Below are 63,118 nucleotides of genomic sequence, written 5' to 3' on the forward strand. Positions count from 1 at the left end.
CTGTCCTGGTTCATCCCAAACAGCTCAGTAACACAGGACGCTGTGCTCTATGGGCTGTTCCCCGGGACACTCACTGAGACAGATATCACCTGCAGCTGGAAGACCATCAACTTGGTGAAGGAGGTCGTTTGGTCTGCCCGAAACATGCTGGTCTTTCAGCTGAAGGAGCTGTCCACGGCCGAGTGTTTACTGGAACATTCCAAGGTGCAGGGGTACGTGCTACGGGCCACACTGAGGCGAGGTGCGACCTACGCAAAGGCTCTATGGGGAAAGGCCACCCCACCTTGTGTTGTACACCGTGAGTCATAAGAAATACGGTGTTTGAATTGTAATAATGAGGTCGCTTTGTGTACAATCTGTTTTGGTTTGAATTGTACTGGTTTTGAATTGTGATATTTACACTGAGCTGTGTGCGCCCTTAAATTCTATGAAATAAAGTATACTTTGAAATTTTAAAAAACTGACTGACATTGCTGGAGTGGCCTGGGTGAAAAGGAGACCAGACTCTAGGGTCTTCATGTCAGCAATAAAAACAAATTGATTAGCTGGAAAGACCATTCTCTTCCTCTATGAACGACATACTCCAGCACTTTGGAAAGATTTCCTCAGAGACCAAGTCATTCCCCAAATTTCCAGAAATGTTTTCTTGGAAGAAAAGATTATAAAATAAACCATTTTTTTTCCTTTTGTGGGTGGGGAACTGGATTGTACGATGGGTTAGCATGTTGCCTTATCACCTTTGCAATCTGGGTTCAAATCCAAACCACGGTGTCGTTGTTTTCTGCCAATTGTACAACTTCCAAGGGTAATTAATTTTCTCAGTCCAATTCCTGGTGAACACAAATCAACAGCATAAACTGGTCATAATTTAGCACCAAAGTGACAATCGCACTGAGATAGGATGTAGGATGGCCACTGTAGGAATGGAAATGTCAAACTGGTGGTAGTAGCACCTGTTTGGTGAATAGGGAACATTGTTGGATCAGAATAGAGGGATCTTTATCCTGAATCCAACCTGTCATTTCCTGACCCGGAGCACTTGATGTAGACTGAATGACAAATCAGCAAATTTATTCCATTCCCTGACATGACTGACATTCCTTAGCTGCAAAAGATTCATCTAAAAGGCATGTTTGATTATGAAAAGTGTTCCTTTTATAGGATGTTATCTTCTGAATGGGAAGATCTCAGCTGGGATCAGTTCATGGAGAAACTGGGAACACCATGACTTTGAGCCCATCTTATGCTTCATTGTAACAAGTACAGACTCTCAATAAACATATGAATTATATCCCACTCAATGTACTGACCATAAGTCATTCAATCAGGTCAGCCTCTCATGTTATATACATTATAAGCCACTACTGAATAAGTCAATACTGAATCAACAAATACCAGCGCCAATCACACTCTAAAAGTTCCCATATAGATTCTTGACCCTTCATCTATGTTTCTCAATCTTAAAAAAAACTTCCCATCACTGACCTAAATCTCTTACATTTAATCTTGTACCTCTGTCCCTTTGTTCTAGATCCCCCAACCACTAAAAACAGTCTGCTTCTATTTCCTGTGTTCAAACCCTTCATAATTTTAAACATCTTTATCAAATCACTTCATATTCTCTTCTGTTCTAATGGAAACAACTCCAATTGTTCAAGTCATTCTTCATACTTATAAATCCTCATACCAGGCAACATCCGAGTGAATCTGCACTTTGCCCTCTCTATTACCTCAACATCCTTCCTATAGTGTGAAGTTCCAAACTGCACGCAATACTCCAACTGTGAGCTTACTAAGGTTTTATATAGATTCACCATTACATCCAGACTTTTATATTCTATACCTATTGCCATGAAATCCAATTTTCCATTAGCTGTTTTTATAGCCTTATCCACTTGAGGTGGTGCTTTTAAAGTTTTGTGAAACCTGAATCCCCAAACCCCTCTGCTCTTCCACATTACTCACTTGTCCACCATTCAAATTATGATTATTACTTTTATTATTTGTTTTACCGAAATGTACCACCTCACATTTACTGACAATGAATTCCATCTGCCACTTTCCCAATTCCACCTGCCACTTGCCCAATTCGTTATCTTATCAATATCCCCTTGCACCTTCCTTTGCTCCTGCAAATTATTTACTTTGCCTCCTATTTTAGTATTGTCTACAAATTTGGACATCGCTCTCTCGAGCCCTATATCCAAATCATTGATGTTCACAATGAACAGAAGCCAATTGAACACCACTATCCCTTTCCAATCACTCTGAGAAACTGCCCTTAACTCCTACTCTTTGTTTCAACCCTTTCTAACCAGTTTTAAATCCAGTTTAATGTCTTCCCCCTAATTTCCTATCCCTTAATATTCTTTAATAGTCTCCTGTGTGGTACTTTGTCAAATGCTTTCTGAAAGTCCATATACACCACATCCATCGCATTTCCCCATCCACCTGTCACCTCAAAGAACTCTACCAGGTTTGTCAAGCATAACCAAAAGCAAAATACTGCAGATCCTGGAAATCTGAAATAAAAACAAAAAATGCTGGAGAAGCACAGCAAGAAACGTTGACTCTGTTTCTTTCTCCATAGATGCTGCCTCAATTGCTGAGCTTCTCCAGCATTTTCTGTTGCTATTGTCAAGCATAACCTTCCTTTCTCAAACCTGTATTGGTTGCTTCAGATTATTTTCTCATCACCTAGATGTTGAGCAATTTCAGCTTTAATTCATTGAATCATAGAACGTTATGGCACAGAAGGAGGCCATTCAGCCCATCGTGTCCGTGCTGGCAAAAAACGCTTAATCCCACTTTCCAGCACTTGGTCTGTAGCCCTATAGGTTATGGCACTTCAAGTGCACATCCAAGTACTTTTTAAATGAGTTGAGGGTTTCTACCTCTACCACCCTTTCAGGCAGTGAGTTCCAGACCCTACCACCGTCTGGGTGAAAAAAATTCTCCTCAGATCCCGTCTAATCCTTTGACCAATTACTTTAAATCTATGCCCCCTGGTCACTGACCCCTCTGCTAAGGGAAATAGGTCCTCCCTATCCACTCTATCTAGTCCCATCATAATTTTATATACCTCAATTAAATTTCCCCTCAGCTTCCTTTGTTCCAAAGAGAACAACCCCAGCCTAGGCAATCTTTTCTCATAGCTAAAATTCTCCAGCCCTGGCAACATCCTCGTAAATCTCCTCTGTACCCTCTCTAATGCAATCACATCTTTCCTGTAATGTGGTGACCAGAACTGTATGCAGTACTCAAGCTGTGGCCTAACTAATGTTTTATACAGTTCTAGCATAACCTCCCTGCTCTTATATTCTATGCCTCGGCTAATAAAGGAAAGTATCCCATATGCCTTTTTAACCACCTTAGCTACCTGTCCTGCTGCCTTCAGGGATCTGTGGACATGCACTCCAAGGTCCCTTTGTTCCTCTACACCTCTCAATATCCTCCCATTTATTGTGTACACCCTTGCCTTGTTTGCCCTCCCCAAATACATTACCTCACACTTCTCTGGATTGAATTCCATTTGCCACTTTTCTGCCCACCTGACCAGTCCATTAATATCTTCCTACAGCCTACAGCTTTCCTCCTCAGTATCAACCACACGGCCAATTTTTGTATCATCTGCAAACTTCTTGATCAAGCCCCCCACATTCAAATCCAAATCATTAATACATACCACAAAAAGCAAGGGACCTAATACTGAGCCTTGTGGGACCCCACTGGAAACAGCCTTCCAGTCGCAAAAACACCCATTAACCATTACCCTTTGCTTCCTGCCACTATGTCAATTTTGGATCCAACTAGCCACTTTCCCTTGGATACCATGGGCCTTTACTTTTTTGACCAGTCTGCCATATGGGACCTTGTCAAAAGTCTTGCTAAAATCCATGTAGACTACATCAAACGCACTACCCTCATCGACCCTCCTTGTTACATCCTCAAAAAATTCAATCAAGTTAGGCAGACACGACCTTCCCTTTACAAATCTATGCTGACTGTCCTTGATTAACCCGTGCCTTTCTAAATGATGATTTATGCTGTCCCTCAGAATCGATTCCAATAATTTGCCCACCATCGAGGTTAGACTGACTGGCCTATAATTACTCAGTCTATCTCTTTCTTCCTTTTTAAACAACGGTACAACATTAGCAGTCCTCCAATCCTCTGGCACCATGCCTGTCGCCGGGGAGGATTGGAAAATGATGGTCAGAGCCTCCGCAATTTCCTCCCTTGCTTCTCTTAACAGCCTGGGATACATTTCATTCAGGCGTGGCGATTTATCTACTTTCAAAGATGCTAATCCCCTTAATATTTCCTCTCACTATGTTTATCCCATCCAATATTTCACACTCCTCCTCCTTAACTACAATCTCTGCATTGTCCCCCTCTTTTATGAAGGCAGGCGCAAAGTATTCATTAAGAATCATACCCACATCTTCCGCCTCTAAACATAGGTTACCTTTTTGGTCTCTAATAGGCCCTACTCTTTCTTTAGTTATCCTCTTGCTCTCTATGTATTTATAAAACATTTTTGGGTTTTCCTTAATTTTACTTGCCAGTATTTTTTCATGCCCTCTTTTTGCTTTCCTAATTTCCTTTTTAATTTCACCACTGAACTTTCTATACTCCTCTAGGCTTTCTGCAGTATTGCGCTCTTGGTTTCTGACATAAGCTTCCTTTTTTTGCCTTATCTTACCCGGTATGCTCCTTGTCATCCAGGGGCTCAAGATTTGGCAGATTTTGGCAAAGATTCCAAATGTTTTGCTATCACAGATGTTAAACTAACTGGCTTGTAATTAACCAGGTTCACTCTGTCTCCCAAAGAGTTCTTCCAAACCATCTGAAGGAGAATGTTTGGAAGTCAGGAGCCTTGGAAGTTAGTGGGGTGGGGGAGGGGGGATTAGGGGTAGGGGAGAGAAAGAGACAAATGGGAGAAAATAACGATCCTGAAAAAATAAATTCTGCGCAAACCTGTAGCATGCTGAGGATGCAACAAATGAGGTTTCATGAAGAGTTGAGCTGTAGAATCAATAAAAAAAACAATTAAGAGGGAATGTGGAGTTTTCGAGCCCACATCAGCAATACTGTGTCCCACTTTAAAAATACAAATGTGTCAGAACAGGACTACTTTTCTATAATTAGTCTGGAGCCAGAGCCCTTTGGTCTATCAACAGGGACAGTAGCATTGATATTCATTGAATGCATACTGTAAAAGGGAGGAATTATGCCTTCAATAAAAGAACAGTTTCAGTTTGTTTGAACTCCACTAAGTACAGTGACGAGGTCCTGAGTGCGAAGCTTGAGTGTCACATAAGGATGGATGTGTTTCAATAATTCTGAAATTCATCTCAAGATCTGGTTTGTTTTACAGTGTATTTGAGTCTTAGATCCCTGAAGCGTTTCCACAACAACCAGAAATCTCCATCATAGCCAAAGCGAGCATTGGATTACATGTTTTCAACAATGGCCCTTTGAGTGTAGGACAACTGTCTCCAGACATCAATTGTCCACAATCTCCAGAGAGATTTTTCTTTATAATTTTTCACAAAGGTGATTATTAATCTGTTGATTAAGATTCATTCATCTTCATACAAAAGTTCCAAACTTTCTGTTTGAATGGTGTAATGTAATGCTTGTCTCAGGAATAAAGTCAGCTGATTTCTGCTGTACACCACCTTACAAAGGATATACAGGCCTTGGAGGGAGCCTAGCAATGATTCACCAGGGACATGCCAAAGTTAAAGGGATTTAGCTATGATGAGAAACTGGGTAAACTTTGGTTACATTCCCTACTGACGAGGAGGTTATGGGTGATCCAATTGGGGCATTTAAAGTAATGAAGGGAATGAATCTTCCCTCTAGTAGGGGAATCCAGAACAAAGGGACGTAATCTAAAATCAGAACTAAGCCAGTTAAAAAAAGAATCCAGGGAAAAAAAATTCCTTCCTGCAAAGGGTTGTGAGAATGTGGAATGCACTGTGCACAAGGCCATTATCCAGAATCAATGAAGGTGTCCAAAAGGGAGATAGTTACTTATCCTGAAAGTAAGGGTTTTAAAGGAAAATGGGAGGATATGGTAAAAGGCCAAAGAATTGGGTTTAAATGCCTAAAAAGCTGTCGTGACTTGCAAAATGGTGGAGCGGGATCAAAGGTAAATAATCTACTCTTGTTTATATTACACTCACTTTTATAAGTCATAAAATGAAGTTAAAATAATGATACATCACTCCTCTGTATTTATAGATCGAGATCTGAAATGATAACTTATTGATAAAAGCTTACAATAATTAAAGGATATTGATTCAAATATTTTACATCTTTAGCAAACTTGAAGCACTGAAAAGTTCACGTAGATATAATTATTTCACACAGGAGAAACTTGTGCAAACACGGTATATTGCAGATGGAACGTTGTACAGAATGACTCTGATACCATTAGGTGCAACTGTCCTGTTTATACTACAGTCACTGCATCAAAGCTCAGAGGAGGAAGAAAAGCAACATCTCGCTTGTGCATAAGCACTTGATAAAATTTGCTTCATTGCATATACACCATGAGAACACATGTGGCTTCCAGGCAACACAGAGCGTTGTGGAATAGGTATTGCAATGTTGCACTGGAAGTGGGTTAAAATACTGTTAGTCACTTGTAAAATTGATTCGGAGCTCACTGGCCCTGGAGTCTGCATTTATAGAACATTTACATTAGAGACTATAAATCTATTCTGGGATAACCTTGAATAAACGTCTCTGGTGCAAATGGGACTAAAAACACTAAAATCTTTGGCTGGTTAGCACAGGTTGGCCTTGCTACACCTGGAATGCCCTTCTCGTTGTCGCTGGGTAGAAATACTGCTCCCCTGATAAAGATAAAGGAGCGAAATTCAACTTTGGTGAGAGCGCAAAACGTGTGGTAGCGAATCGGATACCTGTTATACACGTTGCCCAAGTTTCTTTTCCATTGACTCAGCGTCCAATTCACTGCTGCTCTTTGTGCTCCTGTCAAAGTTGAATTTCGCCGCCATAGAATGTGGAATGCACTCCCCAGAAGGCTATAGATGTGGAATCAATTGCGGTAAAATGCACCGTGTAGTGTGGTATTGAATCGTACGGGCCAGGAACATTCCAGATCCAATCCCTGGTCTGTGATGAGTTAGTTGGCCTCTGCGCTACAATTGCCCTTAATGTTTTCAAGCCACAATGAGAGAAAATCAAGATTGCAATTCCTGATCATTGTCTAGTGACCCCTGATTCAAAGTATGTGTATATAGACATCAGGTGAAGACAAAATCAGGATTGGCTGTGATGCCAAGGTTGAACAGGTTGTTCACACTCTATTTAGGCTCACACAAAGAATGATTGCTGGAGCAAAATACGAGTGGCCATCTGGCACCTATCTTAATACACCCCTGCATGAGTGCGCACTTACAGGATAGCAAGGGAGAAACTTGGGGAGAGGAAGGGACAAAAAGAAATATTATTCTAGCATTACCTTCATAATTCTGAAATACTGTTGTCCCTCTCCCAATGTACCCACCACTGTCGGACGATACGATCAATACATTTACACAGCACAACGTAAATCAATAACTTTGAGGCACACATCTCTTCATGTCCTACTCTTTGAATGAAAAAAATTCTCCCAATAAAGCTATTTTTCAACAATGTTAATTTATATTCCCAAAGGTGCCTATGCCAACTGCTGAGAGAGGTTCTCCCTGCAGTTGGTGGGCATTAAGCCAACTTTGTTGGTAAATAAGCAGTAACTCCTAGGCTGTTTATAAAGTATCCAGAGAATGAGAGTGGATGGAGACAAAAGAGGTATTGGACTAACACATATGTAATGTTATATACTGTCTAATCTGATATTACTATATCAAATTTATCTACATTCCATGTGGTTAATATTTGTCTACATTAAATATCTTGATATAATCTCCAAGCAACTGATCAGAAACCGAGCACTGGCTATGGTTCCTCCTCCCGAATAGGATTAAAAATTAAGCTCAATGTCCTTTCAGCAGCATTAGGTTTCTTCAATTGATTTTTTAATGAGATTTTTCTCCACTCCCCTCTTCTCTACGAAAGCCACCAAAACCTTGTTGAGGTATGTTTTCACTGTGCCATTCATGGATGTGGGAGACCATAAGACATTGAGGTGACTGATTTGCAGGAGATGTCTGAACTGAACCCAGTTGTGCACAAGTGTCAAGAAATTCTTGTATTATATAAACAGCAGCAGAATTTAGAATAATTGGTTTCATCTTTCATACACTGATGCTTCGTTGCAGAACAGGAACCCTTCCCTATCTCTGTAACCTCCTCCACCCCTACAACCCTCCGAGATCTCTGCACTCCTCCAATTTTGGCCTGTTGCTCATCCCCGATTTCCTTTGCTCCACCAGTGGCAGCAATGCCTTCAGCTGCCTACGCCTTAAGCTCTGGAATTCCCTCCCTACACCTCTCCTCCTCTCTACTTCTCTCTCCTAGGTTTTAAGTCACTCCTTAAAACTTCCCTGTTTGACCAAGCTTTTGGTTACCTGTCCTAATATCTCTTTATATGGTTCGGCGTCAAATTTTGTCTGATGATGCTCATGTGAAGCACGTTGGGACGTTTTACTACGTTAAAGACGCTATATAAATGCAAGTTGTTGTTGTCATACAACACTAGAGGAGAACAGAATATTTCAATCATAGATTGCATCAGCTCTAGAGGTGACGGATAAGAAATGATTTAAACTGGAAATCAGATTCTTGAGAGATCGGTCACTGGCGCTGAAATGTAAAATTATTCGCTCGAATTTGTACACAAGATTAACAATTCTGAGCTTCAGTTCTGCTCCCAGCACAAGTCAGGGTCTTCAGACCAAAGAAGAAGTATTTTGATAATGCAGTCATTTCCTGGCAGAGTATTATTCCAATGACATTACATGACCTTGAGTGACAAGTCCAACCAGTTTTAATTTTTCAGGCTATTGCTCCCAAACCACTGCAACACATGATTATAAACCAAATAAACAACTTGTGACTGGAGCTTTAACCCCAGTAGAGCAGAGAACCTGTGATGCCACAAACTAAGTAAATCTCATCTTCCAACTTTTAGCCTAAATGCAGAAATGTACAGGTTGGTATTTCCAGTTGAATTCCAGGGAGAATATTCACTGAGTAAATAAAATTTTGATTTAGGCAGGCTGTTTACTTAATGGAGAGCGCTACTGTTTCATTTTATTGTAACACTGCGGATATTCTTTCTTTCAGTCCCATGAGCTTACGGTACACACAGAAACAGGGAGCGTAACAACAGTTACTTGGGTATAGTTTTAATCCCAGCAGTCTGTACCATAAAAATAAAACATTTTAGTTCCTTAGGAGCACACAGTACACCAGAGGCACTGCACAGGGATAAGCTGCAACTGCCTGCAGGCCACAGTTCAAACCCCGAGCTTCTCAGGAGTTACTGAATATAAATGCAAAAAAGAAAAAAATCAGTTCTTATTGCCTTAAATTTCAAATAGAATTTCTTCAATTAATAGGACTGAATTTAGTTAATACTGCTTTAAGCAGTACTTCCCCTGAAGGCGCTGACTCATTGTGGAGTACGATTCCTTGGACACCAATGAAGCACTGAGGGTAGCAAGGGCACAAAATGTACTCTGGGTGGGGGACTTCAATGTCCATCACCAAGAGTGGCTCGGTAGCACCACTACTGACCGAGCTGGCCGAGTCCTGAAGGACATAGCTGCTAGACTGGGCCTGCGGCAGGTGGTGAGCGAACCAACACGAGGGAAAAACTTACTTGACCTCGTCCTCACCAATCTACCTGTCGCAAATGCATCTGTCCATGACAGTATTGGTAGGAGTGACCACCGCACAGTCCTCGTGGAGATGAAGTCCTGTCTTTGCATTGAGGACACCATCCAACGTGTTGTGTGGAACTACCACCGTGCTAAATGGGATAGATTCAGAACAGATCTAGCAGCTCAAAACTGGGCATCCATGAGGCGCTGTGGGCCATCAGCAGCAGCAGAATTGTATTCCACCACAATCTGTAACCTCATGGCCCGGCATACTCCTCACTCTACCATTACCAACAAGCCAGGGGATCAACCCTGGTTCAATGAGGAGTGTAGAAGAGCATGCCAGGAGCAGCACCAGGCGTACCTAAAAATGAGGTGCCAACCTGGTGAAGCTACAACTCAGGACTACATGCATGCTAAACTGCGGAAGCAACATGCTATAGACAGAGCTAAGCGATTCCACAACCAACGGATCAGATCAAAGCTCTGCAGTCCTGCCACACCAGTCGTGAATGGTGGTGGACAATTAAACAACTAACGGGAGGAGGAGGCTCTGCAAACATCCCCATCCTCAATGATGGCGGAGTCCAGCACGTGAGTGCAAAAGACAAGGCTGAAGCGTTTGCAACCATCTTCAGCCAGAAGTGCCGAGTGGATGATCCATCTCGGCCTCCTCCCGATAACCCCACCATCACAGAAGCCAGTCTTCAGCCAATTCGATTCACTCCATGTGATATCAAGAAACGGCTGAGTGCACTGGATACAGCAAAGGCTATGGGCCCCGACAACATCCCAGCTGTAGTGCTGAAGACTTGTGCTCCAGAACTAGCTGCGCCTCTAGCCAAGCTGTTCCAGTGCAGCTACAACACTGGCATCTACCCGACAATGTGGAAAATTGCCCAGGTATGTCCTGTCCACAAAAAGCAGGACAAATCCAATCCGGCCAATTACCGCCCCATCAGTCTACTCTCAATCATCAGCAAAGTGATGGAAGGTGTCATCGACAATGCCATCAAGTGGCATTTACTCACCAATAACCTGCTCACCGATGCTCAGTTTGGGTTCCGCCAGGACCACTCGGCTCCAGACCTCATTACAGCGTTGGTCCAAACATGGACAAAAGAGCTGAATTCCAGAGGTGAGGTGAGAGTGACTGCCCTTGACATCAAGGCAGCATTTGACCGAGTGTGGCACCAAGGAGCCCTAGTAAAATTGAAGTCAATGGGAATCAGGGGGAAAACTCTCCAGTGGCTGGAGTCACACCTAGCACAAAGGAAGATGGTAGTGGTTGTTGGAGGCCAATCATCTCAGCCCCAGGACATTGCTGCAGGAGTTCCTCAGGGCAGTGTCCTAGGCCCAACCATCTTCAGCTGCTTCATTAATGACCTTCCCTCCATCATAAGGTCAGAAATGGGGATGTTCGCTGATGACTGCACAGTGTTCAGTTCCATTCGCAACCCCTCAAATAATGAAGCAGTCCGAGCCCGCATGCAGCAAGACCTGGACAACATCCAGGCTTGGGCACATAAGTGGCAAGTAACATTCGCGCCAGATAAGTGCCAGGCAATGACCATCTCCAATAAGAGAGAGTCTAACCACCTCCCCCTGACATTCAACGGCATTACCATCACCGAATCCCCCACCATCAACATCCTGGGGGTCACCATTGACCAGAAACTTAACTGGACCAGCCATATAAATACTGTGGCTACAAGAACAGGCCAGAGGCTGGGTATTCTGTGGCGAGTGACTCACCTCCTGACTCCCCAAAGCCTTTCCACCATCTACAAGGCACAAGTCAGGAGTGTGATGGAATACTCTCCACTTGCTTGGATGAGTGCAGCTCCAACAACACTCAAGAAGCTCGACACCATCCAAGATAAAGCAGCCCGCTTGATTGGCACCCCATCCACCACCCTAAACATTCACTCCCTTCACCACCGGCGCACTGTGGCTGCAGTGTGTACCATCCACAGGATGCACTGCAGCAACTCGCCAAGGCTTCTTCGACAGCACCTCCCAAACCCGCGACCTCTACCACCTAGAAGGACAAGAGCAGCAGGCACATGGGAACAACACCACCTGCACGTTCCCCTCCAAGTCACACACCATCCCGACTTGGAAATATATCGCCGTTCCTTCATTGTTGCTGGGTCAAAATCCTGGAACTCCCTTCCTAACAGCACTGTGGGAGAACAGTCACCACACGGACTGCAGCGGTTCAAGAAGGCGGCTCACCACCACCTTCTCGAGGGCAATTAGGGATGGGCAATAAATGCTGGCCTCGCCAGCGACGCCCACATCCTGTGAACGAATTAAAAAAAAGCACCTTCAGTGGACATTGGACGAAGACAGAATCGGGCATGGTCTCCCATAGTTGAATAGCTTCTTGACTCTCGCATCCAGGCTTACATCTGAAGAATGGTGACTTGGATGAGATACTCGAAGGGTGCCAGGACCGATGGCAGAAAATGAGAAGAGGGTCAACCCCGACCAAAAATGGGAGTAATTTCAAGAATTTGAATAAATTAAAAAGACGGAAGAGACACATGCTGCCAAGAGTACAAAAATTAACATAATTAAAATATAAAATACTGGCCACAGGGAAAGTTATTCCCTCTACAGGTCCAGATAGTGGTACTACAATAACAACTTGCATTTATGTAGCACCATTAATGTAGCAAAATGCCCCAAGGCACTTTACAAGAGTGTTATCAAACAAAATTTGACACTGAGCCACATAAGAAGATATTAGGACAGGTGACCAAAAGCTTGGTCAAAAAGGTAGGTTTTAAGGAGCGTCTTAAAGGAGGAGAGAGAGGTAGAGGGGCTATAAAGGAGTAGTGCGACAGGTAAATTACTGATTAAATCACTAAAGAGAAATGAAGCTAATGCCAAAACTGACCATATTTTTTTTATTATTTGTTTATAGGGTGTGGGTGTCGCTGGCAAGGCCAGCATTTATTGCCCATCCCTAATTGCCTTGAACCGCTGCAGTCCGTGTGGTGAAGGTTCTCCCACAGTGCTGTTAGTTAGGGAGTTCCAAGGATTTTGACCCAGCGACGAGGAAGGAATGGCGATATATTTCCAAGTTGAGATGGTGTGCGACTTGGAGGGGAACGTGCAGGTGGTGTTGTTCCCATGTGCTTGCTGCCCTTGTCCTTCAAGGGGGTAGAGGTCACGGGTTTGGGAGGTGCTGTCGAAGAAGCCTTGGCAAGTTGCTGCAGTGCATCCTGTAGATGGTGTACACTGCAGCCACAGTGCGCCGGTGATGAAGGGAGTGAATGTTTAGGGTGCCAATCAAGTGGGCTGCTTTGTCTTGGATGGTGTCAAGTTTCTTGAGTGTTGTTGGGGCTGCACTCATTGCGGCAAGTGGAGAGTACTCCATCACACTCCGGACTTGTGCCTTGTAAATGGTCTTGTAGCCGCAGTATTTATGTACCTGGTCCAGTTAAGTTTCTGGTTGATGGTGGGGGATACGGTGATGGTAATGCCGTTGAATGTCAAGGGGAGGTGGTTAGACTCTCTCTTATTGGATATGGTCATTGCCTGGCACTTGTCTGGCACGAATGTTACTTGCCACTTATCAGCCCAAGCCTGGACGTTGTCCAGGTCTTGCTGCATGCGGGCATGGACTGCTTCATTATCTGAGGGGTTGTGAATGGAACTAAACACTGTGCAATCATCAGCGAATATCCCCATTTCTGACCTTCTGACCTTCTAATCACAGATATTACCACAAAAACAGATTCTACAAAGGTTAATGCTGAATGGAAATCATTCTATTCTGAATGTAAAAAGTAAAGTGTAGCACGTATACACAAAGCAGGCAGGCAGAGCTCCCCGACAGTGCTGGATCTCCTTCGGCTCTCACCTGAACAACTGCCCTGGAAGTGACAATTGGGGAAGAAATCTCTCCAATTGCCAATAAAAATACCTGAGGATAAGTCACCAGGACTCGTGGGATTCCAATTAAGTTATGAGTAGAGAACCATCAGGGAACAAGTCAGTTTGCAACTGAAGTCTTCCAAGATCCAGCTAGCTCCAGTTGGGTTTTAATGGGCCAGAAATTGCTGTAGCAGGGTATCTGCCATTAGTTAAACTTGCCTCTACACCCTTCAGCTCAAACATTTTTTGCTCACAACATTGCTGAAAGTGCGAGCTGATAACGGGGCAGCGAGGGAAACAGGGCATCTGGGGCCTGAGTGAACAGGGCAAGCAACAGGGTATCTCCTGAACCAATGAGATTGAAGAATTGGGAAATAAACAGCAGAGGGACTAAGAAGGAGGGTGAATTAAAGGGGGTGAATTCAGTGTCAAATCAGGTACAGAAAGATAAATAAAGGGAGGGAAAGAAAGATTGGATTAAGAGAAAGAGAAAAAAAAGAGACAGCTAGGAAAGGTAAGAAAAAAGCATTTTTAATTTAAAATTTGACTTTTTTAAAATTCAGAACCTGAAGGAATGAGACTCCACTCTTGTAAAAGTTAATTTTCAGTGCCAGAGGTTGATTGGTAGTAATTAACAATTATCGCATCGTTAAAAGGTACTTGCGCTAATTACTAGCCCTAAATATCTGTGCCGGGTTTAGTTTGTATCTACCGCACAAATACAGCAACTTCATGACATTCAGTGTATGTCAATGGTGAGGCAGACAGCGAAATTTCATGAAGTTAACAGCAGAGCAGCGCAACTCAGACAGTAACTTTTCGATATTCGCATTTAACCGTGCATCTGCTCCTCGCCTGAAGTTGCGATACCATTTACACTTAAATAATGGCGCCATTAGCACCACTGTTACTTTGACAACAAATTCAGGTTCATTGTAACAAGGTTCTCCACTGATATCACCAGGTGAGTCTATCACATAAAGTAAGAGCACATGGATCAATAGATCACATGCCACGGTGATACCCTGAACTGTAGGAGGAAGCACCCCATAAATGTTCTCTGCTGTACATTCCAAAGCTTTGACCTGGGCCACAAATGATCATTTCAGATCCATTCTGGCTCTCCTTTTTGGTGCGGCACATACATAGGCTGTCAGAGCAGCAGAGGATATTGGATGGCATCACAATGTATTTGTTCTTAATAGCTTACCAAATTCTTATTATACCATATGCAAATAATATTCTTAACATCATAATATACAAACTGCATTGTTATTTGTAGCCAGCCCAGAGGTAATGATCCTGGTAACCCGTAACTATTTGATTACTATTCATTGCTCCCAGATTAGAAAATAAACTGAGGTAATCAGAACTGGCACCACTAAATGTAGAATGCACTCGATCAAACTGTGTTAGCCTCCCTTTTAATTGGTTCAGAAAAGGCATGTATATCCAGGCTGAACTCAGTCCATTAGTCTTTTTTACTTGCTCTCTAACTGTAGGCCAGAATAGACCAAATTAAAATGATTGCTCTCCAGAGAAAACTATGTAATGGGTATCCCCAGTGTACAACAGAGACATCTTTCTAGAATCTACTGACAATTATCACACAGTTCACTGGAAATGGAAAGCTTCCATGCTGAAGTCTTTCCTCAGATAGGCAGGCAGTGATTCTAGGGTTGCCGGACCATTTACCCTGTTTTTCCACATCTTATATGGAGGGAAACACAGAATGGTTAGAGATCATAGACACCACTCCCACATACTGGGATGTGGAAGGACAGTTACCTCACAATTATCCCCGGTGACCCTGCTCTTTAAGGATGATTCCTGCCACTCGGAGTCCTGAAAAGTTTTTGTAGGTGTACATGTGGTGAAAGTAGGACTGGCCTCTGCTGTAACACCCTCCGCAGTAGAACAGCCACCAACACTCACCTTCCAGATTCTTACGTGAAAGATGGTCAATTGGCCAAAGTCCTAGAGAGCTGATGACACCAAACGGTCCCCAACATGTGTCAAAGCCTTCAAGAGACAAGGGGAGAAAATTGGAATATCAAACAAAAAAATTTATGAAAAAACAAATCAGGATTTACAAAGTTGGGATGCTGCTGCTGGAAAATAAAAGAGTAAAGATTCCAGTGATAGTTTAGTTTAAGAAGCCTTAGGCCAGAATTAAAGCATACAACTCCTTTAGCTGTTCATCCAAATAGGTCACATTAAAAACTCGCCATTCATTTACTACCAGTCTAGATGCAATGTCATACCTGTTCTCCATATATAATTCTAAAACTGGCTAGTAAACCAGGATTAGTGTCTGTACTAGAGCACACTTTTTATGCATGTGTATAAATGTACAGGAAACAAGGGGGAACAAACTATGATACATTTAAAGCTTTTTTGTCCACATTTAAACATTTTTTCCCCCCACTTTTGAAGCGATCCCAAAGATAAGCTTGACATTCTATGTAGTGGGTGAGATTCAGCTGTCATTTGCTGCAATAAATAAATCTTCAATGCTATTGTTGCAAATGAGACGTGTCAGATAATCATAGGAGTATAATTAGGGACAACAGCTCTGCACCTTCTCCCTCCCCTACTCTGACTGCCTGTAACCTGTGTCGACATCACATGATTGATCGAATGTTTTGTTGGTTGCAGCAAATTTGACATCATAAGGTCTCAAAGAGTAAATACCTTCCAGCTGCCTTTTTTTTTCTTCCTTCGCTAAAAGTAATTTACTACCTTCACAGTGATTAATTTTAGTAGGAAGTATGAGGAGAGGCAATATAAACAAAATGGTACAATTTTAAAGGAGGTGCAGGAACAGAGGGCATACATACACAAGTCTTGGAAGGTGGTAGGACGAGTTGAGAAGGCTGTTAAAAAAAGCATATGGGATCCTTGGCTTTATAAACAGAGGTATAGAGTACAAAAGCAAGGAAGTTATGCTAAACCTTTATAAATCACTGGTTAGGCTCCAGCTGGAGTATTGTGTCTAAATCTGGGCACCACACTTTAGGAAAGATGTCAAGGCCTTAGAAAGGGTGCATAGGAGATTTACTAGAATGGTATCAGGGATGAAAGACTTCAGCTACATGGCGAGACTAGAGAAACTGGGGTCGTTGTCCTTAGCGCAGAGAAGGTTAAGGGGAGATTTGATAGAGGTGTTCAAAATCATGAAGGTTTTGATAGAGTAAATAAGGAGAAGCTAACTGTTTCCATTGGCATATGGGTCGGTAATCAGAGGACATGGATTTAGGATAATTGGCAAAATTACCAGTCGACATGAGAAAAATAATGTTTACGCAGCAACTTCTTATAATCTGGAATACACTGCCTGAAAGGGTGGTGGAAGTAGATACAATAATAACTTTCAAAAGGGATATTTGAAGGGGAAAAAAGATCCAGGGCTATGGAGAAAGGGCAGAGGAGTGGGACTAATAGCTGACACAGGCACGATGGGCCGAATTGCCTCTTTCTGTGCTGTATCATTCTATGATAAACAAAAGCGGAAACATGTACCTTTAAGAATACACATGATAAATGATTTTTTCCAATTCTGCTTTATAACATTCAATGTTCCAAAGTGCCATCTCTATTGTAAGATTACTGTACCTTTGGTTCTGAAGTTTTTCATGTTGCATTTTATTATATGTCCTTTTGGGATATTCGCTAAAGTGTTGAAAATCCCAAAATAAACTAATGCTAATGTGTACTCAGATTAAATATAATTATACCTATAGATTATAATACTTCAGGGCTGGCATTGGTGGCAGAGAGCCAAGTATGTACCACCAAAAAGCTTGAGATCCGAAGATCCCAAAGTATAGCTCTCTGCAGACATTTCATGGCATGTGATTCCTTTACTAATCCAGGGCAGCACCACTTAAATTTAAATCTGGAAGTTAGGGCTCGATAACGTGTTCTGATGAAAGGTCTATTCCCAAAATGTTTCCCTTTTCAGATGCTTACAATCCTGGTGTGTATTTCGAGCATTTCTCTTTTTATTTTATATTGAAATTTACTGCCTACCTCTCGATCATTTCATGCAATCATTCCATTTCAATAAGCTATTATTAAAAAATATGTAAAGTAATAAAATTGCAAACAAAGTGCATCCAATCATTTGACTAACAGGAAATATATATCCTCTAACTGATAATATTTGGCACCAGTACATGTTAAACCTGGACTTACTGCCATTAAGCAGCCATGGCCTGAAGATCAATGAAAAACATGATTACACATGACTGGAATCAAAGCAACCAGCCACATGAGACCTTTATGACATGACTCATGCTTTCATCCTTTTTATGCTACTGGTCTATCACATGGCTTGTTTGAGAAATAAAGCAGAAAACCCACAGGGATATTACCAAATATCTATTTCATAACTAGCAGTATCATTCCACTGAAGTGATGAGGTGTACTAATGGAACTACTTTTATTTTGTTACCATGTATTTAAAAGGCAAGAATGGATTTAAATGTATTGTAAGTGTTTATTTAAATTACAGAAATAGAAGTTAAACTAGGATTAACAGTTCAAATGCACTCCTTTTCTTGTAGAGCTGTACACTAATTTAAGATGTGCGATTAATCGTTTACAAAACCAAGAGCGTCCTGAAACCATGAGAGCAATGGAGAAAGTGCGAATGTATTAAAGCGTACCACAAAATGATCTGGGGTCTCACAAGCTATTTTATTCATGGGTAAATTGTCTCTATTTTCCCAACCTGATCCCAAATCTCCGTCAGCACCATTCCAAACAACACCAGAAAAGCAGAAATAACTCTCAATTTTCTCACTCTGTTTTTTTATTAAGGCCTTTTGCAATTGCTTTATAGGAACAGGAGTAGGCCATTCAGCCCCTTGAGCCTGTTAGGCCATTCAATTAGATCATGGCTAATCTGTACCTCAACTACATTTACCCGCCTTTCATCCATATCCCTTGATATCCTTACCTAGTAAAAATCTGTCAATTCAGTTTTGAAAATTGCAATTGACACAGCATCCATAGCTTTTGGGGGGGGGGGGGGGGGGGGGGGAAGAGAATTCCAGATTTCTACTACCATTTGTGTGGAAAAGTGCTGCCTGATTTCACTCCTGAATGGCCTAGCTCTCATTTTAAGATTACGCCCCCTTGTTCTGGATTCCCCCACCAGCGGAAAGAGTTTCACTGTACTATCGTATCAAATCCTTTTATCATTTTAAACACCTCAATTAAATCACCCCTTAACCTTCTAAACTCAAGGGAATACAAGCCAAGTTTATGCGACCTGTTCTCATAATTTAACCATTTAAGTCCTGGTATCATGCAGAGATCACTGGTCTTTTCCCTCCCACAGGGGAGTGGGTTTACCCACTGAGTCTTACACAAAGCATTAAATCCTTCATTAGTCCCAGAAGAATATAGAGAGCAGAACAAGGAATACTTGGGAGTCAATAAAGTGGTTTACAATTACACGGACTATACACTGTATGTTATTGTTCTCACTATGAATCACGCTTGAAAAATGCTCTATGTGGAAGCGACACCCACCAACCATGTCTGTCAACTGTATTCAAGGAATTAAACAAAACGCTCATGTATAAATGTTCACTTTAGTGCACAAGTTCAATCAGAGTTCTCAAGGGAGCTGGGGGAGGGGAAAGGACAATGCAATCATTGCTTCCTTAGTAGCACCAGATGTGTCGATGTTTCCAATGTCATTTCTCATGGGAAGTGTTACAGCAGCAGCTGCTTCCACTAGAAAGCACAGCACAGAATTCAGTGGAACAATCACCATGCAGCTGCCTTCTTTCCTTTTTTGGTAGTAAGTATGAAGAGATGTTCTTATATAATTATACAAGCCTCCCAGAGGCAATAACACACATATTCCGCACAAAACTCATGTAATTATTACAGTGCAGTCTCCGGAACCCAATTGATGTACTGCACAGTACTTTTGTCAATGGTGCTTCAATGACATCCTTAACACACTAAGGACAGCTGGAAAAATAAAGCCCAGCATAATAAATCACCCGACACTTGCATTTGACCAGAAAAGTAAAAAGAAATAAAGAGCACTTAAAAAATTAATCTGCTTTGGCAATATGATCAGGTTCTGTGTGCTCACTACAACATCTCTCCCACCACGACCATAACACGATTGATCATGTGATGCAATACTTTCCATGTGGATACTTTAGGGCTCAGAATTGTTGTTAGGTGAACCAGCAAGTGTGTGTGTTGTAGACCAAAGCACATTTAAAAATAGGATGAAACCCGCAATCACGGGCCCCAATAGGAAATACACCGGGTTCAAACGCTAAACACTGCAATTCGTAGAATCACAGCACGGGAGGCCATTCGGCCCATCATGCCTGTGCCGGCTCTTTGAAAGAGCTATCCAGTAAGTCCCAATCCCCTGCTGTTTCCCCATAGCCCTGTAAATTTTTCTTTTCATATATCCAATTCAAGATATAAAAAAACACTTTGCATCTTAAACTGGGTCGTTTTGCTCCTCTGGTACCCCTATGTAACCTTCTAAAATAAGCACTTTTTTAAAAAAAAGATGAAAGTCTGCACCCAAACCATTGACCTTTGCCTGTTAGACACTGACCGACTTGCGGTGTATTTCCTACTTGGCTTTCAGATATCCAGTTTTCTTTTTTATTTGTGCACATCTTTTACCCTGTTATCATGCAAGAGCATTCTACTAGTTCAGCTTAAATTTGATGGTTTAGTTAAAGTAACAGACTTATTGAATAAACTAGCATTAAAGGTTTTTTTTTAAAAAAGGCCCAGAATTTGCTGGAGCAGGGCATCCAAGGAAATTCCCAGCCATGGTAAATTAAATCAAAGTATTATGGGAGTATTTTTGGGATTGAACAAATATGTCCACATTTTGGTGGAAATTGTGGGAGGGAGAATTCTTGATACAAATTCTATCTAAGCTAAGCATTCTACTTAACCATAATTAACATTGGCCAGTTGCTTTTAATTGTTTTGTATTTATTCTTGCTCAAGCAGCCTGTTCTATGTATTCAGCAGAATTCAGTTAGTCTCTCTATACTTTCACTGTAGCTCCCGAAACTTGCTAACTCATGATGCTCTTTATGTATGGCATACTGTTAAATCTATTATATTACCACACCATCCTACATATGGCTTTTTTTCTGCACAGCATGAGAGGAAAGGAAGAGACTGGCTCCCAGATTGGGTTAGGACACGGTTTGGCAACAATGAATGGGGAAAGCACAGCTCAAGATAACAGGGAGAGGCGGTGGGGGGGCAGGGGCAAGGGGAGGACTGGGTAACAGGCCTGAGACAGTTGGCACCGTGGACAATAGCACCACCTGCCAGGAGATGGAGCTGGGAGGACTCGCAGGCATTGTAGGCAGATGTGATGGAAGTAGAGTGGTGGGAAAGTGGTGCAGGAAGTAAATGACAATGACAGGAAGTGCTCACTGAATGAAAAACTAATATGTTACAAATAGAAACAAACATTTAAAACACATCTGAAAACAATGATAAAAAAAAACAATCTGCTTTATTAAATTGTGAAAGGATGTCAGAATTACATAAGTTGGGGAGAGAAGAATCCAATAAAAAACATACAGGACCATACTATTTGTTTTAAACAAAGAATACTGTTTACTATAAATTATATTCTTCTTCAACTAACTTAAGCCTAATCTTAAATGTCTCACGTCCACTAACAAAAGAGACACCCTTGCTTCCATCAAGGGTCTCGATTTCCCTGCTCATAGTTACCTGCCAGGTCGTTACCTGTTATATGTTACCTTTTTTCTCAAAGATATAAAACATTATAATAATCAGTTTTGCAAAACTAACAGAAGTATTTTATCAGATACAAAATGATGCAAATTTGCCAGACATATAGTTTTCTACATGCCCTTTCAGATATAGATGTAGATTTTAGGCAGTACAAGACATGGTCCTTGAATTAGCATGAGAGGGAGAAAGAATCTAAACTAACCAAGTATCTTTATCGAAAAGCTATCTTTGCAGATATGAAACAGAGATCTGGAAGGGGCAACATTTGAGAGATTCAGAGCAGCCCTTGTCGTTTTAAATCTTCATAGGTCTTCTTGTTAACTACATTTCCACTTGAGTCTTCATATTCTTCCTGAAATTTAAGATTACCAGTCACCAGTTAAAACAATGGTTATGGTCTTTCAGAAAGTATACTGTTGCTTATCTGCAAGTTAAACATCACTTATTTAAAGTACAAATGAACGAACAAACTTGCATTTATATAATACTTAAAAGCAACAGAGCATTGATTATCTAGTGTAAGATTTTAAAGAACAAAAGAAAATCAAAATCATTCCACACCCATAATCACACTCACTGTCAGCTTGACTCATTAGGTAGCACTCAAAAGTCATGGGTTCAAGTTCCCGAGCTTGAGCACATAATCAAGGCTGGCACTCCCTCAGTACTGCAATGTTGGAGGATGCGTCTTTTGGATGAGACGTTAAACCTGACCAGGTCAACACAAAAGATCTCATGGCACTATTTGAAGAATAGCAGGAGAAGCTCTCCTGTGGTCCTGACCAACATTTATCCCTCAACCAACATCACTAAAACAGATTAACTGGTCATCCAACTCATTGCTGTTTATAGCTGGGTGCAAAATGGTTGCTGCGATTGACTACAAAACAGCAGTGACTATATTTCAAAAGTACTACCTTGGCTGTATAGCACTTTGGGAACATCGCAAGGACATCAAAGGTGCCATATAAATACAAGTTTTTTTCATTATTTTTACTTCAAATCGTACCATGTTCAAATATAAATTTATGACACGTTCACAAAAAGGATCTGGAGTACTGCACAAAGGTTACTGAAAACTCCACAGTGCTCGATGGGCAACATGCTTGCCCTATTACCTGAAGCTGGCCAATTCCAATTTCCCAAAACCGAAGTAAATTCTTAATGAAACTGGCTACGGGTACGAATACACACAAGGCACAGGTGGTGTATAGAGTTGGAAAAAATAAATGCAGCCTCAAATGAGCACATTTTCCACCATTTTCCCAAGAATGAGTAGGCTGATTTAACAATCAGCTAGCTACTTTTTTGTAAAATTTACAGAACTTTTAGTTACCAGTCTGGACATAAGAATTAGCTGGGGACAACTCAACCACCAAAGAAAAACAAAAGAACGTTAAATCAGTGGATCTGAATAAAACACAATCAACTGGCTCAAAAGCTTAAGATCAGCCCAAGAGCTTAGAATGCCTCAGGCCTGCCAGAAGGCTCCAAGCCACAAATACTGTGTTAAAATAGAAGGATGTGAGAGCTCCACAGTTGGCCATGCCTCTGTAGCAAATGCTACAAACACATATGGCAAACTCAATTCAAAAATAAATTGGTAAACTAAACAAGCACAAAGAGTTACATTTACTGTGGTTGCAGTCACAACAGTACGGTTAGGGTCCAGGTTGGAGGGCTCTACACTTCATTTGGATAAATGGATTTGCACCAGATCAATTCTCAGACTGGTTACTAAGAAATGACAGAGCCAGGAAATTACAATGCTGCCTACATATTCCCAGGCCTGTAACACAATTAGTAAAGTTAGCTGGAACAGGCTGACACTAGTTGCATTGAGAGCAGCTAATCATTAGCAATAAGAAGTCTCTAATCCAAGGCAGGCATTGTAAATGATGCATGATATTGTGACTGTTCTCAATGTTGATGAGGAAGTATGGAGAGGTCTGAAATAGTTACATCACAAAAGTATCTGGTGGTGCAATTAAGAACTAGTTATTATATTTCAGGTGTGTTCTCTCACTGAAGCATAAATATAGCTAAACTGTGCCTGAATCCTTTAGCAGAACATTGCAGCATTGTAACTCAGTTGCCTACACAGGGACCCAATTTAATTAAATAACCAGCTCACATTCCACAGCACTCCCTTCCATTTTGGAGCTGTTTAACTCACCTTTTATCTTTCCACTGACCTTTAGATGCCTGATTGAGATGCCATTTGTACTTTAAAATCTGTTTATTGGATATTAAACTCATTAGCTGCTTCTTTGCGACAGTAGTTAGTAAATCTGTACTACTGCCCTCCATTTATTCTCCCCTGGCCTTTATTTTGGTTAGTGCTATAAAAGTCCCTCCCATGATAATAGTTCTGACCCAAAATGTTAATTTGTCTTTCTTTTTCTGATGCTGACTAACTTCATTATGTATTTCTGGTATTTTCTGTTTTGAGTTCTCTCTGTTGCAGGGCTGTGCAACTCCACACTGGACCATCCCCAACCATTTCTATAGCAGACTAGCAGCAAGTAGAATTCTGCTTCATTCATGGTTCAAGCAGCTCATTTATAGTAATTACCTCTGTGTCTGGCTGCCATCTCTCTGCTGCCTTTGAATGCTTCAATTTCGCCCACACTAATTAGAAAAAGAAAGTTATTAATATTCTTGTCTAAATGTAACTGTAGCACGAATTCTTCCTGCCAGACAAGTCACACAAAATAGAAATTATCTACTGAAGCCATAGCTTGTCCAAATGAAAGCAATTTTTTTTTGCAGTAATAACAATTACATACAGCATAGAAACAGATAACACAGTGGATTCCAATTGCTGTCACGGTAGTCAATTAAAAAATCAATGCTCTTGTTTCTACAGAGAATCTCATATTCCAACCCAAATACAAATACAGGCAGCAAAATCTACAGGGCTTTCCCACTGCTGTTCTTCCAGCTTTGAATGGGCATTATTTGATTCTATATTTTTCTTGATGTGTTTGCTCTTCTCTGTTTACTATGGCACCGACGGTGGCGGACCTGAGTGGCAGCGGGCCCATAAAGAGCGGGAGAAGAGGCCTCAAGACCAGAGGTACCGGCAGAGGGGAGTGGACCGGACCTGATCGGCAGCAGGCCCACAAAGAGCAGGGGAAGAGACTTGAGACCAGAGGTACCGGCGGTGGCGGAGGGGAGTGGACGTGAGCGGCAGCGGGCCCATAAAGAGCGGGAGAAGAGGCCTCGAGACCAGAGGTACCGGCGGCAGCGGGCCCATAAAGAGCGGGAGAAGAGGCCTCGAGACCAGAGGTACCGGCGGCAGCGGGCCCATAAAGAGCGGGAGAAGAGGCCTCGAGACCAGAGGTACCGGCGGCAGCGGGCCCATAAAGAGCGGGAGAAGAGGCCTCGAGACCAGAGGTACCGGCGGCAGCGGGCCCATAAAGAGCGGGAGAAGAGGCCTCGAGACCAGAGGTACCGGCGGCAGCGGGCCCATAAAGAGCGGGAGAAGAGGCCTCGAGACCAGAGGTACCGGCGGCAGCGGGCCCATAAAGAGCGGGAGAAGAGGCCTCGAGACCAGAGGTACCGGCGGCAGCGGGCCCATAAAGAGCGGGAGAAGAGGCCTCGAGACCAGAGGTACCGGCGGCAGCGGGCCCATAAAGAGCGGGAGAAGAGGCCTCGAGACCAGAGGTACCGGCGGCAGCGGGCCCATAAAGAGCGGGAGAAGAGGCCTCGAGACCAGAGGTACCGGCGGCAGCGGGCCCATAAAGAGCGGGAGAAGAGGCCTCGAGACCAGAGGTACCGGCGGCAGCGGGCCCATAAAGAGCGGGAGAAGAGGCCTCGAGACCAGAGGTACCGGCGGCAGCGGGCCCATAAAGAGCGGGAGAAGAGGCCTCGAGACCAGAGGTACCGGCGGCAGCGGGCCCATAAAGAGCGGGAGAAGAGGCCTCGAGACCAGAGGTACCGGCGGCAGCGGGCCCATAAAGAGCGGGAGAAGAGGCCTCGAGACCAGAGGTACCGGCGGCAGCGGGCCCATAAAGAGCGGGAGACCAAGATCGAAAACAACAACAAAAAAAATCCAAGGGGTGATGTCACAGGACAGCAGGTAATTGATTGGTTGCTGAGTATTACCGTTTTCTTCCCCTCTAAACTAGGGCACTGGTTTACACCAAGAGCTGGGAAATTAAATAGCGATCGTTTAATCGGGGTAAGTAAACAGTAAATAAATTAATAATAAGAGTATTGCAAGTCTTTAATTTATTTCTGTCAAGTTGAGTAGTAATCTAATAGAAGCATGGCAGGACACCTCAGACCCATCGAATGGTAAATCTTGTGCCATGTGGGAACTCCAGGACGCTTCCCGTGTCCTGGACATCAGCTGGAGTGACTGCCAGACAGGCAAGGAAGACTAGGCAGGTAGTGCAGGAGACCCCTGAGTGCATCTCACTCTCGAACCATACTGGTGAGGGAGAAGATTCCTCTGGGAAGTGCAGCCAGAGCCAAGTCCACAGCACTATGAGTGGCTCAGCTGTACAGGAGAGGAGGAGAAAGGTCAGGAGAGTAATAATGATAGGGGATTCAATAGTTCGGGGGACAAATAGTTAGGGGAACAGACAGGCGTTTCTGCGGCCGTAGACGTGGTTCCAGGATGGTATGTTGTCTGCCTGGTGCCAGAATCAAGAATGTCACCGAGAGACTGCAGAACATTCTGAAGGGGGAGGGTGAACAGCCAGAGGTCATGGTCCATATCGGTACCAACAACATAGGTAGAAAGAGGGATGAGGTCCTGCAGGAAGATTTTAGAGCGTTAGGAAAAAGATTAATAAGCAGGACCTCAAAAGGTAGTAATCTCCGGATTACTCCCGATGCCACGTGCTAATGAGTATAGAAATGGGAGGATAGACCAGATGAATGTGTGGCTGGAGAGATGGTGCAGGAGGGAGGGCTTTAGATTCCTGGGACATTGGGACCAGTCTTGGGGGAAGTGGGACCTGTACAGGCCGGACTGGTTGCCCCTCAACAGAGCTGGGACCAATGCCCTTGCCGGAAGGTTCGCTAGTGCTGTGGGGGAGGGTTTAATCTAATTTGGCTGGGGAATGGGAACCAGGATGTAGCCCTGGAAAGGAGAAACAAGGTGCACAAAGGATTGGGAGAAACAGATAACACTAGAGTAAGAAATATTACGGTATTAGGTGGGATCAGATTAAGAGAGAATACAAGAAGGTCTAAGATAGGTTTACAGTGCATGCTGCAGGCACAATTAGCTACATAGGAATATGATGTTATAGCGATAACGAAGAACTGGCGCAAAAAAGAGCAGGATTGAGTACTAAATATTCCTGGATACAAGGTGTTCAGGAAAGATAGGGAAAGAAAGAAAGGAGGAGGGGGGGGGGGGTGGTGCCAGTATTTATTAAGGAGAATATTGCAGTGCTAGAGAGGATGTCCTGGAGGGGGTGAAGGACAGAATCTATTTGGTTAGAGTTAAAAAAAACAATAGAGGTGCCATTACACTACTGGGTGTATTCTATAGGCCACCAACTAGTGGGAAGGAGATAGAGGAGCAAATTTGCAGGGAAATTACAGAGAGGTGCAAAAACTATAGAGTAGTGATAACTGGGGACTTCAACTATCCTAATATAGACTGGGATAGTAATAGCGTAAGGGGCAAAGAGGGGGAGGAATTTTTGAAGTGTGTTCAGGAGAACTTTCCTGACCAGTACATTTCCGGCCCAACGAGGAAGGAGGCATTGCTGGATCTGGTTCTCGGGAATGAGGTGGGCCAAGTGGAGCAAGTACCAGTGGAGGAACATTTAGGAAACAACGATCATAGTATCATAAGGCTTAGATTAGCTATGGAAAAGGACAAGGACCACTCTAAAGTAAAAATAGTCAATTGGAGGAGGGCCAATTTCAGTGGGATGAGAACGAATCTGGCCCAGGTAAATTGGAATCAAAAATTGGCAGGTAAAACTGTAATTGAACAATGGACGGCCTTTAAAGAGCAGATGGTTCAGGTACAGTCTAGGTACATTCCCAAGAGGGGGAAAGGTAGGGCAACTAAAGCCAAAGCTCCCTGGATGACGAGAGAGAGAGAGAAAGAGAAAAAGAGAGAGAGAGAGAGAGAGATGAAGCAGAAAAAAGGAGCGAGCGTATGACAGATGTCAGGTTGATAACACAAGTGAGAACCAGGCTGAATATAGAAAGTTCAGAGGAGAAGCGAAAAAGGAAGTAAGAGGGGCAAAGAGAGAGTATGAGAATAGACTGGCAGCTAACATAAAAGGGAATCCAAAAGTCTTCTATAGGCATGTAAACAGTAAATGGGTAGAAGAGGGGCGGGACCGATTAGGGACCAAAAAGGAGATTTACACATGAAGGCAGAGGCCATGGCTGAGGTACTAAATGAGTACTTTGCATCTGTCTATAAGCAAGGAAGAAGATGCTGCCTCAGTCACAGTAAAAGCGGAGGTAGTTAAGATACTGGATGGGCTAAAAAAAATTCTAAAGAGGAGCTACTAGAAAGGCTAGCTGTACTTGAAGTAGATAAGTCACCCGGTCCAGATGCGATGCATCCTAGGTTGCTGAAGGAAGTAAGGGTGGAAATTGCAGAGGTACTGGCCGTAATCATCCAATCATCCTTAGATATGGGGGTGGTGCCAGAGTACTGCAGAATTGCACATGTTACACCCTTGTTCAAAAAAGGGTGTAAGGATAAACCCAGCAACTACAGGCCAGTCAGTTTAACATCAGTAGTGGGGAAACTTTTAGAAACGATAATCCAGGACAAAATGTAGTCACTTGGACAAGTGTGGATTAATTAAGGAAAGCCAGCACAGATGTTAAAGGCAAATCGTGTTTAACTAACTTGATAGAGTTTTTTGATGAGGTAACAGAGAGGGTCGATGAGGGCAATGCGGTTGATGTCTTCCAAAAGGCATTTGATAAAATGCTGCATAATAGGCTTGTCATCAAAGTTGAAGCCCATGGAATAAAAGGGGCAGTGGCACATGGATACAAAATTGGCTAAGTAACAGGAAACAGAGTAGGGGTGAACAGTTGTTTTTCGGACTGGAGGGAGGTATACAGTGGTGTTCCCCAGGGGTCGGTACTAGGACCATTGCTTTCCTTGATACATATTGATGACTTGGACTTGGGTGCACAGGGCACAATTTCAAAATTTACAGATGACACAAAACTTGGAAGGGTAGTGAGGAGGATAGTGATAGACTTCAAAAGGACATAGACAGGCTGGTGGACTGGGCAGACATGTGGCAGAAGAAATTTAACACAGAAAAGTTTGAAGTGATACATTCTGGTAGGAGAAACAAGGAGAGGCAATATAAACTAAAAGGGTACAATTCTAAAAGGAGTTCAGGACCAGAGAGATGTGGGGGTATATATACACAAATTGTTGAAGGTGGCAGGGCAGGTTGAGGAAGCGGTTAAAAAAGCATACGGGATCCTGGGCTTTATAAATAGAGACAGAGTACAAAAGTAAGGAGGTTATGATGAACCTTTATAAAACACTGGATCAGCCACAACTGGAGTATTGTGTCCAGTTCTGGGCACCGCACCTTAGGAAGGATGTGAAGGCCTTAGAGAAGGTGCAGAAGAGATTTACTAGAATGATTCCAGGGATGAGGGACTTTAGTTACGTGGATAGACTGGAGAAGCTGGGGTTGTTCTCCTTAGAGCAGAGAAGGTTGAGAGGAGATTTGCTTGAGGTATTCAAAATCATGAAGGGTCTAGACAGAATGGATATAGAGAAACTGTTTCCATTGGCAGAAGAATCAAGAACCAGAGGACATATTTTTAAGGTGACTGGCGAAAGCACCAAAGGTGACATGAGGTAAACTTTTTTTTCGTTTACACAGCAAGTGGTTATGATCTGGAATGCACTGCCAGAGCGGGTGGTGGAGGCAGATTCAATCGTGGCTTTCAAAATGGAATTGGATAAGTACTTGAAGGGAAAAAATTTGCAGGGCTACGGGGCTGGGGGGGGGGGGGGAAAAAGAGTTGGACTAGCTGGATTGCTCTTGCAGAGTGCCGGCATAGACTTGATGGGCCGAATGGCCTCCTTTCATATTGCAACCATTCTATGATGAAGAGTTAAAAATTAGGAAGCTAGGAGTATGAAGGGAGGCTTGGAATTGTTTTTAACAGTGTAATGGCCTTGTGAAATAAGCCATCAGCCAGGCCAGTGATTTGTAGTTTTCATGGAAAAAATGGATGGAATCATGGAATATAACTTCCAAATCAGTACTGAAAAATTCCAGAATTCTATGTGACAGAAACAGAATTTGGCTTATTCAGTCAGAAAAAAAAGAGGCCCTGGCTACCAGGGCACAATTTCAAAATTATTCAAAGCTATTTAAGTGGACAATGTAAATGTATAGCAATCTAGAGCTGGAATTGGAGCCAGTGTTTTGCCTCTTCGCTTGGGCGACTACTGCCAACTGCAATACCTCAATTGCCAAAATCAGTTATATCAGCAGAGGGTATGGATTGAATCTGGGACCTTCCTGGTTTGAGAAGCTCAGTGCCCACATTATAGAGTGTTGAGCTATCGAGCGAGTGCAAGACCCTAGTGAAATGAATGTTTGAAAAAAAGTGCAGTGAAGAGGAAAGTCTTATGACTGTGCAGCAATATTTCAAAACAGCGTTTACTTCAGTGAGATCCATTCTTCCACATGGACAAATTCCTACTGCAATTCAGTGATTTCTGTGATTTGGGTGCAAATTAGAAAGGGCTATGAACTCTTATCTGACACAATGATAATATGCTTCATGCAAAACAACTTTTAAAAAAATGCACACCAAGTAGAAAAATGAACCATAACAATTGAAATGAACTTTGCTGAAGAGATGAGACTAAATTCTTTGGCAATTTTTGAAAGATATAATTCCCCTGTTGCAAGTCCCTTCACACTCTCAATGATCAATTTTCAGGAGTTTAGGATTTAAGAAAACAAACAGAGAAATAATCCAATACAGATTCACTGCCATTAGATGTCTGTAGCACATTTTTGAAATATTATATTGTTGTGTGTTTTCTAGTAGCAGCAATTTATTGGTTCAGAGACTGCTCATCACATTTTACTTTTTTGGGTAGCTAAAATGTAGAAAATTCAAAATGGTATCTGTGGAAAAACCTTCGAGTTAGTCATTAGTTTAAAAAAATACACAAATATCTACTCAACAATCTGCAATTATAATAAAGGATCAATCGTTCAATTTCTTTTTGAAACTTGATGTATAAATGGAGAGTTTGGAATCTTCTCAAATCAACTTTCCACAGAACAAATGGGTAAATCTATTGTACATCTTTTACATCAAAATATTTTCTGAATAGAATAAGGAGCTCTGCAGCAGAAGCAGATTAAAACATTATGTAGAGATAAAAAGTTAGGTTCTGACGAAAGGTCCCAACATGAAACATTAACCTGTCTTCTCTTTTTACCTGCTGCATATTTTTAAAATAATCCACACCACATACGGCGGGCACGTTCGTGCTAAAGCGATTTGCCCGCTATGTGCGGTGGATGGTAAATCCATAATAGGCTGCAGCAATGAAATAACTCCCGTAATTGTTAACAGAGCAAACAGCTGATTGAAGCTGCTTGAAGACCTGACTTTGCCTGAAATCAACAGAACTTTTAAATCTGTAAGGACTGAACTGCACAAAATAGCTGGCGTACTCAATGCGCTTTAAGTGGCGCCTTTGTAATTGACGCCTTTGGTGATGACAAATGGTTAGCGCCATTCACTCGATATAGGCGGCTGACCGTGTTACGCGTGGACGGTGTAAATGGTGGGGCCTGTATTTAGTGATTGCTGTAGGAAATGCTTCCAGTTAGTAGAGGTTTACTGTGGGACTTCATTCAATTTTGACCTGAGTTTAACAGAAGAGTACTTACGGGATACTGCATCCTCAATTTGGGTGACATTTGCAAAATGTGCTGTGTTAGGGATTCCAAGACACCTCATGCCATGAGCATGACGCCATTCCTAGAAATTATTAAAAAAAAATACATGTACATGAAGTAATTGTGGAAAGCTTAAACAAACCTACAACTCTGTCATTTACTGGGCAGCTGTTCGCTGTGATTTAGTTGCCAATTAGGTTCTACACAAACAGGAGAATTTATTCGATCATTTTACTTTTATCTCCCCAAGTATTTCCTACCTAATCTTGTAGATGCCTTCATTGAACATTTTGAGCTACTAATCACTCTGCAGTTACCAGCCTGCGCTGTTTATATTTGGACAAAGCACAATGGCATCATTCTCCCTGGAACAGAATATCCATTAGAATGCCATGCTCCATTTAAAGACCTAGCTGGGAACTGGAAAAACCCAGGCCCAGCCTTGAGTGACAGGCTCTTCTGGGACTCAAAAGCATGACTTTTAAAAAAATATATTGAACAAAGTAAGCAGCCTCCAACGGAGTGTACATAAAATAGATTGAACCAAAAACAACAAACAACAACAACAACTTGCATTTATATAGCGCCTTTAATGTAATGAAACATCCCAAGGCGCTTCATAGGAGCGTTATCAAATAAAATGACACCGAGCCACATAAGGAAATTAGAACAGGTGAACAAAAGCTTGGTCAAAGAGGTAGGTTTTAAGGAGCGCCTTAAAGGAGAAGAGGGAGGTAGAGAAGCGGAGAGGTTTAGGGAGGAAATTCGAGCTTAGGGCCTAAGCAGAAGGCACAGCTGCCAACAGTTGGAGGAGCACAGAGATCTCGGAGCGTTGTAGGGCTGCAGGAGGTTACAGAAATAGGAAGGGTAAGGCCACAGAGGGATTTGAAAACGAGAATGAGAATTTTAAAATCGAGGCATTCCCACACCAGAAGCCAACATAGGTCAGCAAGCACAGGAGTGACCGTGAACGAGACTTGCTGCGAGTTAGGAGACGGGCAGAATTTTGGATGAGCTCAAGATTATGGACGATGGAAGATGGGAGGCCGGCCAGGAGAACAAATGAATAGTCAAGTCTAGAGGTGACAAAGGCATGGATAAGGATTTCAGCAGCAGATGAGCTGAGGCAGGGGAGAGATGAGAGATGTTACGGAGGTGGAAGCAGGCAGTCTTGGTGATGGGAGTGGATATGTGATCGGAAGCTCATCTCAGGGTCAGATAAGACGCCAAGGTTGAGAATGATCTGGTTGAGCCTCAGACGGTAGCCAGGGAGAAGGATGGAGTTGGTGGTTAGGGAACAGAGTTTGTGGCAGGGACTGAAGACAATGGCTTCGGTCTTCCCAATATCACCATCACAGACATTTCAAACACAGCAGAAAACGTCACTGATTTCAGAATTCAGACTGTGTTAAATTACCCCGAATCATGAGTGGTACGACATGCTTATGATCCTTATGATCTCCATGGCAAGGATTTCCTGATCTCAGCTTTGTCGCTCCATGCAAGTGCAAAGCAGAAACTGGGCACCTTCCCACAGGGAATAAGTATCATCCCAGGACTGCTCTCACCCCATCTTTTCGCAGAAAATGGCAGTGACCAAATTAATTGCCACCTTCACATAAATAATTTACCAATCTCAGTTGTAAGTGCTAAGCCGAAGCCAGTCACTTCCACCAGGGAGCCAGCTTCAGAACACTTGTAGTGAGTCTAGAAGCAAATAACTTTCTCCCTATCCCCTCAGCCCTAAGTGGTACCTAGGTGCAGGGAGACACAATAAGGGAAATAAGGAAAATTGCAATTCAGAAGGAGTGTCATTCTCAGAATAAAAGCATTAAGATCTCAGCTATTCAATTCCCTGCAAGACCATTTAAGGAGCAGCAATCAGAAGCTAGGGCGCTTCCCCAAAAGGCAGGGAGAAGAACTCTACACAGGAGTCACCCAAGTAACTTTCATACATCACCGAGCAGTTAATTATAAGACAGCACTAAATAATTAATCTGACTCACAGCCCCTTGTCCAGGAAATAATGCATGGTAGAACAGAAGGGAATAACCTAACCAGTAGAAAAATCAGAGTCAAAAATATTTTTTTTTAAAAATGAAAACACTAAGTTAAAGTTCTTACAGCGAAATGGCGCTGGAATGCTTTGGGTCCTCTGTAAGTGTAATTTCCACAGATTTCACAGTTGTAGTTGATATTCAAACCGTGCAGCTTGTACAACCAGTATGGAATGGGCTGAAATAGCAAGTGTAGAGTCAAAGAAAATTAAAACTATACTTAAAATATACAAATGCAAAAATAACCCTGAGAATCACAAAGTAATTGACACTGCCATCTACTGTTGATCAGTAGCATTGCTGGTTGCTGAAAACTACAGGAGGGAAATAATTGCTAAAGCATACTGAAATATCACTGCTAAGTATATCATATTGAATATATAAAACCACTTGTAAAGAAAAAAACACAACCGGGACCCAAAAAAAACCCAGAAATATATGTTACGGTGGTTATGGTGCAGTCTCCAGTTGGGCCCAGGCTGGATTAGGGAATTGAGTTAGAATTTAAAAAGGGTATAGGTTGTTAGGGTACTTTAACTAGTTCTTGGTCTCCTATTCAGCACAAAGCAGGTCGAAAGATTTGGAGTTTTTCCAAATAAAGTGCAATTTGCCCTCTAAGAGAGGTTCATGTGTGGCTGAGAGACTAGGCTGGCACCCAGTCAGATATCCTTAGGAGTCCAAAGTTGTAGCATTCAACATACTGAGGAACCCAATACCCAGTTGTTAAGTGTCTCTCAAAAAAGCAACATTAAGGTTTAGATTTTTCCTTTTGATCCATCGGGTGGTGAAGATGATTCACCATGACTCAGGTGTTTACTGCACTGGGAACACACTTAAAAACCTTGGTCTTCTGCATAGAGTTGGAGTGGTACAAGCAGAGCCTCCGTGTACAGCAGCTAAACTCAACATTTTAATTTGATTCTCTGGGAAAGATTGAGTTCTTGGAGTTTTAGGTTCCATCTCTACCAACAGAATTTTCAAGGTGCCAACATGTTGGTATGGATTCATTTTATCCTCGTCATTTGCAATAATGCCCATTAGAGCTATTAAAAAATTATACCTTGATTGACTGTATATAGGGAGAGAGCACAGAAATGGGATTGGAGTAGATCGTTTCAATGAGGCAAGTTACAGCTGACACTGCCACTTTGCCCAAATGGTGGCCTCTTTACTGCAATTTCTGTGATTCTATGAAGTAGTACATCACAGTGGACACTACACAGTACTCCACTTCAAGAGTGGGGAAGAATCATCACGGGTTAGTTATTAGGTCTTATTATGACATTTTAAAAAGATATTTATGGTTCCTCATTTTTATCCTCTGAGACAGTAACTTACTCCCCAATTCCTTGAAGTTATAGTTAACTTTCTGGGATACAGATTTGATTCAGTGCGATTTCTTCTTCAACCTCACAAACGTTAACATGGTTCAATTTTAATCAAAAAAAAAGTGGATGGATAAATACAAACACAGCAACAGGGTACGGGGAACAGTGAGATTTACAGGAATCTCAGCACTTAGAATCAAAACTCAGATCCTACAACATTCTATTAAAGATTATCATTTAATCATAAAGGTTAGAATGACCCAATATGGAAGGCAGGTGAGGTCTTTCACCATTTTATTTAGGCTCACCTTGCCATCCCAGCCCAATGGCAGGTTCTTGGGATTGTAGATGATTTCATTTTCCTCATCTTCACTTTCACTCTCGCTGATGTGCTCCTCATCCTCTTCTTCCCGCTCCTCTCCAGTCCGAGCTTGTTTGCGTTGTACATTTTCTCTGGTGAGCTGCCTCTGTTCCTGCAGGGCAGGAAAAAATATATAATTGAACCCTGAGGGCCACAGATACGTCGCTGCATCAAAATAAACACAAAAACAATTACACTGACTTCTGTGAATGTACAAATTCTACATTAATATTCAGCACTAGATAATTAGAGAAATAATTTTTGCAGCTCACTAAACACTAGAAAATTTGCAGGCTGAGGTTGAATCTTCATGCAACGTTTCTATACAATGAAAAGTAACTCCATGCGATAAGATGTCTTGCAGGGTCACAATCAATTTATCTCCAGTTTATCTCACCATTACCACCACCGCTACAGGAAAGTAACCGTAACTCTCCTCTTACTCAACCCCACCAAAAAAAAAATTAACCCTTTTAGGGTTATAACATTTCAGCGTCAAAATACTGAAGTATCGTTCTGCCAGTCAGGATTTCTCCAATTCTTTCACTTTTACAATCAATGTTCAAAAACAATAAGTGCACTATTTTGATGCAGAATTTTTTTTTATAAACATCATTTTTGCTGTAAGGTTAATGCGATCTGTCATTTTGCACAAAATCTCAAACATCCCTCTGCAGTACATAACAGAAAGGAATCTTATAGGGAATTCTTGGGAACATATCCTCAAGACTGTGTATACATAGGAGATACTGAAGATGGCTGGCAGCCAAGTAATAATATTTTGCTAGCTGTATTGCTGGGACTTGAAAATACTTTTTAAAAAAGTAATTTATAAGTTAAATCACAAAAAGGACTTTCCTGCCCAGGTTGCTCTTGCAACCTAGTGGCCAGTTTCCCTGCAACACTAGCAAAGGCCAAAGAACAAGCCCTGCCATTCTCTCGAATGGAGACAAAGTACAGCTCAGGGAACTCATGAGAGAAAAGGATGAGGAAAAAAACTCAAGAGCGAGTTACTTCACCGAGGGGAAAAAAAAGGACGAAAAATCAAGTCCAAAAATGCAGTGGGTGTTTTTTTTATATGTTCTCCCTTCTCTTTAGATCACAAAGGTCCATGTACGAGTCCCAAAAGAGGAAGCAGAGATTTGACTGTAAGCCATTGGCAACTCTATGGAAACAGGCACTAGGAGATACACAATCGGGTTACGGTGACTTGCCCTCCAATTTTTTTTTCTTAGAGATACACCTTCCCATCACTGAACCTTTCAGCGAGCAGCACAGAAACCAAAAACTCCTTAATGAAGTCACATCCATAATCGTGTGCCTTACCACTCAGACACAGCACACTGTACCCAATAAGCTAACTATTATTGTGGAGTTCAAGTGAGAAATAATCTGCAGCTGATTCTGGAGAATTATCCATCCAGTAAGTTTTATTTATGGAATAAATGTATATTCTGGCCAACACAAACATAATGCTAGAGGAATGTTATACCACAAGAGAAAAGGACCATAACCAAAGTCCCTGTAACACATTCTAACCTGTATTATATACTTGTGGATCTCCCATGGCATTGTTTATAGCAGTAAACAATATGCTGTTTTATAAGGAGTGTTATATCACAATGGATAATAATTCAGTTAAGGTGGAGGGTTCTCCCTTTGAGGCCACAACGTCTAATTGTTAAGTAAATAGAGGTTCAGGTCATTGAGAGTTTAACTGTCATTTGGTCAGGGAATTTTACAAACTGAAATGTGCTTGGCAATTCCAGGCTAAGGTCAGAAGTGCAAGTCAGAAGCAACCCAGCATGGTAAGATTGTTTTGCATCTGTAACAGTGCGTGAAATGCCGTTTCTAATGTTACTAGCAGATCTCCCTCTGGCATTGCTTGTGGTTAAGTCAAATATTACACTGTTACAAGGGTAGGGGAGGGATGTACATCTCTGGTGAAAGAGTTTGGAAAGAAGCTTTCTAAGACCTGTGTCCAGAGACATAGTGAAGTAAGTATTTTTTGATTGGTTCCTGGTAAATAAATGATGTTTCCCTTACCCACTGCTCCTGGATAGTCAGCAATGCTGCATTATTAAAATCTTTCTATAACCACTATTTCTGAATTCTCAGCATAACAAAATAAAGTACAGCTGCTGTAATTATCTCTTGCCTCTTGGTATCTCACTCTTTCTGAGCTAGCCTCTTTTTCTGAAGTGAAAAAAGGACTTTTTCCACAGGGTAGTTTTCTTGTGACCACCCCAAAAAATCTTCTAAAATTCATTTTCCAGCTCATTTTCAAATAATATGGAAAAACAAGGTCAAATTCTGTTAAAGCTAACAAAATACAAGCTTTCACTTTTGCATAGAGAAAAAAATTCTGTGAACAATTGTTTTTGAATTTGCAGTAAAAAATAAAGCACATGCTCTAATCATCCCACTTGTCTGTCTGCGTGTCTTTCTCAAGTAAAAAAATTAAGCACTTGGTAATAACTTTCTTGTGAAATTTTACCTCAACCTTCAAATTCATGTTCTGGTTTGTTTTCAAATCTTTTGGAAAAACAAGATCATAAATCCTAACACAACATAAGGAAAGAAATTCCTAAAGTTGGATTGAGGACAACTTAAAGTTGTATTGAGGACACACCGATATGTGTGCAGATGTACTTTCCCCGGCAGCAACCTGGGAAATGCAGGCCCAGGCAGTGTTGGCAACTCAGTTTAGCTTACACAGTGACCGCTCTGGAAAAAGCATCAATTCCAAGCCCAGTACTTTTGAGTATGGTAGAAGCCTCAGAATAAAAACTTTAATGAGGCTACTCAATGAAAATTTTATAGATAAATTTAATCATATTATTGAGAAGTATCTTTTTTTTTATACGTCTATTGTTACAAAACTTATTTTAAGCCCTAAACATTTGAGTTTGTTCGAAAGAAAAATGAGCAGGTGCCGACAGGTGAAAAAATTTTGATAAGCATTTTGAGTGATTTGTTCAGTTTCTGCCTTATTTTTTTATTGGCAGATGTTGCTCACAGATCATTAAAAATGCAGACTGAGAAGCGTGCAGCCAAGGACAGCAGATTTCTGTAATTTCACCGAATTTGCTGCTTTCCCATGCAACCCCAACTGTGGCAATAGTAAGTTTCTTTCACTGTGATATACAGGATCTGCTTTTCCCATTATGATTATACAAAAGTAAATCTTTTATGCAAGTTAAATCAAAATGATACTCAATTGGTGTGCTACGAGAAAGCCAGTATCCATTCAGACAAAACTTCAGTTTTAAAACAGTGGCCATAGTAAATTTTAAATCCTTCCAATCAGATAGGTCAGACAGACAGACAAGCAACAATCTCAGGAAAACTCACCCCGAGAATTTCTATGTATTCATACACTTGAGCTTCAAGAAAAGCAATTTCTTTGTTGCGTTCTGAATCCCTGCAATTGAGGTGGGGGAAAAAAATTAACTAAATTGAAGGAAGCAGTTCAAAATAAAATACAGGAACATATCATTTCTTGTAAATATTTGACAGCACGCAAGCACATGAACTGATAGCAGAATCTCTGCTCTGGGATAGTTTTCAATTTTACAAAGCATGAATAAATACAACAGTGGAGCAGTGTTTGTCTATTAGATTTCTATTGCAATTCCAATATATGCATATAATATTCCACAGCATGTTACAATTATTTTATTTTTGGTCTCAGTAAGTTGAGAATTGTTAGCTTTAGGGAAAGGAATATTTTTTCCATTTCATGTGTCAAGCACTACAGGTCAGATGTAGTTATGTTCTTTAACTTGGCAACCTCGAGGGTTCTGGTGACACCTCATACCCTGATTTGCAATGTGCTGTCATATTAGGGGGCTTCCTCTTCTGACTAGCAAAACATGCATCTGAATGTTTGTGTCACGACACACAGAATTGGTTCCACCTCATCTCCCAAGTCTCCTGTGTATATTCCAAACTTTCATCTGTTGTTTGAAGCAGCAAATAGGATCAATGGTTCTTTACACATTTACTTGAATTGAGACCCAATGTCCATTCCTGCATGTATGACATTAAATGCGCTAGGAGATAAATATTAAAAAGTTGGTTACAACTTAAAGCCATATTGTCATTCCCCTGATGATTCAATAAGTTTATCCAGTGAGTGATACAGGAAGTTCCCAAGATATGATTCTTGTTCTATGGTGAGGGAACAGTAACGGTGCTACAACTGACTGCAGCACTCCTAAGTTAGAGAGAAGAAATATCAACCAAAGTTCCTGCTCCTAATCATCCCTTTGCATGCACTTTGGGTGATAATAGGATTAAGATTTGGCTGTTCATTAAGGGTATTCATTGAGGCATAATATCCTTAACAAAAATTAGAATAGTTTGTTTTTTGGCATTATAAATGGGAATATCGAGAAATATACTGGTGGCTCTCCCCACTAATTCAACTAATAAAAAGCAGGGAATAACTGAGCCAAACAGTCACGGAGATCCCAGGTCTGTGCAGAATTAGCTAATCTCAAATGATGCTATAACTGGCTGTGACACCACCTGGGTTAGGGAAGGGAAAAATCACTTGGGGCTCCCATTCCTGATTGCTATACAGTGATCCCCGCTGAGAAGGTGCTTGAAGACAGCGTTAGCCTTGGTCAAATAGCCTACCAACACTTGCTGTCTCAGCCCACACACGAAGGATGGTTATATACTGGAGAACACATAGTGGCGATGGTACTCTACCCCAAAACCGTCAGCTGAGGAGGGGGGGAATGAGTGAGAGAAAGATGTACAAGTTTTGTGTGTGGTTTTTTTCAGAATTTTATGATGACAAAAGTTCTGCTGAATAAATAAATGTCTTGAGAGATAATACTTGGTCCATGTGATCTCCTGGACTGGTTTCCATCGCCAGAGGGGGTCGGAGCGGAATTTTCCAGAGTATTTTTTTCCCTTATTGGCACTGGGTTTTTTCGCCTCTCCCAGGAGATTACATGGCTGCGGGGAGTGGGGGGGGAGAATGGGAGGATGTGTTGATGTGTTTATTCACGATGCTCCGGCCAACATGAGTGTGGAGCAGGCTTGATGGACAAGCTGGTCTTTTCCTGCCCATCAATTTCGTAAGTTGGTAATCAATGGAGAAACAATACTGGCAGCATGAGTCTCCTACATAAACTGGATTGTCTGCATGATAGATAACTACACAAATAATGATTTTCATAATCTACTAACTTTTTTGTGCCTTTGGATTTAGATTTTGCAAATAGCGATGGGTCCAGTGACTCCAGAGATTTCCCCTTAGTACTGAATAACCTCTGCGCTCTCTCTTCTAAGGTTCTGAAGGAAAGAAGAAACTATTATTATTGTGCATTGGGTTACTATATTAACGATGCATATTTAAAGCCTTTAAATGGCATTTAAGATCTTCAAGCCAGTAATTCTAGTACATGAATATTACAACCCTACAGACATTGATTATCGGTACAATAAATTATACCATTTGCCATCGCAGGTACAACTTATCATGTGATCCCAACTTCAGTTGTTAGCAATTGAAGTAATTTTGTAGAGTGATTTGTAATTTCAAAAAACTCTTTAGCAATTAAAGAGCAATTTGACAAAATAACTTCAAATTTATATCCCCTTTCATACACCAATCTTAAAATATTTCCTTTTTTAAAATCCAGACAAAGCCTCTCAACTCTAAAATTAAGCTTGGGTTTATTTCTTTTTTTTTGTTAGTGTTTATTCCTGTAAACTGTTGACTCAGATTGAACACTTACCCTCCACATTTCAGACCCAAAGCCATCAGAGCAGATTTCAGTCTGTCCAACCCCAGGGAAGCCAATTCCTGCCGGTTCAAGCATAACCACAGTTAATGAAGAGAGCCTGATGTAATATTTTTAAATTTATGAACGCCCCGAGCAGTCATAACCAAGCAGAGAACTGTCTGGCAGGCACAATCCCAAAGATGACTATCTTAAACCTGTTTTTGCAATCACATCAAAACAAACACTGCCCAATCGTATGCTGAATTAGCCAACCGTAGCGGGAGCACAATTAGCCAGTGCACCAACCTTTTTTAAAAACACACATACCCTGGACTCCTACTCCTGATTGTTATCTAGTCACCTTTGCTGGACATGTTTACATGTGGGCATTGGGTGAGAAGATCAGACTTGGCTAGGAGAAGCCTGTTAATACTCACTGTCTCACCTCATATATGAGAAATGGCCACTTGAACAAGATATTAGAGACCTGCTGATGCCCACCATAAATCTGCATGAACTTTTGCCATCAGGAAAGTAGTAGAAAATGAGAGAAAAAGTTGGACAGCGATACAAAAGAAAGAAATGGAAATGTTCTATTCCCAACTTGGTTTTCTACAAATGACAGGTTCTCCTACTTCTCCCTGCCCCCTCTCTCCATCCAAACACTGCTACTGAACTGTTGCTATCATAATCTGGGTGGAGTATCTTAATCTAAAACCCTTTCTGATTGACATAATGCTGTATGTTAACATTCTCCAGTCAAAAGGCACTTTTACCTTAGTGACCAGGTCCCAGGAGAACAGCACAATTGAAGATATACTATCTTTGTGCACCATCCCCCCCTCCCCACCAATTTACTGCATGATTTGCCACACTTGCTGCAGGCTCATTGGAGGCCATTTCTGTTATTTTGACAACTGTGCACGAGCATCATGATGGACATTGCTATGTCCCAGTATACGGAATGCAGTGATATTTTGCTACCGTTTTGGTAAAGTTTTAATATGTCAACTAAACCAATTAAAATTGGTTACTACACTGTACTTCAGCTAGGACAGTCCTGAAAATTGAAGAGAAGCTGGCCTGTGTTTCTGTATCTTTGCAGGATGCAAACGTGTAGAGGTGCAGAATTGGTTTTGTTTATTTAGTAGGTAAATACAGGAAGTGTTTAGTTTAACAGCAACTCATAAAACCCACAAATAACCAGATAATCTGTTTTAGTGATGTTGTTTGAGGGATAAATGTTAGCCAAGACACTGGGCGAACTCCCCTACTCTTCTTTGAATAGTGCTTTGGGGGCTTTAACATCTACCTGCAAGGGTTCAACATCTCACCCAAAGGCAGCATCTGTGACAGTGAAGGACTACATCAGTACTGCACTGAAGTGTCAGCCCAGATTATATGTTCAAGTCTCTAGAGTGGGGCTTGAACCCCAACCTTTTGACTCAGGGGCAAGAGTGCTAACACTGAACCAAATTGAAAATAGATCTGTAATGAATTTGGGACAAGTGTTGACCATTATATCAAAATGTTCAACATACATCAAACAGCATTCTACATGCTTTGAGCCAGTGCAGTTTCAGGATTTTGCAGCTAGTATCAATATTTAGGGAATAAAGGACTACAAACTGCAACTTTTAAATATATTCCAATGATCAGCTTAAAGGGGAAATTAAAGTCTAGACTGCAGGGAGAGTACCTTTTGTTTAAAGTAGTCCCCTATTTTCTAGAACTATCAATTAGAATTCTTGGCCTATTATTCTTTTCTATAAGAGTATTTTTTGTTCTAAGTACTCCCCCTAGAATTTCCCAAACAATAGCATAATGCTGATTTATCTTTACTCCATACTGACTCAATAGGCCAGAATTTCCTTCTTCTGCCTCACACAGGGCTGTACAGGGCTTTGGTGAGACAACACCTGGAGCATTGTGTAGAGTTTTGGTCTCCTTACCTAAGGAAGGATATACTTGCCTTAAAAGTGGTGCAATAATGATTCACTAGATTGATTTCTGGGACAAGTGGGATGTTCAATAAGGAAAGATAGAGTAAAATGGGCCTATACTCTCTGGAATTTGTAAGGAATCTTACAACACCAGGTTATAGTCCAACAGTTTTATTTGAAAATCACAAGCTTTCGGAGGCTTTCTCCTTCGTCAGGTGACGAAGGAGAAAGCCTCCGAAAGCTTGTGATTTTCAAATAAAACTGTTGGACTATAACCTGGTGTTGTAAGATTCCTTACATTTGTCAACCCCAGTCCATCACCGGCATCTCCACATCGCTGGAATTTAGAAGTATGAGAGGTGATGTCATTGAAACATATAAGATTCTAAGAGTAGATGCCGAGAGGATGTTTCCCCTGGCTGGAGAGTCTAGAACTAGGGGGCAGTCTCAAAATAAGGGGTCGGCCATTTAAGACTGAGATGAGGAGGAATTTCTTCACTCAGAGGGTTGTGAATATTTGGAATTCTCTACCCCAGAGGACTGTGGATGCTCAGTCGTTGAGTATATTCAAGACTGAGATCGATAGATTTTTGGACTCTAGGGGAATCAAGGGATATGGGGATCGGGCGGGAAAGTGGAGTTGAGGGCGAAGATCAGTCATGATCTTATTGAATGGCAGAGCAGGCGCAAGGGGCCTTGTGGCTTACTCCTGCTCCTATTTCTTATGTTCTAACGGAAATTTACACCTGTTTCTACACTGATGTTGCCAAAGGCAATCTATATCAAAATTTCCACAGAATCTCACCAACATACGCCCAAACGTAAAAACGGGCATATGACAAGCGGAAATCAGCATTAACAATTAAGGCCTCAGGAAAGTGCAGAACTTATGCCATCTATATCCTTTAAGTCCCTCTTTATCTTACTAATGTTCTGAAAATTAAAGTTTGAAGCCATCAACCCATCATTCATGCACATTAAACATGGCATGTTAAAGAAAATATAATTTTGGAAGCTTTTCTCTTTTGAATGTAATGCCATAAAAAAGCATTCGAAGATATAGAAAATACGTATAGTTACGCCAAAATTTTCCAAGAAATTCCAGGCCATCGTATTTCGAATAATGGTCACTGTAGCAGCTTAAACTTTAAAACAAACCAGAATTAAAACCACAAGCAATTAAAGGGAGAACCTACTTCCCAGGACGAGAAAGCCGACAGATCTAAGTGAGCCCCTGCGTGAGTCAAGGCACTGCTCGTCTCTTTCTGTAAAGAGAAACTGCAGTTATATTCACTCAGTCAAACTAAATGATATGCATATAAAGATAATCCTAAACCCTATATGCAATATAAATGTATTGTAAGATGACTTAACTCAAATCATTAATTTTGAGTGTTTGCCACAATTAACTGATCCCTTCACTGTATACAAGTTTGATGCAACAGCTCTGGTCAAAGAATTATTTAGATTGCAGAGCAGAAAATGTTTTTATGGGTGTCATGGCCCAGGGCCCAGCTGTGTGAAAATGTTCAAACCGTTTGACATCAAATGTTATAACACCAGGTTTCATGGCACTCAAATCCTTCAGGTCAGTGTGGAATTTTAACAGACCCCTCCTCCCCATTCTAAATCCACCAGTAGGGGGGTGATTTACTTCGCACTTTGGCATGCTATATTTGACGTGGGACTATTTGACGCAACATTGGAGCCGGGATCTTTCACCCTCCCTCTACCAATTTCCAGATGGAACTGGGATAGAAAATGAGACAGGGCCCCCCTCCACTGCGTCACTGTCCATTTTCCTGCTTACTGAATATGGCATGGGCCTACTGAAATGATATTCAAATGTCAGAAATACATCATCCGACATATTTTCCAGCATTTGGTCCATAGCAACACTGGACGCCAGAGACACCTGCTTATCCCTGGTGTCCAGTCTTGTTATCGGCAGAAGGACCATTTAAAGTTTAATCACCCAGTAATCAGTGCAGTAATTGGCTGCATAGGCTTAAGCACTTGTTAACATTTTTTTTTAAACAATCTATGCTTGACATCCTGCTATGAAGGCCCTCCGACAGATGCCAGGGAGCCTGCCATAATTATGTTAATGATTCTGAGGCTAGAAACTTGGCTGAGGTCAGAGGTGCATTTGATGGGTGAAAGTCCCATTACCCCATATCATGCCCCAATTCACCTAAAAAGGATTATCTGGGCCTGCGTGTCTGAACATCCCTTTATCCAGAGAGGCACAAAATTAACACTACTATATTATACAGAATTTAGGGGCAAGAAATGTTTTTTCCTGTACTCCGCCATCTTAGGCATGTATATACTATAAACAACACTGACATTGCAAATGGTGAATAGTAGGAGTTATATTTTTCTACCAGCTTTTGTAGCCACTGTTTAACAACTTATTTAAGATGGCTAATGTACTGCTATAGGTTGGGTTTAACTCGCAAACCCAAAAGATTGGTGTAGATTTGCTTCACAGTGGTCTAGGAATATTTATATCACTTCTATAATTTTGGGTAATAGAAGTGATCCCAAGCCAAGTGAAAATGGCACTGAATACAAAAAGTCCTGAATTATGGTTGCCAAGAAGCCCACAAAATTAGCTTTTTTTTTGTATAGTCATCTGTTACATTTACCCTAACATAATGTTATACTATAATAATTAAAATATTACATACTGGCCAGCCAGGAAATGTGCCATTTTCCCATTTTTTCTCAAAGTCAATTTGTATTTTGCCAAAGAGCTCATTCTGATCCAGTAAAGGCTTCACTCGGTCTGTATAATCCTGGAGGTAATCCAACAACATTTCCAGATACCTAGAGGAATTAAAAATTGACTTCATTGCAATTAAAATGGATTTTATCTTTGTGCTTATGTCCTTTCAAGTACACTAACTATGTTAAATAATGAAGAGGGGAGTGATTTACATTTGACCCAGTTACAACAAAACAAAGCATCCAGTTAACAAAAAAAGTGTTGACTTTTAACTTAAAGAATTTAATTGATTTGAAGGGGGAGAAGTTGTGGCCCTTAGGTTTCATCTTTGAAGTCAGTTTCTCTTAAATACACAATACGGTTTACTATAATCTACATATGGTGATTTTTAAACTTTTCAGAGAAAGTTCCCAAACACTGAAATTTGCACCTTTCAAAAACATTTACTCAACCCATCACCCTCCCTGATTTTTGGCATATTTTGTGATGGATGAGTAATTTTAATGCATATAATACGCAGGAAACATAAAATACTGTGAAATAAAGATGCAAGTTGGTATTAGTTAGTATTCAAAGGGGATAAAATTCCAGTGTGAAGTTAGATCAATTATTACCCAAAGAGAAAGCAGAACCATTCAAAAATTCAACACTATGGGCCAAGTAAATGATTTTACATTTTACCTTGCAAAATATTTCAGAATGAATTACTATGGGCGAACATAAGAAATATTCCAGAGACTTACACAACCAATATTGCTTTATCACTTATATACATAGACACGAAACATTTCCACCTTGTAACTTAAATAAGCCTCAGTCAAGCACCTAGAAAATAAGAGCAAGCACGCAACTGCAAGTGACTTTCGACCAAATTCATCACCGTTCTCCCAATGAAACAACAGGAGTATGTAAAGAAGCAGAAGGGGGAACTTGCACTTATATTGCACCTATCACATCTTCAGAATGTCTGAGTGCTTCACAGCCAGTGAGTAGTTTTTTGATGTTTAATCACTTATTTTGTGGGCAAAATTGGCAATCAATTTACAAAAAGCAAAAGCAGCAAATGAGATAAGTGACCAGTTAATCTGTTTTTGATCTTTCAGGGACAAACGGTGGCCGAAACAGCAGAAGAACTCTGTGCTCTTAGTGCCGTGGGATTTTTTAAAATCCACCTGATCAGGCAGAAGGGTTTAACATCTCATCCAAAAAATGGCACCTCTGACAATGAAGCACTCCCTCAGCACTGCTCAGGTCTTGAAGTGGGGCTTGAACCCACATTCTTCTGACTCAGAGGTTTGAGTGCGACCACTGAGACAAACTGTGACCAAATATAAGGTGCCTTTTCATAACGTCCTGTTGTGTTTATTACCTGCCTTTTGCTATGTCAGTTTTCAATAAGTGATGGAAATAAAAAAGCAGATAAACTATACATGGTTAACTCACACTCAGGATAGAACATGACATTAAAAGTAATACCGAAATTACTTTAAAGGGAAACTTCAATGTAAGGATAAGAAGTAGGAATGCGTACTTATGATAAATTATAGCATTTCCTACTTCCCATTAAACAAAATGTTTATTTCAGTTACAGGACTTTTCTACCTGTAATAACTTCAGTGGCAAATCACAACAATGCTACCAATTGCATCAGTCTGTGAGGCAATTTTGCTTGCCTCGCCCCACATCATGTTTAGCAAATATTCAACAGACTCAAAGCAGGGAAAGGCACTCGTGGCATGAGATTATCCAGTAAACGAACCAAGTTTTTTTGTAGCAGTGCAATGACACAGGGACATTGCAAGCTGATCCCTTTGCTTCCTTCTAGGCTTGCTGTAATGAAATAGATGAATTCATGGTTTCAGGATGGGATCCTGTATGTAAAAGTAAACAATCTGACTGGCAGGAGAAGAAAAGGTGACACTTCCAACTGACGAGTACTTCCAACTTCTTGCCAGCCCTGTCAGTCACTAATATCCTGCTTATTTAAAAGCTTTTTTCCTGAACAATAGTCTTCTTTCTTTTGGCAGTACAGTACAGTGGGGGTAGGTAACCGAGGAAGCAGAGTCTCAACAGAGGGGCGCCAAAAATGTGAGAAAAATAATTCCGCTTACCGCTTATATTCTGCATTCTTTCTTTCTTTCGGAATATCAAAAAGTTGATCAAATGTAGTCAAGTAGGTAATATAATCACATTTCTAGAAAAAAAACACCAAATGTTACAAAGTCCACTGCAATATCATAATTCGTTACACTCAGATAAGAGGTAACTAAAACTGTTTTATGCTTATTTTCATGTTGCAAATCTTTGCTATTCAGACCAACAATTATAAACATGAAGCAACAGCTGTGTCCCAGAACTCATCTCTTGGTAAAAATCCTGACTGAATTCTTTGAGTACAGTAGCACCACATGTGTTTCACTGAAATCCAATCGAAAGACGGCACAGCTCAGTTACAGGAAAATTTCACATGCTTTCCATTACCCTTTACTGAAATCTTCGTAACACTGTAGATTATAACAATATGTTGTTTATTCAGAGAATCCAGCTATTTGCTCACATTCCACAGAAATTCATCTCTGCAGATATAACAGGACAGAAGTTATAACCATCTTAGCAGCTGTAAAGGGCACCCAGAGACAGTAACTTTCATTTTAAGACAGATTCAAAAGGAATTCACAATACTTCAGACAGGTACCATTCGTCAGAATCTGTAATGTTTACAAAAAAAAATCCAGATAAGGAGATACAACCACTTGCCACCAGGGGGAGCATTATCCTAACTGAAAGACCTATCTCTACTGTTACATTAATGCTACTTTATCCTGAAATCCTGGAACACTATCAATTGTGTAGCCAATCATAGAATCATAGAAGTTTACAACATGGAAACAGGCCCTTCGGCCCAACATGTCCATGTCGCCCAGTTTATACCACTAAGCTAGTCCCAATTGCCTGCACTTGGCCCATATCCCTCTATACTCATCTTACCCATGTAACTGTCCAAATGCTTTTTAAAAGACAAAATTGTACCCGCCTCTACTACTGCCTCTGGCAGCTCGTTCCAGACACTCACCACCCTTTGAGTGAAAAAATTGCCCCTCTGGACCCTTTTGTATCTCTCCCCCCTCACCTTAAATCTGTGCCCCCTCGTTATAGACTCCCCTACCTTTGGGAAAAGATTTTGACTATCTACCTTATCTATGCCCCTCATTATTTTATAGACTTCTATAAGATCACCCCTTAACCTCCTACTCTCCAGGGAAAAAAGTCTCAGTCTATCCAACCTCTCCCTGTAAGTCAAACCATCAAGTCCCGGTAGCATCCTAGTAAATCTTTTCTGCACTCTTTCTAGTTTAATAATATCCTTTCTATAATAGGGTGACCAGAACTATACACAGTATTCCAAGTGTGGCCTTACTAATGTCTTGTACAACTTCAACAAGACATCCCAACTCCTGTATTCAATGTTCTGACCAATGAAACCAAGCATGCTGAATGCCTTCTTCACCACCCTATCCACCTGTGACTCCACTTTCAAGGAGCTATGAACCTGTACTCCTAGATCTCTTTGTTCTATAACTCTCTCCAACGCCCTACCATTAATGGAGTAGGTCCTGGCCCGATTCGATCTACCAAAATGCATCACCTCACATTTATCTAAATTAAACTCCATCTGCCATTCATCGGCCCACTGGCCCAATTTATCAAGATCCCGTTGCAATCTTGGATAACCTTCTTCACTGTCCACAATGCCACCAATCTTGGTGTCATCTGCAAACTTACTAACCATGCCTCCTAAATTCTCATCCAAATCATTAATATAAATAACAAATAACAGCGGACCCAGCACTGATCCCTGAGGCACACCGTTGGGTCACAGGCCTCCAGTTTGAAAAACAACCCTCTACAACCACCCTCTGTCTTCTGTCGTCAATCCAATTTTGTATCCAATTGGCTACCTCACCTTGGATCCCGTGAGATCTAACCTTATGTAACAACCTACCATGCGGTACCTTGTCAAAGGCTTTGCTAAAGTCCATGTAGACCACATCTACTGCACAGCCCTCATCTATCTTCTTGGTTACCCCTTCAAAAAACTCAATCAAATTCATGAGACATGATTTTCCTCTCACAAAACCATGCTGACTGTTCCTAATCAGTCCCTGCCTCTCCAGAGATAACAGCATTTTAAATTATAAAACAATTCCACAGTTACAATTTGTTTTTTTTTGAAGATTATGATTTCAAAAAAATGAATATTCACACCAACCAGCCACATCCTCCTCAATGAATTCACTAACAGATAACAGTATCAAAGCACTGCAACTCTGTGTACAGAATACATAACAATTGTGCATGATAGTAAATCCCCACAGAATAAACCCACTATGCTATCTCAGAGTAAATTTAAACAAATTCCCCATGTCAACCTGTGGCTTATTGTTCAAAAGCCAAGTACCATTATATATCCTCTATTCAACACACAATTGATTTTCACAATTTAACAATTAAAAAGTCAAGAAGAAAATGAACATTTTAAAATACCAAATATGCAATAAACTAAGATATCTGATTTTCCTTACATTCCACCTGTTAGTTTACTTTTTTTTATATTATATATTATTTTCCTCTCCCACTACCTCCATACTATGAACCCTCCACAGCCATTTTATAACTGAAAAGTAGTCAGGTGCAGGCCGAGTATCCCTCTGATTTTCTTGTTAGTGGGGAACTCCCTCACTTCACTTGGCATTTTCCACTGATATGTCCAAGACTCATAAATAACTTCATGGAGAATTGCAGACTAGCACTCCATGAGAAACAAGCAAGTGTGCCAATGTGCTAGACCACTGCACCATGCCTAGCCTTAATGAACTTCCTGACTGCCAGCTTTCTTATTTTGCATCATCACTTACTTCTGAACCTTTCAGGTTGATGTATTTGAGATAACAGTCATGAAGGTCAAGGTAACGTCCATATCCTTCCTCATCTGTGAACTCCACTAGATCTACAAGATTTAATTCACATGTACTTCAATCACAAACTAGAACTGTACAAAGGGTACAAGGTAGGTCTATTATGAGATCATTGCATTGAACAGTCAGTGACATTGGGAAGGATCTTAAAATAGAGAGATATGCTGCAAAGAGGAAAACTGGTTAAAAATAAGTTAGAACATTATCTCAGCACTTAATACAGAGACATTAATACATAGCTCAGAGGTGAATCGGCAACATTCATGTTAAGTGTAATTAACCAAGATGCCTTAAATTAATAAATATTTTGTACACTAAACGGGCTAAGACAAGACATGTCACAGAAATAATTTGGCATTTGGAAACTGACGGTGTTAAATGCATTCAAATATACAAGGATACGATAACTTTTGCTACATAACTGTGTACCTCATGCCTGTTGTATTAGTAATAATAAACTATGGCAACTACATTTAACAATAACAGAAAGCAGGTTATAAAGAATAGCAGAAAACCTCTATCTGGATAAATGTAAAAATTGGTTTTAATAGCATTTTGTATATCATGTTCATTGATATAATATGTTGTTTAATGTAACTGAACCATTAAAACGTTATAATGTACTGGCCCAAATTGATTTTCACACAGGATCCAGTGTTGAAATGAGGTTACCCAATGACAATAACAGTGTCGTACATTAAAGAAAGCAGAAAACCTAAAGAGAATTGCGCCGACTTACTCAGTGCCTCCTCACTTGGATTATCCCTTGTCTTCATTAACTCCTCAAACTCAACTGACATCGGAATACTTATCTGTTACGAGGAAAAGAACAAAGGTGAATGACAATCTCGCAACAGTTTCATTTGGATTATTTTTCAAGCATCCAGATGACAGATTCACCTTAATTAAAACTTTTCTATTCTATTTATTTCACATCATAACCAGTATCCAGGTTACAAATTGATCAATAAGCAAGTGATACTGAACTGTAAATTGTACGACATGAAGTTTGCAAGGTCGGTGGTAAAATGTTAACAATTCATTCATTACCCCAATATTGCCCAATGTGCAAAGCACTATGTTTATATTAGACCTAAACTTTTTGTTTCATTACATATGGCTTACACTAAGGACAGTTAAGCTTCTTTTATAACAGGACCAAGTTAGTGCAATAACTGAGAGCCAGTGGGTATTACCTCACTGCATTGAATTACAGATTTTGGACCAAAGATTCCACGTTACTACTTCCACGAACACTGCAGGTACAAACTAGTTAAAAGACCTTTCCAACAAATTACTGCAAAAAAAAATTACCCCTCACCTGCTGTATGAACTAAACTCATAACAGGGAACATTGACAATCTAGTATATTTAACTTGCAACAAAGATCTCCACAATTCACTTGTGAGTTCATGAAACAAACTGAGCAATCTTTACATATTCTTAACATACCGCACGTGTCTGTGTGCGTCTATTTAGCTACAAATTTAAAATATAAGTATTTTACTCCATTGGTTTGAGAAGCAATCTGAAATACTGTATGCCATTTAGTGGAAAGAAATCTCAATACATTTCAAGCTTTTCCATAGTGACCTTAATTACAGACGGACATTGCTGTGAAGTGAGCTCTGAGCCCATGAGGTTACCAACCTCATTAGGGTGCTTTCGGTGAAATTCTTTAATCATCTTCAGCCTGTTGTAGAATTCTCCAAACTCGTTTGGTCCCGAAATGGCATTTAACTCATCCTTCCTCATACTGTCAGCAAAACAAAACCATAATATAAAGGACTGCAATATGCACAGTGTAACGGACAAAACAGATAAAGGCAACAAATCAACCTCTAGGGCACTGAATGTTCTCTACAGACCTCAAACAGGATATACTTGCAGTCAAAGGGCAGCTACAGGATATCTGTCAAATAATTGATTAAAATCCAAGAAAATGTCTTCATTTGTTTTTTTTTTAAAACAGAATTTAAAAAGCTGTAAAATTGGGTTATTTCATTGGAGGCAGAGGCACCTGTGTTGGTTCAGGTACAGGAGAGCAGCCCCGGAGAAGAAATATGTTCCTTTTAATATTATTGCAGCACCAAGAACGACCAGGCAAGACAGAAGATGAGTTAGATGTCAATGCTGCACAACCCTCATTTGGGAGAAGTGCTGCACCTGTGTAATAGTTTCATTATCCCTGCCATTCAAGCAATTAAAGTGGAATACAACATCTCGCCAGTTTCATCAAACAATCAATAATTCTAAAATGCTCGCACTGCACTGCATTCGTCACCAAGTACAAGACTGGAGTTACTGTCTGAAGTTGTTATAGCAGTAATAATACATACCTATCTTTATCTTCATACAAGTCTCTTAGATTTCCAGACACTTCCATATATCTCTGGAAAATAAGTTAAGACATTTTAAAGTTTAATCTATTTAAAATTGGTAATGGTGAACAGGAGACAGTAATCGGAATTTAAAGGGTTAACACTTCCAGGCTTCAAACACAAAAATTGCATTTTAATGTTATTTCAATTGACTAGGTTTTTACAAATAAATAACATTAAAAAATTACCCTCAATTCCAGCCCAACTTGTAGTAATCATTGTAGAACCATCAACGTTCCAGCAAGTCTCAAAACCCCAGCATCCTCAATCACAGGAGAAACTGCTGGAGTCGGGAGATTGGTTGTTTACAAAAAAAAAAGCACAGGAATTATTCACCCCTGCCAGAAAACCCCCTTTTAAAGAAAGGGTTACAACTCCATGTTTGGCAAGTACACCGTTTTAACCGGAAACTTTAAAATCAAAACATCCTCGTTTATGAGGAATGTGTAGATTTCAAGTTAATTATAGCATTAGGAAATCCTTAGCTTGCTTTTCATTTTCAAGTGAAACACATCTAAAACAATCAAAAATTTGACTGTTTGTAGTTCAGTGCTTTAAAAACACTAGCTAGTTATGGAAATAAGTCACCACCCTTACTATTGAGAAGCCATGCTACCAAACAGCAAAAAGAAAGCGAGAATGGGCCAAAGAACTACAATTAGGGCTGCAGGAGTTGCTAAAGTTTTATTAATAATTAAGACTGTTCTAATATCTCAGCGAGTAATTGTACTGTGCCATTAGACAGTATGCCATACAGACTGGGTAAGACAGTGTGCCTTACAGACTGGAAAGATCTCAGGCTTGGCCCCTGGTTTGCACCGAGTTACCAGGTCTCATTGCAGTGACACAGAGGATGGAAGAAGGAGGGGAGAATGACCCTGAGTTTCTGTTCCTGATCGTTATCTACTGAACTCTGCTGGCAAATGTGCGTGGACAATCTCAACTGAATAGCCTCGCTACATTCGCAAACTGGAACATTATCAATGCCCATGAAACCTCACCCCCGAACTAATCATCTCCTTTGGGGGGGAATGGAGGGGGGGGGGGAAGAAAACTGATTAATTACCAAAAGTATAAGGCTTAATAAAACAGCAACTAGAATTATCAGACTGTTCATAATATGGGATACAGTTTTGTACATTTAATAGGGCACAAAAAAACTGGTGCACAAGTCAGACTCAAACTATGCACATTATAAAAATCTACAGAGAGGTTTGATCTATACAATGGATTTTCCTGTAAGCAAATGTGATCAACAGCAATCGCAAAACAGCAGTCAGGTACAAAGGCTAGGTCACAATGATCTTACTTACATCAAGTACTGCTCTCGCACGATGATCAGAGTTTATTTGGTCTCTAAGCTGGAAAAGAAATGAAAAAATTAATAATTTTAAACACAAACTGGTAGAAATTTGAATCCTAGCCCCACCATTTAAAATTGCTTCTCATCAGCAGAGCTTCACCACTTGTTCAGACCTACAAACAGAGCCTAACCCAGCTGCAAACACTCATCCTTTCATAAGGGAAAAGGAATAAAAACTGACATTTGTCCCACAGAAAGGCCTGTCAACTGATCATAAAGTAACACTGAACAGAGGCAGAATAGTCCATAGCCCAGATTATGCTTGTGTGAACAGGAGCCTCGTCCGACTGTAGCTCAGTATTACAGGAGCTGTCTGTATTTTAATCACTTCCAAATTAAGCTGAGCAAGAGCTAAAAATTCAACTTGGATACTGGAATAAGATAAAAACTCCAACAGATGGGTGTATGAATCCTGTTCCAAAGCAAACTGATTTTCTTCCAGAAATTTAACCAGTGTGGTCCACTGTTACAATTCGTGTCAAGTGGTCACTGTCTGCCACACTCCAGAACAAATGGCATTCTGCAAGTGGTAGGAATGGGGAAGTGATTTCTTGCTCCATAACTAAGCTAATTCAACTGCTAATGTTTAGATGGCTTCCATTAATTTAAAGATCATAATGATGAACAAAACACTGCCTTGCAGATCGAAAACCCCTAGATCAGGAGTATCATTATGCTTTTGAAGTTTTCCAGTAGAAAAAAATTTACTGAAATACTCAAAATTAATAGTCGATATGGAAAAATTAAGTTGTCAACATGAGTGAGAATTCAGCAGTGACACTGATCAGTGAGAGTGGCTCAGGGTGTATTTACACTTCAACTGAATCTGAAGTGAGTCGCTCCAGAGTTCACATTGGGTTTGAAGGGCCCGTTCATGCAGGCACCTCCAAAACCTGACCTCAGCTTACACTAAACATAGAAATGTACAGAAGGAAAAGCAGAAAATGCAGGAAACAATCTGCAGGTCAGTCTGTACCTGTGAAAAGAACAAACAAGTTAACATTTCAGGCGTGGAACTATTGTCAGAACTGTTCTGACAAAGCTTCCACACCTGAAACAGTAACATGTCTGTTTTCTTCACACAGGCACGCTGAATGTTTCTAACATTTTCTGATTCTGCTTCAGATTTCCAGAATCTGCAGGGGGTTTTATTTTTCGTTTATATGAACGTACAGGAGTGGAAAAGGCTGCTGCAGTTCCATCAGGTCAGTCCTGATTTAAACTCATGGGGATTCATCAAACAGTGAAATTGTGCCTTGCAAAATTTAGTTAACTTGTTTAATGGTTTAAAATGATTTGTTACTTTATTTCTAGGGATGAAGAACACTCATGGATTTTTAAAGGCAATTTAATCATTTTTTCCTCTTTTTTGGGCTCTGCTAAAATCTGCCCTTTGGAGCCTGTGTTGCTGCTGATCACATTTAGGCTGAGGTGTGAGACCTGCAGTCGGGGGAGGGGGGTCGGGTGAAACCCTCAGGTCCTGGGGGTCTGGAGCTGGACCCCCCTCCTCCTGTGAGACCCCCATCTCTGGGCTCTCCATGTGATAGTGAGCGGAGGCCAGAGATGGAGCTGCATTTATTTATCGGTCAGCCCATCCAGTGAATCTCCTGCCGAATGGGCCCGGCCATTTTATCCCAAGGTTGCCTCAATCTGCCCGGGACATGCGTTACTCCGGGCCCGAGGCCTCTCCCCCCCGAGGCCCGAGGCCTGGGCTGTGCGCGGTCTCCTCACCGTGGATTTCTTCACCATCATCTCCTTCACCATCACGTCCATCAGCCGCTCCTTCTCCTCATGGTAGCGGCGCTGCTGCTCCAGGATGGTCTCCATGGCGGCGGACACCCGGCTCTCGGTCACCAACAGTCGCGGCGCCGACTCCAAAAAAAAAACTACGGACCTCGCACAGTGGCGGACCCGCTCCCCGATTGGACAGCGCAACGGACGTGAGGTCATCCACTACCGGAAAAGAAAAGGGGCTCGCGTTCTCGCTCCGCCACTCAGCGAGCGGCGGAGAAAGGTTCCGCCCCGAGGTTTTCTTTAATTCGTACAAAAACTCTTCAAATCAATGAGTTTGCTGTTTGTGTCAGTTTAAAAATAACACACTATTTCCACAAGTTCGACTTTAACAACATTGAAACTCCAAATAAAAGGTGACGCTATGGGAACCCACATAGGTCTGAGCTTTACCCACCTTTTCCTGGAATGGGTGGAACATCCTACTCAGGTCCCCCTCCCTCACCTTATTTTCCGGTACGTTGATGATTGTATCGGTGCCGCTTCTTGCTCTTGCCCTGAACTGGAAAATTTCATCAACTTTGCTTCTAAATTTCATCCTTCCCTTACATTCACGTGGTCCATCTCCGACACTTCCCTTCCTTGACTTCTCTAACTCCATTTCTAGGCTGTCCGCCAATGTGTATGACAAGCCCACTGACAGCCGCAGCTACTTTGATTCAACTTCCTCTCAACCCGCTTCCTGTAAGGACTCTATTCCAGTCTCCCTATTTTGCCACCTCCATCGCACCTGTTCCGATGATGCCACCTTCCACACCGCAGCTTCCAAAATATCTTCCTTTAGCTTCAGCCGTAGATTAACCTTCACCGTAGTTGACAGGGCCCTCGCCTGTGTCCGTCCCATTTTCCGCTCTTCTGACCTCAAACCTTCCCCTCCCTCGTAGAACCACAATGGGGTCCCACTTGTCCTCATCTTCCACTCCACCAGCCTCCGCGTTCAACAGATCATCCTCTGCCATTTCCACCACCTTCAGCACGATGCTACCACCAAAGGCATCTTCCCCTCCCTTTCTCTTTCAGCATTCCAAAGGGACCGTTACGTCCATGACACCCTGGTTCACTCTTCCATCCCCCCCCGCCCAACATCTTGGGTTGTAAAACGTCCCAACAAGCTTGACAGGAGCATTTTCAAACAAAATTTGACACCGAGCCACATAAGGAGATATTAGTACAGGTGACCAAAAGCTTGGTCAAAGAGGTAGGTTTAAAGGAGGAGAGAGAGGTAGAGAGGTGGAAAAGTTTAGGGAGGAAATTCCAGAGCTTAGGGCCGAAGCAGCTGAAGGCACGGCCGCCAATGGTGGAGCGATAAAAATATGGGCTGTGCAAGTGGCCATAATTAGAGGAGCACGGACGGTTGTAGGTTAGAGGAGGTTACAGAGGTAGGGAGAGGTGAGGGCATGGAGTGATTTGGAACAAGGATGAGAATTTTAAAACTGAGGCTTTGCTGGATCGGGAGCCAATGAAGGTCAGCGAGTACAGTGGTGATGGGAGAACGGGACTTGGTGCGAGTTACAATTGGGGCAGCAGAGTTGTGGAGGAGCACAAAGTTTATGGAGCGTGGCAGATGAGAGGCCGGCCTGGAGAGCATTGGAATAGTCAAGTCTAGAGGTATCAAAGGCATGGATGAGGGTTTCAGCAGCAGATGAGCTGAGGCAGGGGCGGAGACAGGTGATGTTACGGAAGTGGAAGTAGGCGGTCTTGGTGATGAAGAGGATATGGGGTCAGAAGCTCAGCTGAGGGTCAAATAGGACACCAAATTTGCGAACGGTCTGGTTGAGCCTCAGACAGTGGCCAGGGAGAGGGATGGAGTCGATGGCTAGGGAATGGAGTTTGTGGCGGGGACCGAAGACAATGGCTTCGGTTTTCCCAATGTTTAGTTGGAGGAAGTTTCTGCTCATGTCGGACAAGCATTGTAACAAATCTGAGACAGTGGAGGTGGTGAGGTAGAGCTGGGTGTTTAGGAGCTGCTCGTGTTCTTTTTAATATTCGTAGCATTTTTACTACTACTGATAACCAGAAAGGTTTTGATGGACAATGACATCACCTGAAAACCATTCATACTGTTCATCTTTTTGAAATGTGCACAGGGAGAGAAAAAAACCAAAAAAAACAAACTCCAAAAGAAACACTAATTGACAAACACATCTCTCCACACCTTTAATTGCACGGGAGGTTTGGCTACAAATAATTAACAACATTTTTAAGTTAAGAATGTCAGCGTACATGTGGAACCTGATGTTGTGTTTTCGGATGATGTCGCCGAGAGGCACCATGTAGATGAGAAATACGGGGGGGGGCCGAGGATAGATCCTTGGGGGACTCCAGAGGTAACGGTGCGAGAGCGGGAAGAGAAGCCATTGCAGGAGATTTTCTCCAGATTTGGAAAGCACGCCAAAAGAAGAAATGCAGGGGTCAATTCTCACCTCAATCACCTGGCGATAACAGGGTGGTAACGGTCTCAAAATGGGGCCAATTGTAAAAGGAAGTGTTACCAGTTTTTGAGTGATGGAAGCAGAAAACACTGGTGATACTCAGCAGGTCCAGCAACTTCCGTCGAGAAACTATGGTCCTGATATTTACGGGGAGGAGGGGAGGGACGGGTTTGCCTGGCAGCAGCCGGGAAACCTAGAAATACAGGAAAGGCGGAGGTTGTGCCGAATTTAACAGCAGGACCTCATTAGAAATTTCTTACTCAGTTTCCTGCCCGGTAGCCAGCCAGACGGAGAGGCTGGTCGCCGTGGGGGAAGGCCTGCTGTACAAGGCCGCAACCGGGGACCAGAGAGGAGGGAGTGAGGGAGGGAGGGAGAGAGAGATCGCAGAGGGTAGAGATCGGATCGAGGAGGGGGGGTCGGAAGATTGCAGCAGGTTAGCTTGGGGGGCTGGGGGGAAGCACTCCTGCTCCTCCTGGCCCACAAGCAGTGCTGGAAAAGCACTCACCTGCTGGATCCGGCAGTTCTTGCCTCCCTTTAGCTGTCGGGTTTCCCGAGCCCTGGAATTCCATGCTAGAGGCGTTAAATCCAAATGGCTGACAGAATCTGAGGCATGGAGCCTCATTAACATATTATAATTACTGCCCCGCCTCTCCAGAGCGGGTTACTCGGCCGTCCCCTAACCCGCCGCGGTGAAACCGGAAGTAGGTGTACTCGTGGCTGATTGAGGTCGAGTTTCCCATTTTTAACAGGATGGGCAGAAGAGGGTTGGGGTTAAAATTATCCTCTATGAGTCAGTTGACGTTTCAGGTATAAATCCTTCCCCAGAACTGTCAGTGTCTCCAGCGTTTTCTGTTCCTTGTTTCAGATTTCCTCTATTTGCAGTAATTTCACTTCTTGTACCTCCAGTTTTTAGTGATTGTGTTATTGGTTCAGTGATCACTAGATGGCACCAGATGTTGTCTTTTGGACGGTAATTGCGACAGGTCAGCTGAGTTGAGTTTCTGTCCCCATTATAAATATTTGAGCTGGAGAATGGATGCCAGAGTGTGTTTGGCCACTCTCTTGGGTCCAGGTCCACTAGTCTTTTTCTCCATTGGCTGTAATAGCTCATAAATTCCTTACTGATTCCGGGCAACAGTCTCAATCCAGCTCCCAGTAGATGTGAGTCTACAGCATAAAATTGGCTTCACATGTCACAACTGGCACACACAAATAAATAAACAGATGGATAAATGTGGGGGCTGAAGACTAGAATACATTCTTTTCATTGTTGATTTGATCAGTATTATTTTTTAAGCAGCGTGCAATGGAATGGTTTTATGTCCATCAGTCCCCAGCCGGAGAGGTCCATTAGGCAGGGAGAGATGCTGAATGAAGGCAAGATTCTTCCCCATGGAGAGCAAGGGTCTAGTAGTTCCCTGACAGCTTAGTCATTAAATACAACATATAGACTGCTATGGTGTACATTCTGTGCTCAGTTGGCAAATCGCAGACAGGGCAACAGCTACAATTGGGCTGAAGACCGCTGGGCTAGGGAAGGAGGGGGAACAAGATTCTAGCTCCTGATTATCCAGTGACCCCTGCCGGAATATGCACATGTGTGAGTGTCGGGCAAGCACAGAATTAGGCTCAGCTGTGTTGCTGCCTTGGTCAAATAACTTGCTGATACTCATTGACACACATGAAGAATGGCTACTTGGGTCAGGTGTCATAGAGCACCTGGCACCTATGGAAAGGAGAAAATTGGACGGAATAAAAGTGACTAGAAGGGATGAAAATGGAGTATAAGCAAGGAGGAAAGGACTGGAAATCTGTGGGGTGTGTAGTCTTGTACTGTTCTCTAGTTGTCCTGGGGGCTGATGTGTGAAAGGTGTAGACAGGCCAAGGAGTAGTTCATGAGCTAAGCCTCTCAGGCATCAGGGTAAAGAGGGAGAGAAAATTCAGATCTGAGAGTAAGGAATCAGTATTGGTGTAGCTGCAATTTTTGGTGAGATGTGGGGGAATGTGGATAATTACTGTAGTGGTCACAAATGGCACAGAAGTGGGCGACAGAGGTCATATCATTTATATGAATATCCCATTGTCAAAATTGCCCGGAATGGTATTTATTGCAAATGTTTGGCAGACTCGACCAGTCTGTTGCTATTACTTAAACCATAACGCTGCCAAGAATTTATGTTCTTAACGTTTGTCAGCAGGAATTTGGGACTTGCAAGTAAGAAATTCTTAATGACGCCGGGTCTGGCTCTTTAAATGAAGACGGGTATTGTAAAATGAGCTGCACATCTTGGTCTAATTCCAAAAGGCACTAGTTTATGCCACAAATATGCTGGGAGTTTACAACAAAAATAAATGTTAAAATAAGTAAAATAGACAGACAAAATGAAAGCCTAATCTCCTGGATTGCTGTTGAAGGCTCCTGAGTGAATTAACTGAAGACACACACAACCTAGTTACCACTGCTGCCTTATCCTCAGCACTAAGCCTAGAATAATTCTGCACTGGTTCTGCAACCCCATAATTTGGGTTGCAGTTGGCAGCCTTGTCAATATTCAGCCAGCAGTTCCACGTTGCCGCACTTCTGCTGGCAGAGTAGGACTCCTGCAATTTCAGGGCCTCTGTTCTTAATTTTCTCACAAGATTTCCAAAGTTGGCTTTTTTCATTGACTGTTGGATCGCGTCAAATTAGGAAATTCTTTTGCATCTGCTTCATTGCCCGTCCTTCAGACTTGCTGCCATACACTCCCAGACCAGACCAGCACTGTTGCAGATATGTTTACATTTTTAGCTTTTTATTAGGTTTCTGCTTGTCCTGGTCGACTCTGTTGTTGTTGCCTTCTGACTTGTTGTCACTCCCAGCATCCTTGTTGTCACTCCCAGCGTCCTTGTAGTCACTCTCAGCGTCCTTGTTGTCACTCTCAGATTCAATGTTGTCACTCCCAGCGTCCTTGTTGTCACTCTCAGATTCCTTGTTGTCACTCCCAGGGTCCTTGTTGTCACTCTCAGCGTCCTTGTTGTCACTCCCAACGTCCTTGTTGTCACTCCCAACGTCCTTGTTGTCACTCCCAGCATCCTTGTTGTTACTCTTGAAGGGCTTATTGCTGGTCTTGTGCAAACCTTGTGAAAACCTTCTCAGCTGAAAATTGGGAAAACATGGTCTTGTGTTCAAGTTGGAGGCTAACTTTGGTCTTAGATTCAGGTTAAGGTTGCCATAGATTATGGTTTGGGTTGATCTTAAGGCTTTGTTTAGGGTAAAGTTATTTCAAGGCTAACTTTATTTCATTGAAGGGAAAGGCAACTATACTAAATGGATAGGTGAAAGTAAGAAGGGATCTATTATAGGGACAACTATATTTCATGAAACTAGCCTTGATTCCATCCTGCCAGCCTTGCTGCTGTTGCTATTCCCAATAGTTGGGGCCAAAAATTGTGCTCAGAAGTGATGACAAAGGTACATAAGCAGTGAGAGGAGGTGAGTATACCTTCTTCACAAATCCTCTGTAAACTAATGGTACTGGGGTCTGGTGCCAGCAACTTTCCAGTACTTTGCCCACCTAAATAGTGACTATTACATGGAAATTTGACTGTGGAAAGCATCACAGCTAGGCCCAGTTATGTTCTCATGTGATGTCCAGAGAACATCATTTTCCACCAGCGGGGTCACTGAATAATGATCACGAGCAGGAATTCTGATTGATTTTTCCCCCTCCTAACAAAGAGGCTTTTTAAAACTCATTCTTAGGATGAGGGCGTCACTGGCAAGATTGGCATTTATTGCCCATCCCTAGTTGTCCAGAGAAGGTGGCAATGGGTTGCCTTCATGAACCGACGCAGACTATGCAGTCAAGTTGCTCCCTAACAAAGGGGCTATGAGTTCAAATATAATCTTCCCAGCCCCATGCATTGCACAGGTCAGGAATCCAACTTGGGAGCTTCTGGTCAGTATGACTTTGTACCACCGCACATGGTGCATTTGCCCACCAAATCTCTGGGGGGGTCGGCACAGATGGGATCTGAGTCTTAGTAGATCAAGGCACGAGTACTGTTCTTTCAGGGGTTTACGGTCCTGAGCTAAAAATCTGAGCTCACCTTCACCAACACTTGGAAGTATTTCACGTTTTTGTCTCATTAGTTTTCCCTCTGAATTTCTTCAATTACCCATCCCCCACCCCCATCCCCCCTAGCCCCCATCCCCCCTAGCCCCCATCCCCCACCTCCTCCTGAAAGCCTTGTTAGGCTAGAATTCTATGACCGCCAGCAGTTCTTTGGTACCTCACCAAGTCGACATTCTTCATGCGTGAGCTCAGACAGTGAGAATTAGATGACTGTTCTACCAAGAATATATAACTTGATCATAACTTGAGCTATGTCCTGCGCTCCTGACAGCAGGGGTCACTGTGGAGCGGTCAGGAGCGGGAACCATGGAGTAGTCCCCAACCACCACCATTCTCCCGCACTCTGGGGATAATGAGGCTGATTGCAGTGTCCCACCACTCCTTTGGAGAGATCAACTAACACAACATGGAACAATGCATTTATCCACTAAGCCACCAGGAGGCCCTGCTATTCATAATACAGTAAACCTCAATATGCTGGTTAAACATCATCAAAACTACACAACAGCAGCTGG

The 63,118-nt window shown here is 41.8% G+C and overlaps 1 protein-coding gene across 1 annotated transcript; it reads right to left on the bottom strand.

Moving 5' to 3' along the window:
• Positions 1 to 21,209: 21,209 nt before the first annotated feature.
• Positions 21,210 to 56,202, bottom strand: sf3a3 (splicing factor 3a, subunit 3). The gene is made up of 17 exons (XM_068006475.1): positions 55,997 to 56,202; positions 54,216 to 54,263; positions 52,861 to 52,913; positions 52,172 to 52,277; positions 51,261 to 51,333; positions 50,462 to 50,553; positions 47,657 to 47,739; positions 45,508 to 45,646; positions 44,011 to 44,079; positions 40,884 to 40,951; positions 40,333 to 40,437; positions 38,482 to 38,551; positions 35,075 to 35,239; positions 33,506 to 33,616; positions 31,373 to 31,463; positions 24,052 to 24,107; positions 21,210 to 21,828 (listed from the first exon to the last, which is right to left on the bottom strand). Exons 1-17 carry the CDS (start codon positions 56,090 to 56,092, stop codon positions 21,751 to 21,753), a joined length of 1,503 nt encoding a protein of 500 aa, XP_067862576.1. The 5' UTR covers positions 56,093 to 56,202; the 3' UTR covers positions 21,210 to 21,750.
• Between the last annotated feature and the right edge of the window lie 6,916 nt (positions 56,203 to 63,118).

The sequence above is a fragment of the Heptranchias perlo genome, chromosome 26 (assembly GCF_035084215.1).
Source record: "Heptranchias perlo isolate sHepPer1 chromosome 26, sHepPer1.hap1, whole genome shotgun sequence".
In the NCBI taxonomy this organism is placed as follows: Eukaryota; Metazoa; Chordata; class Chondrichthyes; order Hexanchiformes; family Hexanchidae; genus Heptranchias; species Heptranchias perlo.

Coding starts and splice junctions, on each gene's coding strand:
- sf3a3 (XM_068006475.1), bottom strand. CDS start 56,092: ATGGAGACCATCCTGGAGCAGCAGCGCCGCTACCATGAGGAGAAGGAG. Junction 24,108..31,372: donor AATTGAGGATGCAGTATCCC/GTAAGTACTCTT, acceptor TTTTCTAATTAG/TGTGGGCGAAATTGAAGCAT. Junction 21,829..24,051: donor GATGGCAGCCAGACACAGAG/GTAATTACTATA, acceptor CTTAAATTTCAG/GAAGAATATGAAGACTCAAG.